At 42.1% G+C, this 72,089-nt stretch overlaps 2 protein-coding genes across 2 annotated transcripts; both read right to left on the bottom strand.

The window, feature by feature from the left end:
* Positions 1 to 10,881: 10,881 nt before the first annotated feature.
* Positions 10,882 to 11,235, bottom strand: LOC138370474 (uncharacterized). The gene has a single exon (XM_069334843.1). The coding sequence runs from the start codon at positions 11,233 to 11,235 to the stop codon at positions 10,882 to 10,884; it is 354 nt and encodes a 117-aa protein (XP_069190944.1).
* Positions 11,236 to 45,755: 34,520 nt separating this feature from the next.
* Positions 45,756 to 46,334, bottom strand: LOC138370473 (protein mono-ADP-ribosyltransferase PARP4-like). Its single transcript, XM_069334842.1, has one exon. The coding sequence runs from the start codon at positions 46,332 to 46,334 to the stop codon at positions 45,756 to 45,758; it is 579 nt and encodes a 192-aa protein (XP_069190943.1).
* Between the last annotated feature and the right edge of the window lie 25,755 nt (positions 46,335 to 72,089).

The raw sequence follows: 72,089 nt of genomic DNA, 5'->3' as shown, positions 1-72,089 counted from the left end.
AGGTACCTATTTTACTGCTAGGTAACAGGGGCATAGGGTGAAAGAAACTCTGCCCATTGTTTCTCGCCGGCGCCTGGGATCGAACCCAGGACCACAGGATCACAAGTCCAGCGTGCTGTCCGCTCGGCCGACCGGCTCCCTCCGACCAGGGTAGGGGGAATTCTGTGCAGAGGAGGGTTGTGGAGTTGCCCTACCCTCTATGTGTTGTGGTGGTTAGGAGCCTGGTCGTGGGGATGTGTGGTGGTGATTGTGACAACCCTTGACCTCTTGGTATGGTTCCTCTGCTTTGGCAGTAATCAAAATATATAAATATGCAGCCTTGTCTACTACAAATGTCTAGGGGTAAATAATTCAACTGCTTAATCCGCAAAGCAATATACTTTAAGTAAGGGTAACAAAGAAACATACAAACATATAAATGAAAATACAGGCAGCCAGAAATATTATTGCACCAGAAGGAAATAACACAATATTATATACGTACTGATCTCTATTTGAAAACGTAAATGAATAGATGGGTATGCAAATAATGGTCATACCAGACAATTAGCTATGTTACTAAACAATAACCAGGTACCAAAGACTTATCGCATAACATGTCCACCCCAGCCAGCTTCACCCACATGACTAACTTACGGCATGGTTGACCAAACCACACACTAGAAGTTGAAGGGACGACGACGTTTCGGTCCGTCCTGGACCATTCTCAAGTCGATTGTGATGAGGACAGGTAGGGGCAGGCAATAAATCTCGCTCCCTTGCTATCCTCTTCTTTTTCCTATTACTATCTCCTTCGGTAGTTATAATGGGAGCTGCCTCGTATGGGCCAATAGGCCTGCTGCAGTTCTCATTATTACTACTATCCCCTACACCTTACTTTCCTCCTCAGCTCTCTCTTGCCTATTTATTGCCTGTCCCTACCTGTCCTCATCACAATCGACTTGAGAATGGTCCAGGACGGACCGAAACGTCGTCGTCCCTTCAACACCTAGTGTGTGGTCTGGTCAACATACTTCAGCCACGTTATTGTGACTCATCGCCTGCTTACGGCATGGTGTCTACAAGTTACCAGCTAAAAACCACATGAAATAAATCTCTAGATACTCTGCTATCAGAGAGTAATACTTAAGTACATAATTATAACTACACTAATAAGTATATAACACTTCTAAGGTGTAATTAAGAAATTAAGTACATATAAGAAACTGGAATAATTACAGGGGTGAATGCCACGGTCTCCTCCCACAGGAATGAACATGCAATAGCATTAGCATAACATTACAGACAGGCACACTACAGCATGCTACATATAACTCAAACATATATAACAAATGAATGTACGGTTAATAACTGTAATAACTGAGGAAAGAAATAATGAGCATGCAAGTTTATCATGAGAAATGTTAGAATCAAGCATATGGACTCATAACAGTGATGAAGGTTGTGTAGTGGTGGGGATGTGTTATGTTGGTGAAGGGTCTAGTTTTGGTGTGTGTGTGGTTGTTGTTACGGGCCTGGTAGTAGGGATGTGTGGTGGTGGTTAAGAGCCTGCGGGGTGGGTTATGTGGTGGTGGTGAAGGGCCTGGTGGTGGTGAAGGGCCTGTTAGTGGGATTTTGTGGTGGTGGTCACGTTCCTGTTGGTGGGGTTGTATGAAGGTGGTAAAGGGCCTGGTGGTGGTGGTGGTGGTGGTGAAGGGCCTTACGGTAGGGATGTGTGGTTGTGGTGCCTGCTAGAGCGATTGCGAGGTGTTGAAGGGCCAGTTGAAGGATGTGTTGTGGTGGTGAAGGGCCTGGTGGTGGGGATGTTTCGTGGTGTTGTGTGGTGGTGGGGATGTTTAGTGTTAGTGAAGGTCCTGGTGGAGTAGTGATGGGGATGGGTGGTGATGAAGGACCTTGTGGTGGGGTTGTGTGGTTGTGGTGAATGGCCTGTTGTTGGGGTTGTTTAGTGGTGGTGATGGGGTCTTGTGGTGGGAATGTGTGGTGATAATGAAGGGTATGGTGGTGAAGGGCCTGTTGGTCGGGTTGTGTGGTAGTGGTGGGGTTGTGTGGTGGTTAGGATGTGTGGTGGTGGAGATCGACGTGTTTTAGTGGTGAATAGCCTGGTGGAGGGGACGTGTGTTGGTGGTGTGTGGTGGTGGTGGCGGTGATGTACTCACCTAGTTGTTCTCACCTAGTTGTGCTTGCGGGGGTTGAGCTTAGGCTCTATTGTCCCGCCTCTCAACTGTCAATCTACTGATGTACAGATTCCTGAGCTTCTCCAGCTCCATCATAGATACATTTCAAACTGTGTATGGAGTCAGCCTCCACCACAACATTTCCTAGTGCATTCCACACACTAACTACTCTGACTCTGATAAAGTTCTTTCTAAAGTCTCTGTGGCTCATTTGGGTACTCAGCTTCCACCTCTGTCCCCTTATGTGTGTACCACCCGTATTAAATAATCCACCCTTATCTACCCTGTCAATTACCCTGAGAATTTTGTATGTTGTGATCATGTGTCCCCGGGCTCCATCGAGCAACCACTATGTGTGGTGGTTGTAAAGGGCCTGGGGGTAGGGATGTGTGATGGTGGGGATGTACTCACCTAGTTGTACTTACCTAGTTCTGCTTGCGGGGGATGAGCTCTGGCTCTTTGGTCCCGCCTCTCAACCGTCAATCTACTGATGTACAGATTCCTGAGCCTACTGTGCTCTATCGTATCTACATGTGAAGCAGTGTATGGAGTCAGCCTCCAGTACATCACTGCCTAATGCATTCCACTTGTTAACTACTCTGACACTTAAAAAGTTCTTTCTAACGTTCCTGTGGCTCATTTGGGTACTCAGTTTCCACCTGTGTCCCCTTGTTTGCGTACAACCCGTGTTAAAAAGTGTTTCCTTATCTACCCTGTCATTTCCTCTGAGAATTTTGTAGGTAGTGATTATGTCTCCTCTTACTCTTATGTCTTCCAGTGTCGTGAGGTGCATTTCACGCAGCCTTTTCTCGTAACTCATGCCTCTTAGTTCTGGGACTAGCCTAGTGGTATACCTCTAAACTTTTTCCAGCTTCGTCTTGTGCTTGACAAGGTGCGGGCTCCATGCTGGGGCCGCATACTCCAGGATTGGTCTTACATATGCTGTGTACAAGGTTCTGAATAATTCCTTACTCAGATTCCTGAAGGCTATTTCCTTCAAATAGGAATTTCCTAATCCTCCTCCTTTCGTAATGTCAGCCTTTTGTTTTCAGTTCCCCTCCTCGAGTTCCTTAACCCTTCTTCGACCAGATACTCAAACGTCAGTACACTGTGGTCGATCATTCCTACTGGGGCCTTGAAACCGATTTCCCTTATATCGGAGTCATTCAGTGAAGACTCGGTCCAGTCTCTCTAGGTCAACGTTTCCTCTCATTCATGTCGGTCCCTGAGATGTTGCCTTAAAACGTTTTTTGTCCCCACCTCCAATAGTCTAGCTTTCCATGTATCCTCACCTCCATGCGGTTCCTTGTTCACCCAATCTACCCTTCCGTGACTGAAGTCTCCCATGATGAGCAGATGAGATCTGTTTCTACAGGCAGCAGCGGCTGCCCCCTCAATTATCGTGTTAACTGCCATGTTGTTGTTGTTGTCATATTCTTGCCTGGGTCTTATGTCGTTTGGTGGAGGGTTATATATCACTGCTACTACTACTCTTGGTCCTCCCACCATCATGGTGCATGTTATGTAGTCTCTGAATCCCTTGCAGCCCTCTATTCCTTTTTCATTAGTAGGGTCACTCCGCATCCTCCCCTTCCTTTCTTCTCTTTCTTTATTGCAGTGTAGTCCTGGGGAAACACCACATTCATTATGATTCCTGAGAGTTTTGTTTCTGTGAGTCCAATTACATCAGGGTAATTTCCCTTAATTCACTTGCCTTGCTTGTAATCCCATCTATGTTCGAGTACATAACCTTGAAACTGACTCTCTTCTGTCCTTCCTCAGTTTATGTCAATTCCCCTGAAGCAGGGAAACAGGGAGGGTCCGAGATGGGAGGGCCTAGGAAGGAGGACCTGCAGGATCTGTAGCGTGAGAGGGCTGGGAGAATCTGGTATGGGTAGAGTGGTGGAGGAGGGAGGGCTTGGGGGAGGAGAAGAGAAGGCTTGGCGGGTGGGGGAGAGGGGCAGGGTAAGGGGGTGACGAAGAAGGGAGGGCTTAGGGAAATGTGGTGGTGGGTTTGTGTTTTGGTGGTGAAGCGACTGGTGGTGGAGTTGTGTGGTGGTGGTGAAGGGCCTTGTGGTTGGGATGTGTGGTGGTGGGGATGTTTTGTAGTGGTGAAAGGTGTGGTGGTGGGGTTGTATGGTCGTGGGGTTGTGTGGTGGTGGTGAAAGACCTTTTACTTCACCAATGTTTCATAGTGGAAATGTGTGGTGATGGTGAAGAGCCTGGTGATGGGGTTGTGTAGTGGAGTTGAAGAACATTGTCGTGGTGGGGATGTTTTGTGGTGGTGAAAGGCCTGGTGGTAGGGTTATGTGGTGGTGGGGAGGTTTTGTGATGGTGAAAGGCCTGGTGGTGGTGTTGTGTGGTGATAGGAATGTGTTATGGTAGTGATGGACCTGGTGGTTGGGTTGTGTAGTGGTGGTGAAGGGCCTGGTTGTGGGGCTGTGTGGCGGTGGTGAAGGACCTGGTGTTGGGGTTGTGTTGTGGTAGGAATGAGGTAATGGTGAAGAGAATGGTAGTGGGTATGTGTGGTGGTAATTAAAAGACCTAGTGGTGGGGATGTGCTGTGGTGGTGGAGGGCCTAGCAGTGGGGGTTGTGTAGTCATGGGGTTTTATGGTGGTATGGTTGAATGGTGGTGGGGATGTGTGGTGGTGGTGCATGATCTTTTGGTGGAGTTGTGTTGTGTTGTTGTAGTGAAGGGCCAGGTGTTGCGGGGGGGGGGTTGTGTGGTGGTCTTGAAGGGCCTGGTGGTGGTGAAGGGCTTGGTGATTGGGGTGGTGTTGAGGTGGTAAGGGGTCTAGTAGTGGGGTTGTGAAGTTAGGTGAAGGGCAAGGTGGTGGGGATATGTGGGGGGAGGTGAAGGGCCTGTTGGTGCGGTGTTGTGGTGGTGTGGATGTGTGGTTGTGGTGAAGGGCCTGGTGATGGGGATGTATGGTTGTGGTGAAGGGCCTGGTGATGGGGATGTGTGGTTGTGGTGAAGGGCCTGGTGATGGGGTTGTATGGTTGTGGTGAAGGGCCTGGTGATGGGGATGTGTAGTTGTGGTGAAGGGCCTGGTGATGGGAAAATATGTGGTGGTGGTGAAGGGCCTGGAGTTGGAGATGTGTGGTGGTGATGAAGGGCCTATTGGTGGGGATGTGGGGTTGTGGTGAAGGGCCTGGTGGTCGTGATGTGTGTTTGTGGTGAAGTACCTGGTAGCTGGGATGTGTGGTTGCGGTAAAGGGCCTATTGGAAGGGTTGTGTGGTGGTGGTGGTGAAGTGCATGGTGATAAGTATGTGTAGTGGAGGTTTAGGGCCTGTTGATGGTGTTGTGTAGGAGTGATGAAGGACCTATTGGGGTGTTGTGTTATGGGGGTGAAGGACTTTGTGTTTGGATTCTACTCACCTAATTGTACTCACCTAATTGTGCTTGCGGGGGTTGAGCTCTGGCTCTTTGGTCCCGCCTCTCAACCATCAATCAACAGGTGAGATTTTGTGTTGGTGGTGAAGGGCCTGTTAGTTAGGATGTGGGTTGGTGGTGAAGGGCCTAGTTGTAACATTGGATTAAACTGTAACCCCTTGATAAGCCTGATATATTGAAACACTAGGTAACACCGGGTAACAATCATAGCACTGTTAAAATGTTATAAGTAATATGAGCTGAAATGTTGAGTACCACTGATGATTTACACCCTGAACCAATAGTACCTTTCCAAGGAAATGCTAACAGAGGAAAACTTAACTAACGCTTCCGCCATCCTGTCTTACTGAGAATAATTCATATATAGCAATGAGACAGGAAACATTACTGAAGTGGGAGAGTTCTCGTATTGATGTAATTACCTACTTTCCGTATGTTAACAATCTGAACCCAGAGGATTGGTAGACTTAATATCTCTGATGACGAATCCACACAGAAGAAGACAGGCGAGTGACACATACAGATTGCAAATTTAACAAGAGTTTATTTAGGTAAGATAAATTATATTAATAAAAACCCTAAGTCCCTATACTAACACTAGCAAATGTTAAATTAATTTTGACATGGAATAATAATATCAGAGATCACACACACTACCTTCTGAATACTGCCATCTGACCCAGGGAGGTTCACTGTCTCTGCCTATGGCCGCGTGGTGACTTGCGGTCCACTCTGTTCCCCTAACACCCAGCACTCTGAATTTTTATCCCCCCACCCCCACAAGTGGTATTTATACACCAAAACTACACCAACTGATGTCAGCTGGTTGTTTTTCTGTTGGTTCAACTACAAAGGGAATAGTTTGTTAGGGTAGTCTGCTAACACTCACCTTCCAAGAGTTTTCATTAAAACTTGTTTGACTTGTGTTTATCAGGGCTGATCTCGTAACTAAAAGGGGTGACGGACTACTACTTCACATGTTTAGACACTAGACTCATTACAAATGGTGAGGCAGTTGACCGCCAGACAACAACTGGGTGTATGTCAGTTATGCCTGGTTTTGTCTCATTCTAACTTGTCCACAATACAACCCCATACAGTATTTATGAAACAGTATGTCAGTGCATTAATTATAAGAACTAATCTAACTAAATTAGTATAATCCAAAGTATATCATACAGGTTCATTTCAAAATGAAAGATAGACAAGAGTACATTGAAAGTAACAATAGAACATTAAAAAGATCTGCTTGCAAAAATTCAAAGTAATGATACAATCATAATTGATACTACCCTGAGGAACATGGCATGATAACAAAGTACACCATGTGTAAAAATTACATCCCGACTGCATATTAGGCAGTCCAGCAAGTCTTCCCCAGAAGGCTGGAAGAATAAAAATAGAAAAAAATCTAAAAGCTAACATGATATATAAAAACATAATAGTCCTAATTTAACAGTAAAGTACAACTAACTAAAAATAATAAAATGTATAAATTGAAGTGGGACATACTCAATCATCTGCCGGGTACTGCATGACCCATACTCGTGCTATAATTCATAGTATTATAAACATGGTAGAATATATAAAAAATAATTGATAAGAGAGAACATTTAAACTAAAAATGTAAGCACGAACAATACTTGTGAGCCATTCCATCTATGCCACATTATAATACCTGGGTCATCTCCATTCACTCTGCAAATACTGACAGTAAGACCTGTCACAAAAGGGAAAATTGCTTAAACTTTCTTAATATCTTGATACATAAAGACAGACAATAAAAATAGATGTACCCATACAGTGGTACAAAATGGAGCTTCTGGACCCACTCACCAGGAACAAATCTACTACATTAAAATATGAATGAAACAAAATAATAATAAAATTCTAGATAAATTTTGTTAGTAGACACAAGTCTACTAGCTATGATCAGGTCGAGGGAATTTCCCTTGTATTGTTTACTAGGCACTTTTCTAGACTTTTACAATCATTATGTCCTAGATACTCCCTAAAATGCTCAAGATATTTACTTATTAAATGTCTAGAGACCACTTTTCTATATATATAGTTATTTACGTCCCCCATAGTTGTTTTAATGACTCAACCAATTAGAAATATTCATTAGACACCTTAAAATAAAGTATTTTCTCTTAAGCAGCATTTATGAACCTTTCCACTAATTGTTTATGTTGATATACGCATTTTCTATCACGCATCCTGTGTACTCTTGCATGGTGACCTTATGATGGTGACTGGTCCAGCGTCTGCCCGTCGATAATACCTACATATCCCCTGGAATGTTCTTGGAACAGCTCCGGTGTACTTCTGGTGACAGAGTGAGTCTGTTGGTGACAGAGACTTCTCGCCAACCAGCCCAACCGCTCGAATTAGGTGATAGGGAGAGCATCGGTGAGTGACAGCGGTCAGGAACTTGGCCACAGGTGAACGGTGTTGGGGGAGGTGCGTGCAAGCACATCTCACAACCAGGTGCTTAAGAACCGAGGTCGATGAGTGACGGCTGCCACAGAGTACGAGTCTTGACAGCAGGACAGAGAGGGTGACGTCAACGATGTCTTGCATAAGAAGTAAGCAGGTATAGGTGTTGAGGCGTGGCGGCAGACCAAGTGGATCCCGACTTCAGCTCCTGGGCCCCATCATTGAACAGGCGTTGTTTGAAGTACCAAGCCGGTACGCCTTATCGCGCATGCCCTAATGTGCTTGACCTTTGGCCGATGGTGCAAAACGTGCACCCTATTGGCGAGTGAAGCACACTCTGTAGTGATGTGCCGTTGAAAAGTGACCACCTCGTTGCTCATCTTGTTGGAATCAGTGAAGTGGCCTCCACAAAGTCGAGGGGGAACTGGTAGGTTACTGCTGCCGGCTTACCTGCTTCGTTGACCTCTTGCCTCCACTTCCGGTGTTCCTCCATAGTCTGTGATGCAGGCGGGTGGGTGCATCTGATGACGACTGCAAGACAGCAGCCCACCATACTGATTGATATGTTAACATCTGTTCTTTGCTGGCGGGAACTCTGGTCCAGACCTCGTTTGTGGGGAGATGTCGGTCGGGTGATTGGTGTTACTATAACCCTCCCAGGTAACTAATTGGTGGGGTTACAGGGATTTGGGGGAGGGGTGGGATGTAACGTAACCCTCTCTCCATTATACCGAAGAGGTGACTGGGATCATGCCACTAGCCTCAATGTTGGTTCACGAGTAGCTGGGACCGTGGACGGGTCGGTGTGGACAATCAGACCTGGGGAAGACAGAAATGCCCTCCGACTGGTGGAAGCATGGACTCTTCCCTAGGCGTTGGTAAAAGAATACAGCCCAAGGGCAGGTAAGGCATACCCTGTGAATACAATCCATTCAAAGTTCCAAACCATTTGCCAGTTATAAAATAATGAAAACTACTAGGGAACGAGACAGCAAGTTACCGAAACTTCCCCTGCCTCGTCGTTGACCTCGTTAATATGGGGTGACAAGGCTGACTCTGAGTACTAATGTAAGTTGACAGAAGATCTTCCTTTCCCCTGCTGGGCAACCTCGGATGTATCGTTCCCTTCAGTAGGATCTGGAATGGGAATTACTGAAGGCAGTTCGAGTTCCTCCCTGGCAATATAACTCTTCAATTTGTTGACATGAATAATTGTTTGACCCTGGTCATCAAAGATTCCCTCTGATCAGAAAAATAACTGAGCTAAGCTTCTTAATTACTCTATACAGTCCATGCCATCGAGGTGCTAACTTCCTACTTTGATTGGCAGGCGCCTTTTTATTTAACCTCATTACTAAACTTCACTCTTTAAGTGTCAATGGCTGAACCTTCTTATCATAGTAGTGTGCATACCGGCTCAGTGCTGTCTTAGACGCCTCAGCTGCAATCCTCCAAGCATTTCTCCTTTTGGAGAGGATTTCCGAAGGATAATCCTCACCATACACAACCTCGCACCTTTAAAGCAGACCTGAAGAGAAATTACATGAGTTCCCTGTGAAAAGCAGCGATGGCTGTGTATTAAATTATTATTAACAGTATTCAAGGCTAGTTGTACATACGAAAGTTGTTCGTCCCAGATGGCAGCGTCTTTCTCTACAAGAATTGCTAGCATGTCCTTAATGGTATGATTGGTTCTTTCAGTCATACCGTTTGCTTACGGATGGTAAGCTGTCGTAAGGGCTGTGGTGGCCTCTAAAATTGTACAAACTTCTTCAAAAATGTTACCCACGAATTCTTGACCTCGGTCAGACACTAACATTTTAGGTGGCCTAAACACAGTGACAACACTACTTAAGAAAGCGTCTGCAAAGGTCTGCGAGTCCTTAGGAGAAAGAGCAACCCAGGAACAACCCAACCACACGTAGCGATTGATTGATTGATAAAGATTAAGCCACACAAAAGATGGCACGGGCATGAATAGCCCGAAACGTGACGATTACCTGAATGACTATTATATACATAAATCAAATCGATTGCCACACGGTCTAAAGGCTCATAAGTTTCAGGAAATTTCTGTACATTAGGGATACCTTTCCTTCTTTGACAGTTGGGACATGATTTAACATTCCTGATGATGTAAGATATACTAGGGGAAAAAATGACTTTGCTCTTATATAGGTTTTATAAACACAAGAGTGACCAACGATCTTAGACGCATATGCAAGTAACAAGGCTGATTACCTTAATGCGTCGGGGATGACTAACCGGTAAACTGCACGATTTTTCATGTTGCTAACATAATACAGGACTACATCTTTAAGTTCAAAGTCGTTCATAGGAGAGTTACCTGTCTTCGAAGTGTATTTACCACCTTCCAAATATTAAATTATTTCCTTCCATCACTGTTCTTTCATTTCTAATTCTTTTATTTTATCCCTCGCAGTAGTTTCAATGCTGACATTTAAGTTAACTGACGCGACGTTCCTACTCAACGTGCCTGGCACAACGTGAGACGGACCAGGTTTATAAAAGATCTGAAATAAGTGAGCCGACAGTTCATGAGACCAGCGTGACATCCGGGGACACCTTGTTTTCTTTTTTGAATATGTGTGTGAGAGCTCTGTGATCTGTGAAAATAACAAAAATGACGTTGGAATAGATGGGGCTCAAAATAACAAACGCTTTCAACCACGGTAAGCACTTCCTTGTCTGTTGCTGAGTATCGAACCTCTGGTCCCTTTAATTTTCTACTGAAATTCGCGACAGGGTGAGGAAGGTTCTCAGAATACCGCTGCAATAAGCAGCCGCCTGTGACGATTCCACTAACATCTGTATACACCTCTCAATCCTTATCAACGATGATTAAGCATAGCTAGTACCGGAGTGATAATTTATTTTTAGGTTTAGTGTAAGCTTCATTATGTTCCAGGTTCCACACAAATTTAGCATTCTTCTTTGTAAGGTAAGTCAAGGGAGCTTGATGTACTGGCAAAATCCTCAATATGACAGCGGAAGTATCCGGTTTCCCCAAGAAACCTGCGTACATTCTTTGCTGACCTGACCTGGGCATCTCAGCTATGGCACGGCATGAGTCCAGGTCAGGTCGCATGTTATCTGTGCTCTTCTGGAACCCCAGAAATTCAATGCCAGGGGTGCCTTTCTGAACACTTAATTCTAAATCTGGCTTGTCTAACAATGAAAGTTTCAAAGTCCCGGAGGTGCTCATCAAACGACCTAGAGTAGATGATTATGTCATCCAGGTTAGCTAAGGAATGCCTACCCACACAACCTGGTGGTTGGGTTGTGTGTGTGTGTGGGGGGGAGGGGGGTCTATGTGTCGTGATTTTTTTCCATGAAACAGCGACAGCCGGTCTATGTGCAGTGGTTTTTTCCGTTAAACAGCGACGCACGGTCTTAGTGTCGGGAAATTTTTTCCATTGGAATGCAAAGGTTTCCCTCCTAGGTCCGGTCATTTCGCTCAAGGGGGACTAGAAATCCGTTTTCCGTGTGGGTCAATTTTCAATACCCCAGCAAGTGATTGCTGGCCTTCTAGTCTCTTCAAATTTCATTCAATGGGATTAAAAGGCCGGCACCCGTCTGGTCTGTTTTCGTTACCTAAGCTATCAGCAGAGGTGCATTCATCTTCCCACATTAAGTCATTTTCCTTAATGACGTATTTCCATACTGTTTCCCATTTTCAAAGATCACTTTCTAGCTAAGATTGCATAAGAACATAAGAAATGAAATTGCAGAAGGCATTTTGCAGGATCTCCCATTTACTTCCAATCTTTGTTAACCAAAACATCATCTGCCACTATTAGATGAACTGCGGTAGGTCTATTCCCTATTAAATTAATACCCCCCTTCATCTATATTTATACACTTCAATCATGGCACTCCATTAATATTTAGAAGGATCTATTTGTCGCCCTTATTTATCTGGAAGCTCTATATGTATAGTATCCAGCCAAGGATCGTTTATCGAGCATAAAAATGGATGAAATCCACTATCTCCCATTCGTATGAAACAAGAGGGGGGGGGGCAACACAAAGCATGAACAAACAGGTTCACTTACGTCCGCATTCAACCCTGTTACTGAGCCAGTATTTACCCAGGACTTTTCCTAAATCTAAACTTATCCAATTTATACCAATTCTTTCGTTTTCTGTCTTGTGTTGATGTTTTTAATATCCTATTAATATCTTCTTTGTTATGTCCATTCCTCCACTTGTACATCTCGATCATGTCACCCCCCCATCCCTAATGCTTCACCTTTCTAGAGAATGAAATTTAAGCTTTGTCAATCTTTCTTCATATGGCAGGTTTCTAATTTCGGGGAATAATTTTGACACCGTGTATCGGAACACTACTGAACCTCCTGTTGGACTCTCCAAAGACATGCAAATATGTGTTATTATATAATTTTTTAATAATCAAGCTACACCAGCACTCAGACATTTTTATTTATTACTCCCACACTGCCAATCCCGCATATGCCTCATTAACGCTCAAAAATACCTCACTGTAACATAACCCAATCTATACCCAATTAAAGTACTCATTCAGAATACATACATATATGAATGAGGTTGGGGTAGATATAAATAGGAGCTGCCTCGTATGGGTAAAATAGGCCTTCTGCAGTTACCTTCATTCTTTTGTTCATATGTTCCTAATACCCACGCCACCAGCTTTAAGACGTATAGTTCCAACAATTGGAACCGTTGATAATAATAATAATAATAATCTAAATAAATAAAAATGTAAATGTTCGTTCGTTCAAAATCGCTAATCTCTGAAAGTTTTCACCGATTGCTTGGAAATTTTGACACAACGTTCCATTCTCATCCGAGCGAGTTTTTATATACATACAAGATAGATGTCACGTATGTGACGGGAAAAAACATGTATATTTTTTAAACTTTTTTTTCAAGTTTTTTCATGTGAGGGAAATCTTCGAAACATCTTTACCGATTGCTTTGAAATTTTGACACGACGTTGCATTCGAATAGGCGCGAGTTTTTATATACCTACTATATACATGCCTCACCTGTGATAGGAAAAAACACTGTTTCTTAAAAACAGTACAATCTGTGGATGTAAGAGCAACACACTCTGTAATCTCCGAAAGTTCTTCACCGATTGCTTTGAAATTTTGACACAACGTTCCATTCGAATACGTGTGTTTTTATATATCTACTATATATATGCCACACCTATGACAGGTAATTTTTTTTTTAAACAGCGCAATCTGTTGCATGTAAGAGCAACATATGCTATACTAAATATGTTTTGATTCCATTTCAATGTTTCCGATTGCATTAATAAATAGAATTTTCATAGATTTACATTTTTTTATTTTGATTTAATTATTTTGTGGCTTCGCATTGGAATTGAGCTGTGTTGTTTACCGTACTGTTCATTTCGTAAGTATAAATATACATGCTACACCTGTGACAGGTAAAAACATTCATTTTGTGAGAAACAACGCCATCTGTTGCACGTAAGAGCAATACACACAATACTAAATATGTTGCAATTCCATTTCAATGTTTCCGATTGAATTGACAAATTGAATTTTCATAGATTTTGAATTATTTTCATTTTGATTTAATTATTTTGTGTAACATTGTGTTGGAATTGAGCTGTGTTGTTTACCATTTTGTTCTGTTCATTTCGTGAGTAAAGTTGATTTTTTTTTTATTTTTTTTTTTTATTTCTTATTTTTACTGTTTTCCTTATATTTCAGTGATGGAACATAAGATCATTTGATATTCCAAATTTTCTGATGTGAACATCAGATCATTTGGGGAATGCATTGAACGAGGGAGTGGGGAATGGTGAGGAGGACGAGGGGGCAAGAAGTAGCGGATATTGGGAGGACGAGGGGGACATTATTCACATCGTCACATTTTTCATCACGTGTTAATTTTCATAATTTACACACACACACACACACACACACACACACACACACACACACACACACACACACACACACACACACACACGATATACTTCAGGAGTCAGAGAGAGAGAAAGACCTGGGGGTTGATATCATGCCAGACCTGTCTCCTGCAGCTCATATCAAGAGGATAACATCAGCGGCATATGCTAGGCTGCCCAACATAAGAACAGCATTCAGAAACTTGTGTAAGGAATCATTCAGAACATTATATACCACATATGTCAGACCAATCCTGGAGTATGCAGCCCCAGCATGGAGTCCATATCTAGTCAAGCATAATTCGATTAGTCTTTCGCCCCTATACCCAGCTCTGACGATCGATTTGCACGTCAGAATTGCTACGGACCTCCAGGGGAGGGCTTAATGGTGGGGTGGACGAGGGAACGAGGGAGTTGGGGATGGTGGGGACAAGGGAACAGGGGAGTGGGGGATGGTGGGGAACAGCTGAGGAGGGAATGGTAGGCATGACGAGGGGACGGGAGAGTGGGGAATGGTTGGAAGGGCAAAGGGACGGTGTAGTGAGGAATAATTAGGAGGACGAGGGGGCAGGGGAGAGGGAAATGGTGGGGAGGACTGGGAGACAGGCGACGGTTGCTGTGGCTCAGCAACGCACATGCATTGCTTAGCCACAGCAACGCGTGGCCGGGTATAGCTAGTAGTAATAATAATAATAATAATAATAATATTCAAAATGGCTAGACCAACCTAACCTAACTTCATCAAGGGTTTAATAATATACATTTATAGATTTTTATAATTTTTATTGTAATATTTGTTTGCATTCTAGTTTTAACGAAAAATACAGTGGGAAAACTCGATATTTCAGATGGCAATCTCTGTAATCGCAGTACTGGATTATCTACAGGGAATATAGGGGATATTTGTATTGGGATAGCTATATCATGGGATATAGGTGATATCTATAGATATCAGGGAATATGTACAGCGTTTCCTCTACCATTTTAAAACCTGGGCAACTCCTGCACAGTGGCGGCATTTATGTAACATTGCAGATAAATGGTTCACTATATTACAAAGGCACTTATCGCACATCTGGCAGCTTAGCGGATTAGTACCTGTGATCATAGGTCAGTCAATTGTCCTCACATTCATCAAATAGCTTTTCAAGTGTTGCACAGCAATTCATCCATCCGGCAACTCATATGGATGCTAGCCACTATATTCGTAGATTAATAATTTCTAGTCTTCAAAAATCTTAAACTTGCTACACAAAGCAGCTAATTTGTTTCTAAACCAACAGTCCCAAATACATACATATATACTTACACATACTCCATAACCTATTCATGCATAGCGAATAGCCTGTTTTTGCCACCATTGCCCCATTAATCAGATGTAATTTATACAATATTAATCCCTAAAATGTATTAAGAACATGATATCAGCAACCCCACAGTTCATTCACCTCAAGTAATCTTAATTTTTTGTACCGTTAATTCATATTAATGCATACCAATCAGCAAGGTAACCATATTATATAAGCAACTCCAAAATATTATTAAATACCCTATTATATTCAAACACTTCGAATATTGTAATTACATGAGTAAATACCCCACCTACATACTATTCATATGGATAAACTGGGGAGTATTGGGTAGGAAAGTGATTGTTTTACACATCAACCCAGCCACCCTGCACCTAACCACCTTTTACCTAACTTCAAATGCATCATATTTTGGGGGAAGCAAAGTATTGTTTATGCATCAACCCAACTGCCCTGGACTTAACCTCTGATACTTGGATCTTAGTTCAATATTGCATCATATTCTTAGCAATGTTTGTTTTTTTGTTTGTTTTCACATCAGTACTACCATCCCATCCCACCCTAACCTCTATTACCTAGGGATTAATGGAAAATGTATTACTAATGGCATTACACATTACACAAAATACCCATTCGTGTTACTAATGGGTATTTTCTCTGCATCAGTTCAACTCAGCCATCCTTAACTTTACCTTATATATCTGGATCAGAACTCCATTTTGCATGATATTTTTCAGAAAGGGTTCACTATATCTAAGCAATTACCATAACCCAATTTTCCTTATCCTAACCCATAACTAAAGGGTTTAGACCCCCCTTACCTCGAAATTATACTACAGGGAGTAATTATAAATGATAGGGGAAATTAGGGTTAATTAAGGATATGTTAGATTATTATGTGAAAATGTATTCCTACCTTAAATATGTAGTATAATTTAGAGGTAAGAGGGGGTCTAAACCCCTTAGTTATTGGTTAGGATAGGAAAAATTGGGTTATGATAATTATTTAGATATAGTGAATCATATTCCTTTCTGAAAAAAAATTGTAAAATGGAGTTCAGATCTAGGTGTATAAGGTTAAGTTAAGGATGGTTGCGTTGAACTGATGCAGAGAAAATACCTATTAGTTGTGGGAACCGACCTGTGAGATTTATATTTATTTAATTTATATGAATTTATAGAATTTATATTTACGTTAATTTATATACTTCGATAGCAATTGGTAAGATGTTAAGTGGACTGTATTTCTGCAATATTTCTCACAGATCGATCCTTACTCATTAGGGGGGATTTATATTAAATTTATATATATGCAGCCAATCAAACTACAGTATTAACTACATATATTAGTAAATAAATTGGAGGAGGTTCCTTATCTTATTGTACAGCAGGCTTAGTCCACCAGATATAACTAGAATGTAGACACTAAATTATCCTCTCATGTGAGGCTAGCTTCCATCACCCATAGTAACTGATGTACCAAGTCTTGCTTCCTCTTCTTGATCCTGTCAAAGGGTGCTAGCTGTAAAGCCGGAATCCTAATATATGACAGCTATATCAGAGAAAACACTGTATATTAGATAAGATAAGGACCTAGGCTTAATTACCTGGATTGAGTCGATTGTTTGTGTTCTAACCGGTTCACCCAATATCTACCTAACATTAACTGGCCAGAAATTATTAGATAAACGAGTTTCGGAAAGACACTTCCCTTGTGGTTGTTGACAGCATGTTGATGATGGTAGAACACTTTGATCTCCATAACACTTCGTCCAACAGAAATTATAGGAGCTGAACTCGCTCCAGCAACTCTGGTCTTAACAAACAATAGCTGACCACTTCACCACCACAGACGCCTTGGCTCTCCTTGTCCAATGTCAATAAGTGATAGAAGGGTCACATTTACTTTATTTTGATACTGATAATTAAGTTAATTCAAATGAGATGTTTTTATGATATTAAAAGTCCAAAGACTAATGTATTTATGAATAATTCCCAACAGAATAGCTGGTGAATTTATAGTAAGATGTGGCAATGATATCCCGTTTTCTATTAATAGAAAATTCCACTACAAGCTACATTTTCTATGGGTAACTTGTGTATACAACAGCAGCACTATTATCTGCATATTGTATGTAATATTATTAAATGGTGTCGGGTTTTCCGACATTAGTAACACATTTTCTATTACCCCTCAGGTAATAGAGGTTAGGGTGGGATGGGATGAACATAAGAACAAATACAACTGCAGAAGGCTTATTGGCCCATACGAGGCAGCTCCTATCTATAACCACCCAATCCCACTCATATACATATCCAATCCACTCTTGAAACAATCGAAGGACCACACTTCCACCACGTTACGCGGTAATTGCTTCCAAAAATCAACTATATCCTGATATACAAAGGGGATACACAAGAGGCACTAAACTACAGGCCAGTGTCCCTAACTTGCATACCATGCAAGCTGAAGGAGAAGATTGTGCGAAAAAAGCTTGTGGAACATCTGGAGTGAAGGAACTTTGTAACACATCATCAACATAGGTTCAGGGATGGGAAGTCCTGCCTCACAAGATTAATTGAATTCTATGACCAGGCAACAAAAATCAGGTAAGAAAGAGTGAGGTGGGCAGACTGCATATTTTTGGATTGCCAGAAAGCCTTTGACACAGTACCACACAAGAGGCTAGTGAAAACGCTGGAAATGCAGGCAGGAGTGAGAGGGAAGGTATTCTATTGGATAAAGGAGACACTAAGCAACAGAAGACAGCGAGTCAGTGTGAGGGGTGAGGCCTCACATTGGCGAGACGTCACCAGAGGAGTCCCGCAGGGGCTTGGACCTATACTGTTTCTGATATATGTAAATTATATCCCAGAGGGTATAGAAGCGTTCCTCTCATTGTTTGTTAATGATGCAAAAATTATGAGGAGGATTAAAACAGAGGATGATAGTAGGAGGCTACAAGATGACCTAGACAGACTGAATGAATGGTCCAACAAATGGCTACTAAAATTCAACCTGAGTAAATGCTAGGTCATGAAACTAGGCGGTGGACACAGGAGGCGGCCCCAGCATGGAGCCCGCACCTTGTCAAGCACAAGACGAAGCTGGAAAAAGTTTAGAGGTATACCACTAGGCTAGTCCCAGAACTAAGAGGCATGAGTTACGAGAAAAGGCTGCGTGAAATGCACCTCACGACACTGGAAGACATAAGAGTAAGAGGAGACATAATCACTACCTACAAAATTCTCAGAGGAAATGACAGGGTAGATAAGGAAACACTTTTTAACACGGGTTGTACGCAAACAAGGGGACACAGGTGGAAACTGAGTACCCAAATGAGCCACAGGAACGTTAGAAAGAACTTTTTAAGTGTCAGAGTAGTTAACAAGTGGAATGCATTAGGCAGTGATGTACTGGAGGCTGACTCCATACACAGTTTCAAATGTAGATATGATAGTGGCCAGTAGGCTCAGGAATCTGTACACCAGTTGATTGACAGTTGAGTGGCGGGACCAAAGAGCCAAAGCTCAACCCCCGCAAGCACAATTAGGTGAGTACAATTAGGTGAGTACACAACCCAACCACCAGGCATTTAACCACCACCACACAATTCCACCACTAGGCTCTCCACCACCTCACACCACCATCAACAGGCCCTTCACCACACCACACTGTAACAAACTAGGCTGTTGTAAGAATTATCCAGAGTGGTTTATCGACAAAAGAGAATGGGAAGCTGAGCCGCATGGTGACCTGACCCCCAGGGGAATTCGCGGTGGAAATAACCGACGCTTTGTTCATATCTGCGTAAATGAATCATCCTATAGTATTCAGTAATTTAGAGAAAATTAGCCTTTATTCATTTTGCATTAAAATTGTATTGTATAATAGTACTGGATACAATATCAAGAGTATTCTAATTATTGAGTTTAAGTCACCATCAGTGACGTCACGAATCAGATCTAACTTTTGAGGCGGAGTGACCGGCGGTCATAGGTCATCAGGGGTTGACAGGTCTAATATTTCTCAAAGTTTTAATAACCATTTTTGTGATCGGGAACAGCTCTGCCGTTAGATGTTTGTAATTTAATTCAGTAAAATAATTCAACCAGTCTGGATCAATTAAGTACAACAGAGTTTAATTGTTATAACTTAACCTTGCTAAAGTAACTGGGTAAGCGATGCGGAACAATACAATACTCTGTCTGGGGTAGTCCAGACAAGAAAAAAATCAGTGTGGTCACGGAAGCAGCTAGGAGAGGTCAAACATCTTACCTCTCCCCAAGACATCTAGCTGGTCGCCCAAGGTATAGTTGCTATTGTTAATTATAGAAATAGTCTTCTCATTTGCCACTCAGGTCAAGTAGGGAGTGTTAAAGTGATAGGGAGTGAACACATTTAGATTTTGTTTTAGTTTTCTTTTAATAAATTAAATTTGTTATTAATTTGCATTTTATTGTTTCCATGTGTTTTATGTGTATACTTGTCCTGGTCACGTGGTCCACACGAGGCAGAGTTGCATTGGGCGCCGATTCTAACATCGAATCGGAATTATCATTACCGTGTAATTTATTCCACACTCAAGGTCATCGTTTATAGTGGGGATCAAGCCCCTAGGTTGATTAATTAGCGTGATCGATCCAGACCTCGATCATTGCTCTTGTATTACTGGTCTGGTGGTGGCAGCAGAGGTGACTCTAGGGTTTTGTTCAGAGCTTAGGTCACGTCATACTGGGTGTAGAATCCTAAGTCGGTCAATCGTCTTAGGACCACGTGGCGTGGAGTTGGCTTTGTTAAAAGTTTTGGAGTCCCTTGGTTTAGAAATAAAAGTAAGAATACGGGTAGAGGGAGTAGAAAGAAGGAAGTAAAGAGAGAGGAACCCGAACCCGTGTTACAATGGTGCACAGCGGTGGTTTCAACAATTTTGTTTGAAATTGTTGAAAGGCTCACGCGTCTAGCCGTTCGAACACGTGCGCGAATGCTAAGGAGACAGCCGCGGGCCCGGATTAGCAGTGCGCCCCACAAGTGCGTTTGAGTGGGGATTGGCGAATCTTGAGTCATGCGGGCTGATATGATTAAGGTTTAGTTAGTAAGATTAGGCTGTTAAAATAGTTTTATTGAAAAGGAGACCGCTCCGAGTTGATTGGACTGGGTACCATACTCGACCCATTGCAATTAATTCAGAGGTGTTGGGAGCCGCCATACTCTCAACAGCAGTTCCTTGAGGGCTGTCGGGGGCGGATATATCTGTGGGACGCCAGTAGATAGTCCGAGGGCGTTATTAGACGACCCAAAACGCTAGGAAAAACGTAATCCGTGAAGGGCGTTGCGGCCTCCGAGGGACGGACTAGTAACCTACCTAGCAGCGATTCAACAACTAAGTGATCGCACACTTAGTGGAGGTTGAGTCGTCCCTAGTCATAATTGTTGCTGAAAGCTGCGTGTCGATCTGTTGGAACCTAGATGGTGTGGCCTCTAGGCTAGGTGTGGTACGGCGAGCCGGTAGGAACAATTATAAGATTTAAGTCGAGTGCATTTTTGAATTAAGGATACTTAAATTTATAAAGTAATTTCCGTTTATTTTCGTTGTTCTAGAAGTTAATTTTTTTTTCCCTTACATTCAATCCCCGGTTAAAAAATTTTCCCAAGTGTTTAGCGTTTTCTTGCATATTAGGCTAAGTGCGTACGTTAAGTCTTGTTATTCCCTGTTCTATTAGTCTAAGTCAGAGGCGTTGTTGCTAGAGTGTTGTTAATCCTCTGGACTTAGGGCTATTGGTCGGTCACTGTAGTAAGTGAAGGAGTTTAAGGGATAGTAAAGTTGCGTGTAAATGTTATTTGTCCGTGGAATATGTCTAAGTATTTTGGGATAAGTTTTCGGCTAAGTCAATGTCGGAAACTCGTTAACTGTAATTAATTTGTATTCGTGGGTCACGTGTATGATCTGGGTGTCATTAGGATTCTCCAGTCGATGCGAGTGATAGTTTCTAGTTTTTACCAGTAAGACGGTAGAATTGTGTTTGTAGACTTAGAATTCTGTTTTCAGTAGAAACGTAGGTGGAAAACTTTCTAAGTCCAGCTTGGGCTAGAATCTGACTTTTTGGCGAAAAATTCGAATTTTCATGTTTTGTGTATATCCTAGGGTCAGTATTACTCTCTAGTGCGCGAAAGGGACGTAATTCTGTTCGTAAAACATTAAACAGTGATATTTACATTTTTGCCGAATTTAGTTATTTTTCGAGAAAATCGTGTCGTAATTTTGTCAGAGTCCATTTGAGGTGAAAATCTCTGATTTTGACGAAAATTCGAATTAGTGAGTGTTGAAACCGCCCGATGTGTCAGTATTGTTCTGTATACAACGTCAGTATTAAATAATAACGTATTTATATCTGGGAACGAGAAACCCAAATTTTTGTGAATTAAAGGAGTTTTGTGATATTTGGGGTGATAGAAATTTTTTTCCCTCGGAGTCAGGAAAATTGGCAGAGTCCAGCAATTGAGTAAAAACGTAGTTTTTGATAAAAATTCAATTTTTAGTAAGCATTTATAGGTCCTGGGTGTCTATATTAATCGCTAGAGCGGTTTATTAACGTAAAACTAGTTATTTTCCTTCAGAACAAAAATTTTGATTTTTCAGCGTTTAAGCGAAAAAGCGCGGGACTTAGTTTTTTTTCAGCGCAGCTGGTCCCGCTCCATCAGTCATCAGTGGCCACGCTGCTCACTTCAAGCGCGTTTAGTATTCAAGTACAGTAAATATTCTTTATTAATCCATCACGAGTGCTGCGCGTTAGTTGCGTTATCATTTAAATTGTTTTATATAAATTAGATTCTTTAATTTTTTTAACGTAAAGGACTTAGGTTTCAGCAAGAGAACTGCGGGATATTCACGGGCAGACACGAGTGCGGGGCAGACACTCATTCATTGGATTCACTTCAGCGATTCTCTCGATAAATCGTTGTATTTCCTATTTTGGGAATTTAGTAGTTTTCTCTTAGAAAAGAGTTGTGATTTTTTTTTATTTGTGTAAGATCACGGTTGTAGTGAGTCCGGGTCGAGGGTGTACTAAAGGGTAGTTTAGAAGAGACGTGGCACACAAGGAATCACAGAAAATGTTTAACCCAGATAATTACCAGTCAGTGGGGACCAGTGGGAGTGGAAGTGGAAATGTAGAGGACAGCACCTCTTCCGACACCACTGGGGACCACCTAGGTACACCTCATCCGTCACTACAACAACCCCAACCCCATCCTCAATTCCCATACCAACCCTTCCCCCAACCCCAGGCCACTCCATACCCATTCCAACCCCAGGCCACCCCATACCCATACCCATTCCAACCCCAGGCCACCCCATACCCATATCCATTCCAACCCCAGGCCACCCCATACCCATACCCATTCCAACCCCAGGCCACCCCATACCCATATCCATTCCAACCCCAGGCCACCCCATACCCATACCCATTCCAACCCCAGGCCACCCCATACCCATACCCATTCCAACCCCAGGCCACCCCATACCCATACCCATTCCAGCCCCAGGCCACCCCATACCCACCCCAACCTCAATCCACACCCCAGCCTGAGGTCACCCACACCATACCTCAACCCCAACCTCAATCCACACCCCAGCCTGAGGTCACCCACACCATACCTCAACCTCAACCTCAATCCACACCCCAACCCGAGGTCACCCACACCATACCTCAACCCCAACCTCCATCCACACCCCAACCCCAGGCCGCCACAGCCTTAGACAGGCAGATGCGCACGGAGACGCCGGGCACTCAGTTGTCGCCATACGTAGAGGCGTTAAGTAAAGGCGAGGGAGCCAAGCCGAAGAACTGTGGCGCGGGTTCATCAGGCGGGAAGCAGCCCTCAGCTGCAAGTTCGAGCCACCCTGCGCGGGGTACCAACAGAGATCCGCGGAGGTGTTACTCCTGCTGGAAGCGCGGGCATATACAGAGGGATTGCGAAGTCACTCCTACGAAAGCATGAAAGCAGGCTCCTAGTGATGGTAGGCCTACGTTTGAGGTGAAAGTGGAAGGTGTGAGATTGACAGCTTTTGTTGATACAGGAAGCCAGGCAACAGTAATTAAAAAGTCAGCCTTCAGCAATTTTAAGTATGCGCGTCTTCAACGTTGCGCAAAGACATTAACAGCAGTCAATGGGGAAAAGATTGAGATCGTAGGTCAAGGTACAGTTAATTTTGAGATTGATGGGGAATTGCAGCCTCACACATGTACGATCGTAGAGAACCTTGATTTTCCTGGTCACATCTTAATGGGAACTGATTTTCTGTCGCGATTTGATTATTCCTTGTCTGCTCAAAAAGGGGCTAGGAACTGCAGGTTGCAGTTGGGACAGACTTCCTACCCTGTGGAGATGATCGACCATCCCCCAGTTGTAGCTTCAATTAAGAGGAAGCTGAAATATAATGCGCACTATCCAAAATTGATTTTTAAGTCTCTTCCAGACACAGTTAAGAGGTCATGCGCATTGCATGCATTGACCAAACAGAGTTGCCCACCACATTCTGTTAAATTTATTAAAGTAGCCGTGGGACGTCACATACAACCAGGTACCACCCTTCAGGTGGCTGGGAGATGTGATAGTTTATTAATTCCTCATCACTTAGTTGTAGTGCTCGATAAAGGTGCACTCATTCCAGTTGTCAATCTTTCACATAAGACTTTTCGCTTCAGGGCAGGTGATAGGGTATCTCAGGGAACCATGGTGGAGGACACAGAAATCTTTCACCATGAGTCAGCTGAGACGCCAGCCGTCACTGCACAATGTAGTGCACTGAATATGTTGAATACTAAAACACCATCCAAAGTACAATACGAGACGAGAAATGTTGCACAGAATGTTGAGGAAGTGGAAAAATTAATTTCAGCACTTGATTTGCAACATGTTGCACAGGCAGATAGGAAGGCACTGAGAGGAGTTTTACGAAAATTCCCGAAATTGTTTGCGACAGAGGATGACCAGATTGGTCTCCTTGATAAGATCGAGCACACCATTCCAACTGGTGAGCATTTGCCTGTGTACACAAGACAGTGGAGGTTGCCGGAACAGGCAAAGAACATTATCAGGGAGGAGTGCCAGAAAATGTTGAGACAGGGCGTGATAGAGCCTAGTACGTCACCATGGCTCTCTCCTGTTGTGCTAGTTCGGAAACCGGACGGTAGTTATCGTTTCTGTGTTGACTACCGGAAGGTGAACGAATTAACTAAGGGTGATGTGTATCCGTTGCCCCGAATACAGGAGATAATAGATCAATTTGGTGCTGCTAAATATTTCTCAACTCTTGACGCAAAATCGGCGTATTGGGCGATTCCGGTGGCAGAACAAGATAGGGAAAAAACAGCATTCTCGGATGGTAGGCACACTTATCAATTCCGTAGGATGCCGTTTGGTTTGAAGACAGCGCCTTCGTCGTTTCAGAGGGCCATCAACTTTATCCTTAGTCCGGTACTGGGTAGGCATTCTTTAGCGTACCTGGATGATGTTGTGATATATTCCAGGACGTTTGAGGAACACCTACAGGACTTGACTGAGACTTTGAAGTTGTTAGATCAGGCAGGTTTCAGGCTGAATGTTCAGAAGTGCACCCTGGCGGCTCAGAAATTCAAATTTCTGGGGTTCCAGGTGTGCCCAGACGGTATCCGACCTGACCCAGATTCTTGCCGCGCCATTGCTGACATGCCTACTCCAAGGACAGCAAAGGACGTGCGTAGGTTTTTGGGGGCGGCCGGATATTTTCGTCGTCACATTGAAGGTTTCGCTGGCATTTCAGCACCCCTGACTGATCTGACAAAGAAAAATGCGAAGTTTGTGTGGAAATCAGAACATGACGAGGCCTATCGCAAACTGAAAGACCAACTAATCACGACACCGGTATTGGCTATTCCTGATTTTGATAAAGAGTGGGAAGTGCACACTGACGCCAGCGGTATTGCTATTGGCGGGTGCTTAATTCAGCGAGACGCAGATAATTTACCCCATCCAGTAGCCTATTTCAGTAGGAAGGTCAAAGGACCTGAAGTTCGTTATTCAGCTACGGATCGGGAGGCACTGGCAGTAGTAGAATCAGTTAGGTATTTCGAGCCTTACCTATTTCAGCGGCATTTTGTAATCTACACAGACCATCGAGCGTTAACACACATATTTAAAAAGCGAACGAAATGCCCACGAATGTCACGCTGGTCTCACGAACTTTCGGCCCACTCATTCCAGATCTTGTACAAGCCTGGTCCAGCACATGTTGTGCCAGATACGCTAAGTAGAAATATAGCGGCAATGCAGATTAATGAAAATATTGAAACCATTCCATCGGATAAAATGAGAGAATACCAGATGAACGAGCCGAGATGGAAAGAGATTATTGAGTATTTAGAGGGAGGAAAATACCCCAAAAAGAAAAAGAATTTACCTATACATGATTTTGAGATGAAACAGGGCGTCCTGTATTATGTTAATAGCCAGAATGATAGGGCAGTATTTCAACTCGTTATTCCGGACGCGTTGCGGTCATCAGCGTTAAAGCTTGCACATGCTTCAAAAATTGCAGGGCATCCGGGGATCTTTAAAACCCACTTAAAAGCAAAGTCTCTATTTTATTTTCCAGGATTACTTTCTGAGGTAATCAATTTCGTGAAGTCGTGCCCTCGTTGCCAGAGGAGGAAAGGTACCCTTAAGGTACAAGCCCCACTTCAGGAATTTCCTGAAATTCGTGAACCGTTAGATCGCGTGGGGGCCGATCTGATTGATTTACACCACAGTCATGCGGGTAACAGATACGTGTTGGTGCTAGTTGACCATCTGTCTAGATACACTACACTAGTTGCATTACCTCAGAAGGATTCTCGTACGGTTGCAGATGCGTTCTTGCGTAGGTTCGTTACTGTATTCGGACCTCCTAAAGTTTTAGTCTCTGACCGGGGTCAAGAATTCAATGGGAATATATTTAGAGAAGTTTGTAAGATTTTAGAGACAACTTCGGCTTTTACAACGGCCTACCACCCACAGGCAAACGGAATGACGGAACGGACTAATCGTTCAGTCAAGGATATGCTTGCAATCCTTGCTGAACATGATGCAAACACCTGGGATGAACACCTACCCTATGTTCAGTTCGCCTTGAATACTGCCATCCACCAATCAATTAACACCCAACCACTTCATTTGTTTACTGGTAATTCATGCAATTTCCCCTCAGGTCTGCTTAACAGACATAATGTTGCATACGGGGAGGACTATCCTTCAGAGGTCCTTGGTAAAATGAGAAATGCATGGAATATTGCAGCTGAAGCGTCCAAGAAGGCACGGACTCGGTATGCTCATTTTTATGACAAGAAAGTGCGCCCTCTTGAGTTGAAGGAAGGAAGCCTCGTATTGAGAGTGAATGAGGCTGCGCCCGCCAATCAGAGCAGGAAACTAGCTCCGAGGTGGCGAGGACCCTATAGAGTAATTAAAAGGGCGGGGCCGGTTAATCTTGTTATAAAAGGAGTGTTCGAGGACCAGGTGGAAAGGACAATTCACGTAAATAAATTGAAACATTATCATGCTAGAGAGGAATTAGAACTGCCTTCAGCGGGTCTAGTTCCTGACTCAGAAAGTGCTGACTCATGGCTTCACCGACGAGTCAGAAGATGAGGATGACCCTCTGTCATCGCTCATCAGTAGTCAGGTGCAGTCTCGCCACCCTATGGTGACGAGATCTCGCGCTATACAGTAATGTAACTTCCTTAGTTAGTATAATTTAGTATTCATTAGATTTTCCTGTAAAGGCAATGAGATGTACTATGTCTATACTTGACTCAGGTAGCAACTTTTACCGTGCTCTGGGGTTCCACCTCCACCAAACCCAGAGTATATCTATGCTTCCGCTGTGTTGTGTCTGTCTGTTCCCAGGTCTGATTGGTACACCGACCCAGTTGTTCCAGCCACACGTGAACCCTTGTCTGTAAAGACCGAGGGGGGAGGCACGTTACACAAAGCCCTCCCCCCACCAGACCCAGTAACCCATACATCAGTTACTTTGGGGATGAGTGACTATCCAAGAGTCACCCGGCCGACGCCTCACGTCACTAACGAGGTTGTCAGGGCCAGCGAGCTGTCCACATTATAGCAGTCACCGGAGGTGCCATACAACGCCGGGGTAGCTGTCTCGAGATCACCAATACCCACCTGCTGCGTCATCAAGACTGCAGTCATTCCAGCAGTGTTGGAGGAGAGGTCAAGAAATGGAAAGCGCGTAGCAGTACTCAAGAATTTCGCCGGAAGATTAATGATTACGTCATCTGAAGTAACAAGAAAGCGGAAGTAAGGCGGTCACAGGTGGAAGGCACGGTTTCCCTACAGAGTACCGGGACTCGCCAATAGAAGGTCGCAAAATTGTCTCCTTTGGCCTAAAGTCGGCGGTACGAGGGTATACACAGTTGGTGTTTACGGCCTAGTAACCTGGTGACATCAAGAAACGCCTGAGATGACGTGAGCAATGATGGAAGACGAGATTCACCTGTTCTGCAAACAAGCAACCCGCCTCTACGACCTTCTAACATCACTCCTGCTAAGAGACACCGTTGGTACATCCAGTTCTGCTCTGCTGTGGTCATCTGCGACAAGTTTAACATCAAGACTACCGTGTGAACTGTGATTGATACGAAGGCGTGTGGACTGTCGAGAGCAAGATTAATGGCCGAAGTAACAGTATTCTACAGCTGTCACTTGGCACTCAGCTCTACTACACTCTGTCGTCATTCAGGAGTACCGGATGGGAGTACAAGAGGACCAGGTATTGATGTCTACACATGGGGAGAAGCAAGATCGACACCGTCATCGTCAGCGACTACATTCAGCATCCAGCAGCGTCGATTTTTTTTTGTCGATTACTCAATATGAACAATTGATACAAACAACAAAGTTGGCTCTGAACATCTGTGTAAAGAACATCTGGACACTTTTGTTTAAATGTTGAAAAACAGAGTTAGAATCACAATACTTTATAAATGTTGAAAAACAGATTTAAAATAATAATTCTGGTATAATATATGAATTTTACTCTATAAATTGGTCAGTAATCAAAATCGAAGCCCCTGTGTAATTGTCTCAGCCCAGAACAAACGGTTATGGAAAATTATGTTGTGCTATTTTTTTTTCAGAATGTTTGAACACAGGAGAGGCGGACCAATATAAACATTGACACTTCTAGTGAGTGAGAACACTTGGCTGTACAGTCAGCTGAAACCTGTGATATAGTATAGGAATTTTTTTTATTTTAGATACATGTAATAAACGTTAGGTGTGTTCCTTGATGGGGAGTGGTTAGTACACGGATGTGAACTGATAGTTCCGTAGTACGCTCCCGGATGACTGAAAGTTCAGTCTGAACTTATAACTTTAATGTTTGTTTGAGCACGGTGTGGCCGGCTCTAGAGGACACATGGACTTGGCTAGTGAAGAGCCAAGAGAGTTTAATAGCTAGTTTTTGATGGTAGAGTAGGGACATGTTATTTAGCTATGTCAGTAAGGGTAGGATGTATGTTTCCTGATATTGGAGGATTGCTGTCAGTTGACAGCTGAGAAATTTATGAAATATGAACATGTTCATTATGATGTTGGACTATTATGTGTCAAATTGTATTAGTTAGGTTAGCTTTTGTTTGTGGCATGAGTTGAATTGTGGGTTTGGATACTAAACCTCGTGAATTTTAACAAATTAACAAGGTTTACTAAGTGCTTGTGCGGGGGGGTTGTAACAAACTAGGCTGTTGTAAGAATTATCCAGAGTGGTTTATCGACAAAAGAGAATGGGAAGCTGAGCCGCATGGTGACCTGACCCCCAGGGGAATTCGCGGTGGAAATAACCGACGCTTTGTTCATATCTGCGTAAATGAATCATCCTATAGTATTCAGTAATTTAGAGAAAATTAGCCTTTATTCATTTTGCATTAAAATTGTATTGTATAATAGTACTGGATACAATATCAAGAGTATTCTAATTATTGAGTTTAAGTCACCATCAGTGACGTCACGAATCAGATCTAACTTTTGAGGCGGAGTGACCGGCGGTCATAGGTCATCAGGGGTTGACAGGTCTAATATTTCTCAAAGTTTTAATAACCATTTTTGTGATCGGGAACAGCTCTGCCGTTAGATGTTTGTAATTTAATTCAGTAAAATAATTCAACCAGTCTGGATCAATTAAGTACAACAGAGTTTAATTGTTATAACTTAACCTTGCTAAAGTAACTGGGTAAGCGATGCGGAACAATACAATACTCTGTCTGGGGTAGTCCAGACAAGAAAAAAATCAGTGTGGTCACGGAAGCAGCTAGGAGAGGTCAAACATCTTACCTCTCCCCAAGACATCTAGCTGGTCGCCCAAGGTATAGTTGCTATTGTTAATTATAGAAATAGTCTTCTCATTTGCCACTCAGGTCAAGTAGGGAGTGTTAAAGTGATAGGGAGTGAACACATTTAGATTTTGTTTTAGTTTTCTTTTAATAAATTAAATTTGTTATTAATTTGCATTTTATTGTTTCCATGTGTTTTATGTGTATACTTGTCCTGGTCACGTGGTCCACACGAGGCAGAGTTGCATTGGGCGCCGATTCTAACATCGAATCGGAATTATCATTACCGTGTAATTTATTCCACACTCAAGGTCATCGTTTATAGTGGGGATCAAGCCCCTAGGTTGATTAATTAGCGTGATCGATCCAGACCTCGATCATTGCTCTTGTATTACTGGTCTGGTGGTGGCAGCAGAGGTGACTCTAGGGTTTTGTTCAGAGCTTAGGTCACGTCATACTGGGTGTAGAATCCTAAGTCGGTCAATCGTCTTAGGACCACGTGGCGTGGAGTTGGCTTTGTTAAAAGTTTTGGAGTCCCTTGGTTTAGAAATAAAAGTAAGAATACGGGTAGAGGGAGTAGAAAGAAGGAAGTAAAGAGAGAGGAACCCGAACCCGTGTTACAACACATCCCCATAACTTAGCTGTTCACCACACCTACACATCCCAACCACTAGACCCTTCACCACCACCATCACCAGCACCACACATCCCCCACCTCCTAACACACCACCACTCCACATCCCCACCACCACGCCCAACATCAACCTCACACTGATATTCACACTGAATGACTCGGATATAATGGAAGTTAAGTTGGAAGCCCCATTGGGAATGAGCGATCACAGTGTATTGATATATGCGTACCCGGTAGAGAAAGCAATAATCTCCCCCAAAAAAGAACTAGAAAAGAAGAGGCTGGCATATCGAAAGAGAAATTATGAGGAGATAAGAAAATTTCTAAGAGAAATACCATGGGGACACAGATCTCAGAATTAAAATCGTACAAGACATGATGGACTATGTCACCCAAAGTGTCAGGAGGCAGTAAACAAGATTATCCCGTCCCAAAAGAAAAAAATGAGAAGCAAAAGAGGAATCCATGGTTTAGTAAGGCATGCATGGAAGCAAAGGATAGGAACAAAAGGGCGTGGATGAACTTCCGAAATTACAGAACAGCAGAAAGCCAAGAGAGATAACAGAGAGCCAGGAATGAGTATGTCAGTGTGAGAAGAGAAGCAGAGAGACAGTGTGAACATAATATGGCAAACGAAGCCAAGACCAAACCAAAACTGCTCCACAGTCACATCAGGAGGAAAACACCAGTGAAAGAACAGGTGATGAAACTTAAAATGGGTGAGGACAGTACACATAGAATAACAATGAGGATAACATCAAGAGGATAACACCAGCGGCAAATGCCAGGTTAGTCAACTGTTATAAAAATAGATGAGTGGGGCTTCTATGGGGTTCTGGTACTATTAAGGGGTAAGAGTAGTTAGAAGACAAGAGTATCAAATATGGGAGAGCTAAAAGGCCCGGCCCCCAAAATAAACTATCCACAGTAGTAATAACTTGCTACTAGACCATATATGTTAGTCTAAGGGTTGATCAATGCGCTCCCACACTGGAAGAAGAGATACTCTGTAATTCATGTACTTATTTATTAACCCCTTAACAACCCCCCATATACACTCACACCAATAACAATAATAATAATAACTTTACCACACTATCTTACGTTAAAAGCCTTGGTCCACGTAGGCAGGATACAAGGTTTACACTAATAACAAGCTAGGGTAAAGTACTACTGGATAAGCACTGAAGCTGGATGCAGCTTAGGGTAGGGAAACCACGTGGGACCCTAATACAAAACACAACACTTAGGGGTACCCAAAACACTGGCAAATACTACCCCCAGGTCTCACCAATCGTTACTATCAGAGTAGGTACACTTAATAATGCCCCGTACTTAACTTAAGGATACAGGAACTTCAGGTAAGGGAAATAAGTAAGAGGAGAAGGGAGAAGAGTAGGGGTGCAGCCACAGAGTAGGTCTTATCCGCACGACACCAGCCCGAGAAGAGCGAGCTCCTCGCGACCACCTGGCCTCCCTCATGTCGTGGTGCCGGAAGGAGCCTAATTGATCGTGCAGCTAAGCACATTAAAGATCTTCCCCTATGCAATGTATTGTTACTTTACAAATGATTAGAAAGTATTAGTAAGCAAAGTTGGTGCCTATGTTATTATTTAATAATCAACCCCCAGCTCAGTCTTTAAATGCTCTTTGAGAAACAACAATAGTCTTACGTCTGGCAGGGAAGATACAAACAATTGCCGCTAGTGATGCACCTAACTGTACTACCAGAAAGTTTAATAGCTCAATTTTGACCTCTGGTTTCCACTGGAGAACCCAGGGTCGTAACACTCCTCCCCCCTTCGGAGAAAAAAAAATGTGACTACTAGAATAGTAGTCATATTTTTTTTGTAAGAGTATACAGAGAATAAAAAGAAAAACATATGACAAAAACAAAAAATCAATCAAAAACAATTTCTCTGCAAAAAAAAAAAAATACAAAGGAGTTCTCTGAAAGAAAAAAAACATACACAAAAAAATAAAAGAACAGGGAAGTAAATAAATTGGACACGGAATATTTAATGTCACAGGAGAACCTAAAAAAAATTAACTAAAGCATGACAGTTGGTAAATGGCTTTCTGTGGCTCAGATGAATGTTATTCAGGCAACCGGGACAGAGCGTCGGCTATCACATTGAGTCTGCCCGGTAGGTGGGTAATGGAAAGATTGAAGTCCTGTAGGTACAACGCCCACCTGAGGATGCGTTTATTCTTACCCTTCATCTGAATCAGGAAGACTAGTGGATTATGGTCCGTGTACACTTCCACTATATTACCTGTGAGGTAAACTTCGAACTTTTTACATGTTAACACTAGCGCCAACGCCTCTTTTTCTACCACTGAATAATTGCGTTGCGCCTTGTCGAATTTCACAGAGTAATAATATACTGGGTGTTCCACCTGATCATCCCCAGTTTGCAACAACACTGCACCAGCACCCGAGTCAGACGCGTCAACATGAATTTTAAACGGTCGGTCGAACCTTGGACTAGCAAGCACTGAGGCGGAAGCTAAGATCAATTTCAAATTTTTTAAATGCCTCTGCACAGTCTGATGACCACTTAAATTTAACGGCTTTCCGCAACAAGTCTGTGAGAGGAGTGGCAACACTGGAAAAGTTCTGACAAAAACGTCGATAGTACGCACACATACCGATAAATCTTTGAACGTCCTTTTTAGACTTTAGTACTGGATACTCCAGAATGGCACTGATTTTATCTTGCCGAGGTAACACTTTTCCTTGGCCCACTTCATAACCGAGGTACGTCACTGTGCCTTGGCCAAAATGACACTTTTTAGCATTTAAGGTAAGATTTGCCCTTTTCAAGATGGCAAACAACTGGCGTAACCTAGCTATGTGGTCAGCCCAATTACTGTCAAACAGCACGATATCATCTAAATACGCCCGACAATTTGGCACCTTAGCGAGTAGAGAGTTCATGAGTCTCTGGAACGTGGCAGGGGCATTACGCAAGCCGAACGGTAACACTTGATACTCAAAAACACCCTCGGGTGTCACAAACGCCGTTAGCTGTTTAGCACGTTCAGTGAGTGGGATTTGATAATACCCCCTCGAGAGGTCGAATTTCGAAACGTACTTGGCATTTCCCAATTCGTCGATGCAGTCCTCGAGGAGGGGCAGCGGATAGGCATCCACAATGGTCACCTTGTTGAGCTGCCGATAGTCGGTGCATAATCGCCAGGAGCCGTCTGGTTTGGGGACCAAAAGGCAGGGCGAGCACCAAGAGCCCTGGCTCGGCCGGATGAGGCCGTGCTGGAGCAAGAAGTCGACCTCCTTCTGTACGATGGCCTTCTTTTCTGGACTCATCCGATAGGGTTGAAGGCGAATGGGAGTGTAGTCCGTCAACTCGACATCATGGCAAATGGCATCAGTCTGGGTCGGGACCTCCCCGAACAGACTGGAGAATTCATCAACCAACGACTGCACCTCTTCACGTTGGGCCATCTGCAAATGGGACAGTTCCTCCACAGCATTCACAGAACTAGAATTATTGAAAATGAGATTAGTTGGGTCCCCAGAACAATCATCCCCTCTCTCACTGGAAATGGAAACATTGGTTAGTGCAATGGGCCTGGGGCCCTGGAACTTCTTCAGTCGATTTACATGTATGAGCATTACCTGGTTACGTTTGTCAGAGTGCCTCACTTTGTACGTGAGGTCCCCAGTCTTTTCTGTCACAATGTAGGGGCCTTCGTACTTGTGGGACATAGTGTTCCCTAGTCAAGGCTTTAATACCAGGACAGGGTCGCCAGGCTGAAATACCCGTAACTTAGATTTAGCATCGTTACGTTCTTTCATCTTTTCTTGGGCCTTGCCAAGATACTTAAATGCAGCCGCCTTGCAGTCCTTGAGTCTCTGGTGGTGTTGCGCAAAGAAAGCCGAACCTTCGGTTAACGTTACGTTCCCTAACAGATTCTCCTGTAACATTTGCAAGGGTCCACGAACTTTATGGCCAAAGACTAACTCAAAAGGAGAACAGCCCAGTGAACTTTGTAATCCCTCTCTAGCCGCAAACAAAACATACGGTAAATTCTCATCCCAGAAGGTGTGGGAACTCTCGCACGATGTCTTCAACATCTGCTTCAGAGTTAGATGGAAACGTTCAATTACCCCCTGACTCTGTGGATGGTATGGGCTGGAAACCTTATGAGTTATTCCATGTTCCTTACAAAATTGCTCAAAAACACCAGACTTAAAATTAGTACCATTGTCAGTTTGCACAACCCGAGGCAGTCCAAAAGTGGAAAAAAATTGCAACATACGAGCAACAACAGTTTTTGCTCGGATGTTCCTTACAGCAAAAGCCTCTGGGTAACGAGTAGTGATACACATCATCGTGATTAGGTAAATATTACCAGACTTAGTTCTAGGTAATGGTCCAACACAGTCCATTACCACATGAGAAAATGGTTCCTCTGGCACGACAATAGGCCTTAGAGGAGCTTTAGGTGGAGTCTGGTTTGGTTTCCCAACCAGTTGACAAACAACACACGCATTACAAAATTTTGCCACATCGCTTTTCAGCTTGGGCCAGAAAAAATACTTTAAAATTTTGTGATACGTAATATTAATACCTTGATGTCCCCCCATAGGATCATCATGAGCAGCTGCCAAAACTCTTTCTCTATAGCAGGTCGGCAACATAACCTGGTGGACTACCTCCCACTCATTTGACAAGGGAGCACTCTGTGGTCTCCATTTTCTCATCAAAATCCGATCATTGTAGTAGTACCCAGTTGCTGCGTCTACAATTTCCTCCATAGAGACGGCTGTTTCATGACAATCTGCAAGAGTGGGGTCAGCTTTCTGTAACTCACTCAAGGAGGCATCTAGGCCTTGGTCAGATGCCATTGGCCGAGGCTCAACAGTGTTCTCCTCCACCTCCCCACTACTCTCGGTAGATGGTGGTGGCAGGCTCTCCACAATGTCCTCGGCCACGTCATCGAGTCGGGCCATGAATGTGTCCGCGAGGTCCACTTGGTTTTCACCACTCGGAAAGTTCCTTGTGTCCTCGGGATTTACCACCTTGGCAAGCACAGGGCTGCCCTTACATTTAAGTCCCATAGACCTGGTCACCGCGCACGCAGGGTACACAACATTATCCTCTGCGGCGGGTGGATCCAGGCAAACCTTAGGGGTAGGCAACATAATAGGCAGTCTGGAGTCCCCTACCTTATCCCCTGCTAAATCATTACCAACTATTACATCAACATTAGGGAAAGGTAGGTATGAAGTGACTCCGACTGTACAAACACCCTTGTGGAAATCAGATTCCAGGGTAACCTTATGGAGGGGTACTGCCCGAGTATCACTAGTGACACCCTCGACCAGTACCACCTCTCCAGTGTCGAGAGTGTTGGCACCTTGCAATGCACTCTCTAAAATTAAAGTCTGGATGGCACCGGTGTCTCGGAAGATCACCACGTCCTTCCAGGAAGAACCCTCAGACAAAAGTAGTCTCCCTTTCGATAAGAATGGGGTAAGCAAGTCCAACCACTGTGGGTTGGAGGTTTTACTCCCTAACCCTTCCGAAGGCCTCAAGCCCTGTGTCACAACTAGAGCATTGGGTCTTTTTTCTGGGTACAGTTGCCAACAACGGCTAATATTGTGGTTTGAACGATTACAGTGACCACAAAAACGTCGGGGAGAAGAGACATTACTAACAGAATTACCCTTCAGTTCACCTTTAGGTGCCGTTGGGCTAGACACTTTAACAGGGTTAGTTATGTCTGAAACAGAAGGTGCATTAGGTAAAGGGTTAGAATGAGCTGGTCTGGACTGGCTGTGGGTATAAGTTTTGCTACTCTGTGGGGTATAATTATTTTTATTGGGCCTTTTGCCCGCCAATTGGTAGTTTTCTGCCAACTTGGCCAAATCCCCTATTTTAGAATTTAACTCTATCCTTCCTTTAATGTACTGTGAAACATTCTCTGGCATAATATCTATAAAATGCTCCATTAAAATTAAGTTCCTGAGAGCCTCGTATGTTTCGGCTTTTGCCGAGCGAATCCATCTATCAAACAATCGAATTTGATCATTCACAAATTCAGTGAGCGGTTGGTTGTGAGTAGGCCTAAGGTTACGATAAACTTGGCGGTGAGCTTCAGGAGTAATTTCATATGCCCGCAAAATACATTCCCTGACTTTATCATATTCGAAACACTCGTCGTCAGGCATGTTTATGAAAATATCTTGTGCTTTACCCCTAAGTCTTCCCTGTAGGATTTTCACCCACTCTTCCTTTGGCCAGTTCATGGACGTGGCCAATCTCTGAAAATGGATGAAAAACCTTTCGGGGTCAGACTCGGAAAATTCAGGCAAATTATGCTTTTTCTCATAATGCCTGGGGGTTTGAATCCCCGGCAGGTGGAGGTCCAGTGGCATTCGCTCTAATTCTAGCCTCCTCGGTTTTGAGTCTTTGCTCCTCTAATTTTATTTTTGCTAACTCTAAAGCTAATTCTCTATCCCTATGAGTTGCACTTTCTGCTTGGCTAGGCTGGCATAAAGGTGTATCACTTGCCAATAGTTCTTCATCAATACAATGTTGTAATATTTCATTCACCAAAGTCCACTTTTTATCCGCGTCATTTAATTCTAGGCCAAATTCCTGGCCTAACAACACTAAATTAGACTTTTTAAGTTTCTTTATCTCTACCACTGAAGGCTCCCTTGCCAGTTTCTGCATTTCAGAAGACATCACTAATAATTTTAGCTCCCAGCCAAAGAAAAAATTAAAAAATAAAAATTGGAAAAAAACAAAAATTTGCACGGCCCCTAACACAAGGCCACACTAACCTTAATCGTGAAGGGATCCAGCTGGGTGACCAGTCAGTGCAAGAATGTCCTTTGCTAGATGAGCTGGACCCTAGGCTAGCACACAACCGTTCTGCGGAAAACAAAAAATTTTAATTTTGGCACTCAAGAATCTAATTTTTTACACTTATAATGTTCATCCCGGACTGGCCAACCACTTGTTATAAAAATAGATGAGTGGGGCTTCTATGGGGTACTGGTACTATTAAGGGGTAAGAGTAGTTAGAAGACAAGAGTATCAAATATGGGAGAGCTAAAAGGCCCGGCCCCCAAAATAAACTATCCACAGTAGTAATAACTTGCTACTAGACCATATATGTTAGTCTAAGGGTTGATCAATGCGCTCCCACACTGGAAGAAGAGATACTCTGTAATTCATGTACTTATTTATTAACCCCTTAACAACCCCCCATATACACTCACACCAATTACAATAATAATAATAACTTTACCACACTATCTTACGTTAAAAGCCTTGGTCCACGTAGGCAGGATACAAGGTTTACACTAATAACAAGCTAGGATAAAGTACTACTGGATAAGCACTGAAGCTGGATGCAGCTTAGGGTAGGGAAACCACGTGGGACCCTAATACAAAACACAACACTTAGGGGTACCCAAAACACTGGCAAATACTACCCCCAGGTCTCACCAATCGTTACTACCAGAGTAGGTACACTTAATAATGCCCCGTACTTAACTTAAGGATACAGGAACTTCAGGTAAGGGAAATAAGTAAGAGGAGTAGGGAGAAGAGTAGGGGTGCAGCCACAGAGTAGGTCTTATCCGCACGACACCAGCCCGAGAAGAGCGAGCTCCTCGCGACCACCTGGCCTCCCTCATGTCGTGGTGCCGGAAGGAGCCTAATTGATCGTGCAGCTAAGCACATTAAAGATCTTCCCCTATGCAATGTATTGTTACTTTACAAATGATTAGAAAGTATTAGTAAGCAAAGTTGGTGCCTATGTTATTATTTAATAATCACCCCCAGCTCAGTCTTTAAATGCTCTTTGAGAAACAACAATAGTCTTACGTCTGGCAGGGAAGATACAAACAATTGCCGCTAGTGATGCACCTAACTGTACTACCAGAAAGTTTAATAGCTCAATTTTGACCTCTGGTTTCCACTGGAGAACCCAGGGTCGTAACATCAACATATGAATGGTCTTTAGAAACTTGTGTAAGGAATCATTCAGAACCTTGTATACCACGCATGTCAGACCAATCCTGGAGTATGCAGCTCCAGCATTGGGCCAATATCTCGTCAAGCATAAAACTAAATTAGAGAAGGTTCAGAGGTTTGCCACCAGACTAGGGCCCGAAATGAGGGGTATGAACTATGAGGAGAGACTACAGGAATTAATCCTCCCGTCGGTGGAAGACAGGATAGTTAGGAGAGACATGATCACCATAAAAGACTCTCAAAGGGATTGATAGGGTAGACAAAGTCAGTTTATTTAACACAAGGGGCACACGGCTAGAGGACACAGGTGGAAATTGAGTGCCCAAATGAGCATAAAGTCATTAGAAAGATTTTTTTTAAGGAATCAGAGTAGTAGTACTAAATGGAATATATTACAAAGTGATGTGGTGGAGGCTGACTTCATTCACAGTTTCCAATGTAGATATTCTAGAGCCCAATAGGCTCAGGAATATGTACACCTGTTGATTGACAGTTGAGAAGTGGGGACCAAAGAGCCGAAGCTGGAGCCACGCAAGCACAACTAGGTGAGTACACTACCTGGCCACCAGGCCCACCACCACCACACATCTCCACCACCAGGCCCACCACTACCACACATCCCCACCACCACCACACATCCCCACCACCAGGCCCACCACCACCACACATCCCCACCACCAGGCCCACCACCACCACACATCCCCACCACCAGGCCCACCACCACCAGGCCCACCACCAGGCCCACCACCACCACACATCCCCACCACCTGGCCCACCACCACCACACATCCCCACCACCAGGGCCACCACCACCACACATCCCCACCACCAGGCCCACTACCACCACACATCCCCACCACTTGGCCCACCACCACCCCCCCCCACCACCTTGCCCTTCACCACCATTTAATGATCCATCATACACCAGTATACGCTGGTATACGCTCTGATTATACCTTAATATGATATAATACAGTATAACTTTCGTTCACTATTATAAATTGATTTTGCTATATCTTTGATAAACTATTATGTATAGGTTCTATGTATTACTGTACTATGTGTCTTGTGTATTACTGTGTATTACTATCATATGTATTATAATATCTCTATTAGTGTGATGTCAAGTGAATTAGGCTGCTGTTGGTTGATTGATACTGTGATACTTTGTATTGTGAGGATATATACTCATAGATCATGTTGTGTTATATTATATTATATTATACTTGTATCATTGTATAACTATGTATTAATGAACATTGTTTTAGAGAAGAGTGCTAACGGTTGGGCCGGCTGGCTAGGCTAAATTCTTTTGAATACTTTCCCTACCCCCCTGAATTTTTTTTATTGGGGTTAAAATTAACATAGATATATGACCGAACCTAACCAACCCTACCTAACCTAACCTAATCTATCTTTATAGGTTACGTTAGGTTAGGTAGCCAAAAAAGTTAGGTTAGGTTAGGTTAGGTTAGGTTAGGTTAGGTAGGTTAGGAAGTCGAAAAACAAATAATTCATGAAAACTTGGCTTATTAGGCAAATTGCATAGTAGGCTGAGAAGTGCGTTCTGGCTACTAGGTACGACACATATATATATATATATATATATATATATATATATATATATATATATATATATATATATATATATATATATATATATACATATATATATATATATATATATATATATATATGTGTGTGTGTGTGTGTCGTACCAAGTAGCCAGAACGCACTTCTCAGCCTACTATGCAAGGCCAGATTTGCCTAATAAGCCAAGTTTTCATGAATTAATGATTTTTTGACCACCTAACCTACTTAACCTAACCTAACCTAACTTTTTCGGCTACCTAACCTAACCTAACCTTTAAAGATAGGTTAGGTTAGGTTAGGTAAGGTTGGTTAGGTTTGGTCATATATCTACGTTAATTTTAACTCCAATAATTTTTTTTTTACCTCATACGTAATGAAATGGGTAGCTTTATCATTTCATAAGAAAAAAAATAGAGAAAATATATTAATTCAGGAAAACTTGGCTTATTAGGCAAATCGGGCCTTACATAGTAGGCTGAGAAGTGAGTTCTGGCTACTAGGTACGACATATATATATATATATATATATGTCGTACCTAGTAGCCAGAACTCACTTCTCAGCCTACTATTCAAGGCCCGATTTGCCTAGTAAGCCAAGTTTTCCTGAATTAATATATTTACTATAATTTTTTTCTTATGAAATGATAAAGCAACCCTTTTCTCTATGTATGAGGTCAATTTTTTTTTATTGGAGTTAAAATTAACGTAGATATATGACCGAACCTAACCAACCCTACCTAACCTAACCTAACCTATATTTATAGGTAAGGTTAGGTTAGGTAGCCAAAAAAGGCTAGGTTAGGTTAGGTTAGGTAGGTTAGGTAGACGAAAAAACATTAATTCATGAAAACTTGGCTTATTAGGCAAATCGGGCCTTGAATAGTAGGCTGAGAAGTGCGTTCTGGCTATTAGGTACGACATATATATATATATATATATATATATATATGGAAATGTTCGTTTGTTCAAAATCGCTAATCTCTGAAAGTTTTTCACCGATTGCTTTGAAAATTTCACACAATGTTCCATTCGCATCCGGCCAGGTTTTTATATACATACTATATAGATGTCACGTCTGTGACGGGAAAAACTGTGTTTTTTCATGTTTTTCATGTGAGGGAAATCTTTGAAACCCCTTTACCGATTGCTTTGAAATTTTGACACAACGTTGCATTCAAATAGGCGTGTGTTTTTTTTTTATATAAATTCCATATACATGCCTCACTTGTGACAGGAAAGAACATACTTTTTTGAAAAACAGCGACATCTGTTGGATGTAAGAGCAACACACGCTGTAATTTCCGAAAGTTCATTACCGATTGCTTTGAAATTTTGATACAACGTTCCGTTTGGAATACGCGCATGTTTTTAAATTCTTACTATATAGATGCCACACCTGTGACAGGTAAAACATGTTTTTCTTTTTTATACAGCGCCATCTGTTGCACGTACCACCAACCCCCATTATACTAAATGATTACGATTCCATTTCAATATTTCCAATTGTATTGATAAATTGAATTTTCATAGATTTTGATTTATTTTCATTTTGACTTAATTATTTTGTGTAACACTGCGTTGGAATTGAGCTGTGTTGTTTACCATACCGTTCATTTCGTTAGTATAGTTTATTTTTTAATTTTGTAATTATTTTTCATTTGTTTTTTTTTTAACAGTCGTTCATTGATGGAAACATCAGATCATTTGATGTTCCCAAATTCCTAATGGGACCATCAGATCATTTGGGAATGCATTAGAGGAGGGAGTGGGAAATAGTGGGTAAGATGAGGGGACGGGAGTGGGGGATAGTGGAGAGGACGACGGGACAAGGGAGCGGATAGTAGTGGGGAAGACCAAGGGATTGGGGAGTTGGGGATGGTGGGGACGAGGGAATCAGGGGAATGGAGATTGGTGGAGAGGACAAGTGACAGGGGAGTGGGGAGTGGTTAGGAGGATGAGAGGACGGGTGAGGGGGGGAATGGTAGGGAGGACGAGGAGACAGGGGAGTGGGAGATGGTGGGAAGGACAAGGGGATGGTGGCCTGAGGAAATGTTAGGAGGACGAGGGGAAGATAGAGCTGTTGATGGTGGGGAGGACAAAGGGACTGAAGAATTGAGAATAGTGGAGAGAACGAGGGGACGTGAGAGTGGGGAATGCTTGGGAGGATGAGAGGATGGGGTAGTGAGGAATGGTTGGGAGGATGAGAGGACAGGGAGGGGGAAATGGTGGGGAGGACTGGAAGACAGGGGAAGGTTGTTGTGGCTCAGCAACGCACATTCGTTGCAGAGCCACAGCAACGTGTGGCCGGGGATACAGCTAGTCTATATAAATAAAAAGGGAAATGTTCGTTTGTTCAAAATCGCTAATCTTCGAAAGTTCTTCACCGATTGCTTTGAAATTTTCACACAACGTTCCATTCGCATCCGAACAGGTTTTTCTATGCATATTATATTGATGTCACGTCTGTGACGGAAAAAAAAATGATTTTTTTTTTAAACTGTGTTTTTCAAGTGTTTTTCATGTGAGAGAAATCTTCAAAGCCTCTTTACCACGAAGTTGCATTCGAATAGGCGCGTGTTTTTATATATCTACTAAATACATGTCTTACCTGTGACTGGAGAAAACATACTTTTTCGAAAAACATCGCCATCTGTTGGCTGTAAGACCAACACACGCTGTAATCTCCCAAAGTTCTTCACCGATTGCTTTGAAATTCTGACACAACGTTCCGTTTGAATACGCGCGTCTTTTTATATACCTACTATATAGATGCTTCCTCTGTGACAGGTAAAAACATGCGTTTTTGAAAAACAGTGCCATCTGTTGCACATAATAGCAACATGCACACTATACAAAATATGTCACGAATTCCATTTGAATGCTTCCGATTGCATTGATAAATTTTATTTTCATAGGTTTCGATTGGTTTTATTTTTTACTGAATTATGTTTTGTGACATTGTGTTGGAATTGAGCTGTGTTGTTTACCATACCGTTCATTTCGTAAGTATAAGTATAGATGCCACACCTGTGAGAGGAAAATCCTTCTTTTTTTAAGAAACAGCACCATCTGTTGTATGTAGGAGCAACAAACTCTATACTAAATATGTTACGATCCCATTTCAATGTTTCCAGTTGCATTGACAAATTAAATTTTGATACATTTCGATTTATTTTCATTTTGATTTAATTATTTGGTTTGACATAGCATTGGAATTAAAGCTGTGTTGTTTACCATACCATTCATTTCATTAGTATAAGTATAGATGCAACACCTGTGACAGGTAAAAACATGCCTTTAAAAAAACAGTGCCATCTTTTGTACGTAAGAGCAACACAACGCTATACTAAATATATTACGATTCCATTTCAATGTTTCCGATTTTATTGATAAATTGAATTTTCATTGATTTTGATTAATTTTCATTTTGATTTAATTATTTTGTGTGACATTGTGTTGGAATTGAGCTGTGTTGTTTACCATACTGTTCATTTCGTGAGTATAGTTTATTTTAATATGTTTTCATTGTTTTTCATTTGGTTTTTTAACTGTTTTTATTATATTTCAGTAATGGGAACATCAACTCATTTGATGTTCCTAATTTTCTGATGGGAACATCAGAAAACCCCATCGATTTGGGAATTATGGGAATTCACCGATCATTTGGGAATGTATCAGACGAAGGAGTGGAGAATGGTGGAGAGGAGAAGGGGACAGGAGAGTGGGGGATGGTGGGGAGAACGAGGAAATGGAGGGGGTGGGATAGTAGGGAGGACGAGGGGACGGCAGAGTGGGAGATGGTGGAGAGGACAAAGGGACGGAGGAGGGGGGGATAGTGGGGAGGACGAGGGGACAGGGAAGTGGGGAATGGTTGGGAGGACGAGGGAGTGATGAATAGTTGAGAGGAGACGAGGGAGTGATGAATAGTTGAGAGGACGAGGGGACGAGGGAGGGGAAATGGTGGGAAGGACTGGGAGACAGGAGAACGTTGCTGTGGCTCAGCAACACACAAGCGTTGATGAGCCACAGCAACGCGTGGCTGGGTGCAGCTAGTATTGGTATTGCGGGCCCACCTGTAATACAGGTGGACCACGCCATACTCATCCTGTGGATGGTATTAAACCCCATACCCATCCTGTGGGTGGTTGTGAGCCCCATACCCATCCTGTGGGTGGTAGTGGACGCCATACACATCCAGTGGATGGTATTGGACCCCATACCCTTCCTGTGGGTGGAAGTGATCCCCATACCCATCCTGTGGGTGGATGTGACCCTCATACCCATCCTGCGGGTGGTATTGGACCCCTTACCCACCTAACAGGTGGTATTGGACCCTATACCCATCCAATATTTGGTATATTAGACACCATACCATGCTAATTGCAGTAGTTTACCCCATAAACATTGCAACGTAATATCGTTTTCTGTTAGCGTTCCTACAAAACATCCTTTAAAGATTTTTAAAGCACAAACTATGGTATAAAATATTGATTGGTGAAGCACTGTTATTCCATGTAATAATTTATAGTGGTTATTATAATTTACTAAGAACAACTAATATTTCTCAAAACAAAACTACGAGCCTTCAATAGGATATAGCTGATCTGTAATATTCTAAGAGCATGGACAATAGTAGGTAAATTTCACAACCCATGTGGGACCTGAAAACTACAATTTTCATTATAATTGAACCAATCACGACTATTCTGCTATCAACGATGATGGACGGGTACTGTGAGACGTAAATTGGTACGTGAGGAAGAGTTTGGGCCTTGGTAAAAAAGGTAACTGGGAATATATCACATATGTACTAAATCACATTCAACATATTGACTTTAAGCATTAAGTCATATATGTGCTGTCTTGTGTGAGAACGGGTTGCCTACTTCAAGCCCATCATCACCCAGCAAAAATCTGCTATCAGGACAATAACAAACTCTGCCTCAGACAACACACAGCTCCCCTGTTTAAATCCCTCAACATGCTAAACATAAATTCACTCCATACATTCTCCTGTGTCAATTACATTTATAAAACCCTTTTGTTAAGTGCAAACCCTGTTCTGAAACTCTTCCTGGACAGATGTATTAGATCACATACTCACCACACCAGACATAAATATCTCTTTGATATTCCCAAAGCCAAACTTAATGTGTGTAAACACTCTATGCAAATAAAGGGACCTAGTCTAAGGAACTCACTCCCTAATGAATTGAAAAGCTGCTCAACTTTTGCCTTATTCAAAAATAAAACCAAAAAGAACCTAATTACATCTTCATAGTTTCCTACCTAGTACTTTTAACTCGCACTGTATCTAGTGTTACCAAATCCCCCAATATATGTACCTAAGCCATATTACTCTACCATTGTAATCTTTGATATCATCTGATATCATGGTTGTTATATTGAGTGCATATTCTACTGCATTATTCCTTGAAATGATCTTCAAATTGTGCTACAGTGAACCAATGTATAACCCTGATATTTTATTCTAATGTACCTAGAAATCCTTGTTCATTATAGTGTTTTGTTATTATTGCGTATTATTCTAATCTTTATTTTTGTTGACCTGTAAAAGTTTTGTCAATTTTACTGTAATTTATCTGCTTAAAATTACCTGTACCTGTACCTGTAAAGTAAAGCTGTAAAGTACCTATAAACATTTGTTGTCAATTCTACTGTAAATTATCTACTTAAAGTTATGTTAGTTTAAGGACTTGCCCAAAACGCTATGCGTGTTAGTGGCGTTACAAGATTGTAAAATCAACACAATTCCTATCTTCTCTCTTAACCCCCAATGTACCTCCTTGTATATAACATAAATAAATAAATAAATACACCAGCTCCCCTGCCCACAAAACAGCGTGGAGCTTACCAAGACTAAACCAGGTGGAGGGAGCACATGGCCCTCTGCCATCGGCCATGGTGGAGGGGGCACATGGCCTCCGTCCAGGTGGAGGGGGCACATGGCCCTCTGCCATCGGCCATGGTGGAGGGGGCACATGGCCTCCGTCCAGGTGGAGGGGGCACATGGCCCTCTGCCATCGGCCATGGTGGAGGGGGCACATGGCCTCCGTCCAGGTGGAGGGGGCACATGGCCTCCGTCCAGGTGGAGGGGGCACATGGCCTCCGTCCAGGTGGAGGGGGCACATGGCCCTCTGCCATCGGCCATGGTGGAGGGAGCACATGGCCTCCGTCCAGGTGGAGGGGGGCACATGGCCCTCTGCCATCGGCCATGGTGGAGGGGGCACATGGCCTCCGTCCAGGTGGAGGGGGCACATGGCCCTCTGCCATCGGCCATGGTGGAGGGGGCACATGGCCTCCGTCCAGGTGGAGGGGGGCACATGGCCCTCTGCCATCGGCCATGGTGGAGGGGGCACATGGCCTCCGTCCAGGTGGAGGGGGCACATGGCCCTCTGCCATCGGCCATGGTGGAGGGGGCACATGGCCCTCTGCCATCGGCCATGGTGGAGGGGGCACATGGCCTCCGTCCAGGACAGAGGTATGGCTGGGGGCAACAAGAAAATAGGTCAACGTAATCGCTCCCCCTCCCCACCCCATTGCATCCAGTAAGCACACTGTGAGCAATGATGGCAAGAGTGTCCGTGTTTCCACTGATAAGGCCTAAAGAGTAAACAGGCCCCAAACCAGCACAGCAGAAAGTAGTGCTCCAACACAACTGGACACCTTCTGGCCAATGCTTAAGGCCTTGGTCACGGAATTGGTCGAAAGTTTGCTGCCGAAACACGGTATCAAACAAACCACAGAGACTCGAAAGACAATTGAGCACAAGCTCAAGAAAGTCGAAAAAACAATATCCCCACCTCCAAGAACGCAGGGCAGGAAACACTCTCCTAAAAACCAGGTAGAGTCCAGTACTTCTGAAAGCGACCTTGATGAGTCTTTGTCAAGTACACCAAGATCCTCAACTCCGATTTAAACTTCCATGATGAGTTCGTCTGACTCCATGAATTCCACGGTAATATCAGCAAGTTTCAACGACCAGGAGGACTAAAGATCCTGCAATTGAATGTTCAAGGGCTGCGCACAAAATTGCAACACTTGCAATGCATAGCAGCATCCAAAGGCATAGCCATCTTGATATTATAGGAGAGCCTGCTTCGAGTTGGATTAGAACCTAAAATCTCAGGCTATCGAGGCTTCTTCCTTCCATGGGTCAACGGGCAATCCAAGGAATGTGCAATCTATGTGAAATGTGACCTGATTTCCAAGCCCATAACCAGCCCACCCGATTGTGAAGCAGAGACAGAGGTAATGGGAGTAACCATTGAGCTAAGACACGACAAACGGGAAGTGTTTAATTTTTACAGGTCCTCACATGTTGAGATTGATCTCTCGGTCTTATTTGGCCACGCGACCACCTCAAACACAAAAATTTGTGGTGATTTCAATGCCCATCAGTAAGTACTTCATTCATAATGATGTGCTGTCCGAAATCTTAGCGAAGTATCCAAAATTTGCTTACTGTAGGTAATGCATGCACATGACTTTAAAGCTGCCGCCCAGTATGGTGGGTGTGCAGCACATGACTGTAAAGCTGCCGCCCAGTTGGGTGGGTGTGCAGCACATGACTGTAAAGCTGCCGCCCAGTTGGGTGGGTGTGGAGCACATGACTGTAAAGCTGCCTCCCAGTTGGGTGGGTGTGGAGCACATGACTGTAAAACTGCCGCCCAGTTGGGTGGGTGTGGAACATGACTGTAAAGCTGCAGCCCAGTTGGGTGGGTGTGGAACATGACTGTAAAGCTGCCGCCCAGTTGGGTGGGTGTGGAGCACATGACTGTAAAGCTGCCGCCCAGTTGGGTGGGTGTGGAGCACATGACTGTAAAGCTGCCGCCCAAGTCACATGGTGTCAATGTACCATGGGAGAGTGTGCCTGTAAGACACATGGTGGTGATGTACCCTGGGAGAGTGTGCCTGTAAGACACATGGTGGTGATGTACCATGGGAGAGTGTGCCTGTAAGACACATGGTGGTGATGTACCCTGGGAGAGTGTGCCTGTAAGACACATGGTGGTGATGTACCATGGGAGAGTGTGCCAGTAAGACACATGGTGGTGATGTACCATGGGAGAGTGTGCCAGTAAGACACATGGTGGTGATGTACCATGGGAGAGTGTGCCTGTAAGACACATGGTGGTGATGTACCATGGGAGAGAAAGCCTGTAAGACGCATAGACATACACCCCGAAATGCTACGCGTGCTACTGGCTGTACAAGAATGTAAGAACTCTTGTATACAAAAATATAAAAAAATATAAAAAATAAAGTAATATACAGTATAATAATATATTACTGTATTATATCATAATTGCTATTGGTTAGCTCTCTAAGTTTTCTCAACCATTACATGGGTTACTGTGTGCATGTGTTTAACAATGGGGGGGGGGGTGAGGGGGGCCGGGGCCATGCAGGCTTCACATACAGCTGTAATTAGGCCAGTTTCAGTCTCATCTGTCCTGCACCTCGCAGTGTTCTACAATGTTAAAGATTTTTCTTTTAAACCATTTCATATATTAATGGGCCCCGGAGACATCATCTATAACTTTTGTTACTCCTCTGCATGAACCTTTTTTTCTAATTTCACCCAAAAAATCATAAAACTTTTTCCTTGAAAGATTATCAGCTACTTTTAATCTCACAATATTATCTTTCTCTTTCTTAATCCTCTTTCTTGATGATATTGAGCCCTGGTGCCACACCTGAGCTGGGGCCACCAACCGTCTCTGGGGCTCCCTGCATCTTTCCGCAGATTATGCCAAAAGGTTTAGGGCCTGCTGCCTCTTTCCGTAGGTCGTGCTGAAACGTCTGCAGTACCCTGCATCTTTTTGTGGGTTATGCCAAAAGGTAGATCTATTTTGAAATTCCCTAACATGATTATTCCAACCAGGCATAATACTTCTTTAATTGGTTATAAGATAAATACTCTCTTCCCCTGCCCTATCTAGCACTAACACGACAGATGTGAAAAAGTCCATGAGATTGTTCTGATGCAAATTGGACTGAATAATATTGCAGCCAATTGCATCGCTTATGATTTGAGTATTCGTTAAGCAGGCATTTAAACTTATCCAGGTCAGCAAGAGTCGCCTTCCTACGTTTAGGTGTGTTCTAGGGAGGTTTATGTTATCTTTGGCAGCAGCAACTTGTGAGTGAGGTATATTGGAGGTGGCCATGGCAGGATGATACCAGGACAGGTTGTCATCACTGACAGCCTTATACTTAAAGGTGAGACCAGTTATATCATCAATAAGAAAATGATCAATATGAGACCTTCCATTCCTATCTCATGACATAAAGCTATAGTAATAGTAAATTAATCATTAATAGCAGGATTATGTAAATTTTCAGCATTCATGAATGTATTAAACAAATTTAAGTAAACATCTTGGCGGATTAAATCAGTGTTAAAAATTACCTACCACCCCATGAGTTCAGCATGATGATACAAATTACTCAATTGATATATTTCTGATCATACATTTCCATACTCATCTGCACAGTTGATATTGCTTGTGAAACCATGCCTACACACACACACACAAGTAATCAAATACTGCTGAGCACCTTTCAGGCCCCTGACAACTGAGTGAACAGTGCATCGGATTCATAGTCCTGAGGTTCCGGGTTCGATCCTTGGTGGAGGCAGAAACAAATGGGCAGAGTTTCTTTCATCCTAATGCGTCTGTTCAGCAAGCAGTAAATATGTACCTGAGAGATAGACAGCTGCTACAGGCTGCTTCCTTGGGATTGTGTAACAAAAAAGAGGCCTGGTCCAGGACCGGGCCGTGGGGGACGATAAGCCCCGAAATCATCTCCAGATAACTATAGGACACAAGTATAGCAGGAGTGAGCCCTGATACAATATTGACAACCTCAACTTTACATTGCATATTGTTATGCCCAGGATAGCAGCAGCACCATAGGGTCTTCCAGGACCTGACCAGTCAATAGACATGTCAATAGTGGCAGTGGAAAAAGAACTATCAATAAATTTGAAGTGGTTTTGATATTCATAAGATGTACCTGGTTGATACCTGGTTGATGGGGTTCTGGGAGTTCTTCTACTCCCCAAGCCCGGCCCGAGGCCAGGCTCGACTTGTGAGAGTTTGGTCCACCAGGCTGTTGCTTGGAGCGGCCCGCAGGGCCACGTACCCACCACAGCCCGGCTGATCCGGAACTTCTCTTAGAAAACCGTTCAGTTTTCTCTTGAAGATGTCCACGGTTGTTCCGGCAGTATTTCTTATGCTCGCTGGGAGGACGTTGAACAACCGCGGACCTCTGATGTTTATACAGTGCTCTCTGATTGTGCCTATGGCACCTCTGCTCCTCACTGGTTCAATCTTGCATTTTCTTCCATATCGTTCACTCCAGTACGTTGTTATTTTATTGTGTAGATTTGGGACCTGACCCTCCAGTATTTCCATGTGTATATTATTTGGTATCTCTCTCGTCTCCTTTCTAGAGAGTACATTTGGAGAGCTTTGAGACCATCCCAATAATTTAGGTGTTTTATCCCGCCAAACACACACCGAAACTACGACGTTGGTACAACGTTCGAACAAGTTTTAACACCACCTAATCAGTTATAACAACCAATATAGCAAGTTGTAACAACGTTCTAATACGTCATAAACACGTTAAGCCAAGATGTACCAACTTTATTATAAGTTGTAATAAGCGGAAAATAGAGACAGTTTCGGTTTGTGTTTCTAGGGATCTCGTCTATGCGTGCCGTATATGTTCTCTGTATTCCCTCTATTTCAGCAATCTCTCCTGCTCTGAAGGGGGAAGTGAGTACTGAGCAGTACTCGAGACGGGATAGCACAAGTGACTTGAAGAGTACAACCATTGTGATGGGATCCCTGGATTTGAAAGTTCTCGTAATCCATCCGATCATTTTTCTGGCTGACGCGATATTTGCTTGGTTATGCTCCCTAAACGTTAGATCGTCGGACATCATTATTCCCAAATCCTTGACATGCTGTTTTTCTACTATGGGAAGATTCGATTGTGTTTTGTACCCTGTATTATGTTTCAGATCCTCATTTTTGCCGTACCTGAGTACCTGAAATTTATCACTGTTAAACATCATGTTATTTTCTGCTGCCCAATCAAAAACTTTGTTGACATCTGCTTGTAGTTTTTCAATGTCTTCAGCAGAGGTAAGTTTCATGCTGATTTTTGTGTCATCTGCAAAGGACGACACGAAGCTGTGGCGTGTATTTTTGTCTATATCAGATATGAGAATAAGGAACAGTAGCGGTGCAAGGACTGTACCTTGAGGTACAGAGCTTTTAACATCGCTTGGACTCGATTTTATCTGATTGACTGTTACTCTTTGTGTTCTGTTCGACAGGAAATTGAGTATCCAGCGTCCTACTTTTCCAGTTATTCCCATTGACCTCATTTTGTGAGCTATCACCCCATGGTCACATTTGTCGAACGCCTTTGCAAAGTCTGTGTATACAACATCTGCATTTTGCTTTTCTTCTAGGGCTTCTGTGATTTTGTCATAGTGGTTGAGTAACTGTGACAGACAGGATCTTCCCGCTCTAAATCCATGTTGTCCTGGATTGTGCAATTCATTGTTTTCCATAAAACTAGAAATTTGATTCCTAATCACTCTTTCAAACACTTTTATTATGTGTGATGTTAGTGCAACTGGCCTATAATTTTTTGCCAAGGCTTTACTCCCCCCCTTGTGCAACGGAGCTATATCTGCAGATTTAAGTGCTGCTGGTATCTCCCCTGTATCCAGGCTCTTTCTCCATATTACGCTGAGTGCTCTCGCTACTGGTACTTTACATTTCTTTATGAATATTGAATTCCATGAGTCAGGCCCAGGAGCTGAGTGCATAGGCATATTATCAATTTCTCTTTCAAAGTCTTCCGAGTTTGTGGTAATATCCGTTATATTATCTGCAGCTTGAATGTCATTCATAAAGAAGCTGTCTGGGTCATCAACTTTCATGTTGTTTATTGGTGTGCTAAACATAGCCTCATACTGGCTTCTTAGAATTTCACTAATCTCTTTGTTGTCCTCTGTGTACGTACCTTCATTTGTAATTAACGGTCCAATACTGGTCGAGGTTTTGGATTTTGATTTTGCGTATGTGAAAAAATATTTCGGATTTTTCCTTATCTCTTGTATAGCTTTCTGTTCCAATTCCATTTCCTCAGACTCATATGATCGCTTCAACGTTTGTTCTATTTCCTCAATCTCCCTGCTTAGGCTTGTTTTCCTTGCTTGTGATAGTTGTGTCTGCCGAAGCATTTCCGTTATTTTTTCCTTCTCCTGTACAGTCGTCTCCGTTCTCTTTCTAGAGTGGTCCTCTTTCTGCCCCTCCTCACAGGTACGTGCTTCAAGCAGACCTTGTAAGCTTCAGCTGTCAGTTGAGCTATTCCCTGTGTGGGAGTTTTGTCGCTTAAGACCGTCTCCCATTGAATGGTTGCAAGGTCTACATTTATTTTTTCCCAGTCAATCCTCTTATTGTTGAAATTGAATTGATTGAATATTCCTTCTCGCTTGTTGGGTCTCTTAGACCTACTACCGTTATTTATGCTAGTTCGCACTTCAATGAGCTTATGGTCTGAGTATGAAGTATCTGAGATTGTGATATCCCTGATTAGTTCATCATTGTTTGTGAATAACAAGTCTAGTGTGTTTTCGTTCCTAGTTGGTTCTGTAATCTGTTGATTGAGCGAGAATTTGTCACAGAATCTCAAAAGTTCTCTAACCTGTGGTTGGTTATTTCCCGGGTCATTCCCTGCTATGATATTTGTGTTTGCCGTTCTCCATCTTAGACTCGGTAAATTGAAATCTCCAAGAAAGATAATATCTGGAGCTGGGTTTGCTAGGTTGTCAAGTATGTTCTCTATTTTGTGCATCTGCTCTGTGAATTCCTCAATCGTTGTATCTGGCGGTTTATATATTAGAATAATAATTAGGTTTAGTTTCTCTACCTTCATTCCAAGTACCTCTACCACCTCATTAGTTGAATTTAGTAGTTGTGCATACCAGGTCTTCTTTAATATAGACCTACTCCTCCATTTGACCTAGTTTTTCTATCACATCTATATAGATTATAATTTGGAATCCAGATTTCACCATCCATGTAATCTTTTGTATGAGTTTCCATGAATGCCCCAAATATTGAGTTTGACTCTAATAGAAGGCCATTTATGAACTTAACTTTATTTCTTGACTTTGGCCAGTGTAAGCCAAGTGCTGTAAGCCAAGTGCAGTGTAAGCCAAGTGCATGTAAGCCAGTGCTCTTGCAAAACAAGAATATTTTGCACATACCAAAATGCTTTTAACGTTTATACATTCAGGGTTTGTTATTTCTCTAATTACCTTAATAACTGGGAATTATAACTTTACAAATACTGAAGCATTGTCATGGGGGTAAATAAACCATATTACGTGAAGATCATTTATGTGCTAATTAAAACAACACTTATAGTAAGAGGACAGTAAATTGGAATGTTGAGACAATTGTCAAGTAATAATAATATAATAATTAACAGGTTTTAAGAGCCATCTATTGCATATTATTCTATCTATAAATAATCTGAACTAATAATAGAGCCTAAATAAATAATAATTAAACATCATTCACATCCATCAAGACAAGAAATTAAACGACCAATCAAAATCATATAGGTTACTCCTACACCTCATAATACAGGCCAATAATGATCATAAATATACTTATCAATTAAACAATATTCAAACTAAGGACTTTACATCAAATTTTTTAAATCACTAATTTAAAAGCAGACATTCTTTTATATTAATAAATTGTCAGATTAAGGCATTTGTAAACAAATGAAATAAATATTAGTAATTAAGCCTTCGATCAAATACTCCGCATTATAATACAAATTCTGGAGTCACTCATATATATGCAAAGTTTTGGTTTATAAAATACCAGATATAAGATAATACAAATATCAGAATCAGGCTAATATTATTGCCAGATTCATATACAGTACTGTATATATATATATATATATATATATATATATATATATAAATAAATAAATATGTTTATTCAGGTAAGGTACATATATACAAGTGATGTTACATTAATGGATTGATATATAGATAGATCTAGTACATACAATGCCTAAAGCCACTATTACGCAATGTGTTTCGGGCATATGTATATATATATATATATATATATATATATATATATATATATATATATATATATATATATATATATATATATATATATATACATCCATGTAATATATATGCAAAGTTTTGGTTTATAAAATACCAGATATAAGATAATACAAATATCAGAATCAGGCTAATATTATTGCCAGATTCATATACAGTACTGTATATATATATATATATATATATATATATATATATATATATATATATATATATATATATAAATAAATAAATAAATATGTTTATTCAGGTAAGGTACATATATACAAGTGATGTTACATTAATGGATTGATATATAGATAGATCTAGTACATACAATGCCTAAAGCCACTATTATGCAATGCGTTTCGGGCATATGTATATATATATATATATATATATATATATATATATATATATATATATATATATATATATATATATATATATACTGAAGCAGAATATACTAATATATATATACTATACATTATATATATATATATATATATATATATATATATATATATATATATATATATATATATATATATGTCGTACCTAGTAGCCAGAACACACTTCTCTGCCTACTATTCAAGGCCCGATTTGCCTAATAAGCCAAGTTTTCATGAATTAATTGTTTTTCGACTACCTAACCTACCTAACCTAACCTAACCTAACTTTTTCGGCCACCTAACCTAACCTAACCTATTAAGATAGGTTAGGTTAGGTTAGGTAGGGTTGGTTAGGTTCGGTCATATATCTACTTTAATTTTAACTCCAATAAAAAAAAATTGACTTCATACACAATGAAATGGGTAGCTTTATCATTTCATAAAAAAAAAAATAGAGAAAATATATTAATTCATGAAAACTTGGCTTATTAGGCAAATCGGGCCTTGCATAGTAGGCTGAGAAGTGAGTTCTGGCTACTAGGTACGACATATATATATATATATATACCAAAATATACTAATATATATATATATATATATATACATATATATATATATATACATATATATATATATATATATGTCGTACCTAGTAGCCAGAACACACTTCTCAGCCTACTATGCAAGGCCCGATTTGCCTAATAAGCTAAGTTTTCATGAATTAATATATTTTCTCTAATTTTTTTCTTATGAAATGATAAAGCTACCCATTTCATTATGTATGAGGTCAATTTTTTTTATTTGAGTCAAAATTAACATAGATATATGACCGAACCTAACCAACCCTACCTAACCTAACCTAACCTATCTTTATAGGTTAGGTTAGGTTAGGTAGCCGAAAATGTTAGGTTAGGTTAGGTTAGGTAGGTTAGGTAGTCGAAAAAACATTAATTCATGAAAACTTGGCTTATTAGGCAAATCGGGCCTTGCATAGTAGGCTGAGAAGTGAGTTCTGGCTACTAGGTACGACATATATATATATATAATATATATAATATATATATATATGTATATATATATATATATATTAGTATATTTTGGTAGCAGTCTTTCCTGTAGACATATATTATTAAATATGACCGAAAAAGTAAGATTAATAATTCTAACACGAATTTTCTCAATCTTTCGTACATTACGCTTCACTGTTGGAGGTAAATCAAAAATCACTTCTCCAAAATTCATTTTTGTTTCTAGTCTGACGCGACACGGGCGCGTTTCGTAAAACTTATTACATTTTCAAAGACTTCACAACGTCTGTTAACGCATACGTCGACCGTTAACGCATACGTCGATTGTTAACGCATACGTCGACCGTGCTCTCAGCCACAGCTCAGAATGGAAGCAAGTCGACGAAGAACTCTGTAGGGTAAGGCAGGTCCTAGTCAATAACGGCTTCTCCAATGGTTTCATCGAAGACATCATAAGAAGGAAAGTGAAAAGCCATGCAACCTCTGAAGAGACAACTAACACAACACCTATACCCCCTATTAGACTATTTTACAGGAACTTCTTTTCCACAGCTCATAAAACGGAGGAAAGGGTCCTGAAAGATATTGTTAATAGAAACGTTATCCCTACAGACAAAAATCAGAGGATACAACTGACGATTTACTATAAAACCAGAAAAACGGCCAGCCTACTCATGAGAAACTCTCCAGACACAAAACAGAACGCTTTAAAAGAGACTAACGTCGTCTATGCCTTCAAATGCCCACTTGGGGACTGTAAGCTCCAAAAAACCCAGTATATAGGCAAGACAACAACATCTCTTTCTAGGCGTTTAACGATGCATAAGCAACAGGGCTCCATTAAGGAACATATAATCTCTTCCCATAACCAAACCATCGCCAGAGAAATCCTAGTAAACAACACAGAAATCATCGATAGATACAGCGATACCAGGCGGCTTGACGTTTGCGAGGCACTACACATCAAGAAGTCAACACCAGCAATCAACAGCCAATTATTGCACAACTATATTCTACCCACCTCAAGACTCCACTCCAATATAGAAGCATCAAGAAATATGGACCAATAGGCTTTCTACAAACACTTCTATTCAATACCCATTGTTTCTGTTCTGTCTTGTGTTGATACTTTTAATACCCTATTAATATCCCATCTTGTTCTAATGCCACATCACCCTTCCCACCTCACTCAAATGTAGATATAAACTCAGAGATACGTAAGTTCTAATCAGTTGTGTATTTGTGAAGTCTTTGAAAATGTAATAAGTTTTACGAAACGCGCCCGTGTCGCGTCAGACTAGAAATAAAAATGAATTTTGGAGAAGTGATTTTTGATTTACCTCCAACAGTGAAGCGTAATGTACGAAAGATTGAGAAAATTCGTGTTAGAATTATTAATCTTACTTTTTCGGTCATATTTAATAATATATATATATATATATATATATATATATATATATATATATATATATATATATATATATATATATATATATATATATTATATATATATAATTGCTTGCTACTTATATATATATATAATTGCCAGATTCATTTATACATATATCGAATTGCTAGATCCATATAAATATAAAACTGCCCGATTCTAGATAATGTAATTAACATATTTATGTTAATGTAATTATTATATATATATATATATATATATATATATATATATATATATATATATATATATATATATATATATATATATATGTCGTACCTAGTAGCCAGAACTCACTTCTCAGCCTACTATTCAAGGCCCGATTTGCCTAATAAGCCAAGTTTTCCTGAATTAATATATTTACTATAATTTTTTTCTTATGAAATGATAAAGCAACCCTTTTCTCTATGTATGAGGTCAATTTTTTTTTATTGGAATTAAAATTAACGTAGATATATGACCGAACCTAACCAACCCTACCTAACCTAACCTAACCTATATTTATAGGTAAGGTTAGGTTAGGTAGCCAAAAAAAGCTAGGTTAGGTTAGGTTAGGTAGGTTAGGTAGACGAAAAAACATTAATTCATGAAAACTTGGCTTATTAGGCAAATCGGGCCTTGCATAGTAGGCCGAGAAGTGCGTTCTGGCTACTAGGTACGACATATATATATATATATATATATATACTTTATATGAGTTTTATAATTGCCAGTCTCAGGATAATTTAACTGCCAGATTCAGGTTAATATAATTGACAGTCAGGCTTTGATACTGTAAGCCATACCTACCTTTTACTTAAACTTAATCATTACAGAATCTGAGGCCTTCCTGATAACTATATTCTATCATATCTTAATGATAGACGCCAATATGTAGCCATTAATGACATACCCCCCCCCCCCCCACATCTCTACTGTAACCGTAGGAGGGCCACAGGGCAGCATCTTAGAACCTCTCCTATTGCTTATATACATCAATGATTTACCAAATGTCTCTAACATCCTTAAACCAATACTATTTGCTGGTGATACTACCTTCATCTATTCAAACTCTAATGCATCACACAATAAGTAATATTGTAAACAACAAATTGAAACAAACTGGATGTGGTTGGATGTCAACCAACAAACTAAATATAGAGAAGACCTATTACATTGTATTTGGAAGTAAATTATGAAATGAAATTCACCTTCAAATAGATAATGTCAACATTACTATTAAAAAGATGAAAAAGTTCCTTGGCCTATACATAAACAAGAGACTAAATTTGAACACTCACATACAGTACACAGGCAAAGTCTCAAACTGTTGGTATATTCTCAAAAATCACATATTATATTCCCCACTCTTCTATCCTTTCACTATACTATTCCCTAAGCTATTCCTGTTTAACATAATGATAATGCTAAAGATGATAATGTTTTTTGAGAAACGTACATAGAAAATGGGTTACAAGCACAATATTGGATGTCTAGATAAAGCAAGAATATACTATGCCTAAAGCCACTAATATGCACAGTGTTTCAGACATGCTGTGGATAAACACTTAAAATTAATTGCTAAAAATAATTGAGATGAAAAGCAAAAGTTGAACAAAAGTAGAAAAAATAAAAAGAATGACAATAATTACATGTTGAACGGAACAGCAAAACTGCAACAGAACAGCCGATGGTAATTTTAACTAAATAAACATGGTAACTTTTTTTGTTTACTTGGCATATAGCAGTATTACAAGTTCAGTCATTATTCATTATTGTTTAATAATAGCAAGACATAGGTTGACAATCAGTAGGTAAGGTAGGTTACATGGCATTTATTAGGTAGTACTTAGTTTCTCTCTTAAACTGGTTGAGAGAGGGACAGTCTTTGATGTTATTGGGAAGAACATTTTACATTTTGGGACTCTTGATTTGTGGAATATTTCCACTTTGGCTAAGTCGCACTCTTGGAATATCAAATAAATATTTGTTTCTAGTGTGGATTTCAAAGATTCTGTTACAGCCCCCTACCATGTATTTAAATACAGGTTTAGCATTGTAGTTCAGTGTTTCATATTATATATATATATATATATATATATATATATATATATATATATATATATATATATATATATATATATATATATATATATATATATATATATATAGTACACTTGACAGGGTGTGAAGTGACTTAAACTTAATATCTAAAATATTCAATGATTTAGATTTAAGAAAGGGGGGGGAGGGCAGAATGCTGTCTGTGGCTTCAGTTTGTTATTGTTCTAATTGATGATTTGTCTTGAGTAATTAGAGATCATTGATAATTTAGGGAGAACCCCAGGCAATGATACCAAAATTGTGATAAGGACAGACGAGAGGCCAATAAAGCTTAACCAAGGTAGAGGGTGACGTACATAATATCTGATTTAGAAAAGAATGCCAAGTGATTTTAAAATATTTTTTAGCTATAATTTGTATGTGACACTGGAAATTCAGCTTTTTATCAATGAGAACATCATGGAATATACTATCTACTTTATTACCAATCTGGATATTGCCAATTCTTAGGATTGGAGAAAATGAGGGTTGTGTAAACAGCAAATAAAACTGGCTTGAGGTATTGAGAGGCATTCGGAATGTCATTAATGTGAATGAGAAAGAGTACGCAAGTAATTATCAAAAGAGGGCACCAAGCCCAGAAGGCTACGAAGCACCATCAACTGTGTGGGATATAAAAAAATGGTAAATATAACTAAGGATGCCAATTCGAGAACAAAAGTGCACAAGGCAAACAATATCAAAGGTATCTGATTCCTCAAGGATTCTATCAAGGAACAAGTGACCACGAGGGACAGTCAGGAAACAAGACACACACGCCTCCTGGAAGTCAGGACATTCTACAAGGATATGCACGACCGTAAGAGGGACAATGCAGTTTGGAAAATGAAGAGCAGGGCGGCGCTCCATTAAGTGCCTATGAATTAAACATTTATAGCTAATACGTAATCTTATCAGAGCCATTTCTCACCACCAATTATGGTGATGGGAGGAGGGCCATGGGGACACACTACCTTTAAGAGTATGCAGTTTGTCACGAGTAACAGAAGACCAACAATCCTGCCAATGGGTAAGGATGGAGGAATGAATAACTGGGTAGAAGTCAGAATAAGGAACACCTTTAAGGGAGAAGGGGACAAGTGTAGATAGCCTCCTTAGTGACAGAGTCCACATGCTCATTTAAGGACACACAAATATGGTTGGGAAACTGGCAAAATTCCACTGTCTTAAATCTTTTGGAGGTAAGAAACAGCCAATGTTGAATTTCGACTACAACCGAATGAACTGGATTAAAGGGCTGCAGAGCCATGAGGGCACTGTGAGAGTCAACTACAACAATAAAGGAAAATTGACAGCAAGAAAGCTGTTGACAAAGAGCATACAAAATAGCACAAAGTTCTGCTGTGGAGATGCTAGTCTCTGGATGCAGGTGACACATAGGTGTGGTCAGGAAAAACAACAGAGCAGGCTACACCATCTGCAGACTTTGACCCCATCTGTGAAGACGGAAATGGAACGGAAGTGTGAAGAAAAGTGTGCAAGGAAAAGTACGACATAAGCGAGAGTGAGGAGGGTGTTGTAAGGACTGTGCAATGTAGCAAAGACAGTAGCGATCATGGCGATCCTGTAGATACAGTATGCCTGTTTCATCATACGGGCTTAGGGTAGGAGTCAAATGCAAGGCACCAGAGCTGAGGTATAACCCATTACGATGCAGAGCATCAAGACAGCATAGAGAAGTAGGAGAGCCAGACGAGTAAGCAAGACAACCATACTTGAGTTTAGACAGCACGAAGGTGGAGCGTGCTCGTATCAGCTCCCAAGGAAGTATAACTTACCTTAAGTAAATTAAGGACCTTAGAGCATCCAACTCAGAGGTTAGAGATATGGAGAGACCAAAACAAACGAGTTTCAAAGATTAACTCCATAAGTTTAGCAAAATCTTTGCACAAAAGGGGATTACCATAAAGCGACAAAGGGGGATGAAGAACGACCTACTTCCGAGTAAAAGTCATCGCAAAAGTTTTAGTTGTAGAGAACTTGATGCCATGATTGGTAGCCCAGGATGACACGGCATCAATCGCAAGTTGAAGTCGCCGTTGAAGGAAAGGCAAGTCATCACCTTGACAGCAATGGGTAAGATTGTCAACATAGAGAGCTGATGAGATTCCAGAGGGAAGGGAGTAAAGAAGACCACTGAGGGCAACCAGGAAAATTAGTAAGTGCTCAGAACACTACTGTGGGGTACACCTTCATATTGCCGTAAAGAGGCAGAATGGTACAAACCATCACTAAAGGAACGATTAGAGCGGAAGCTTCGTAGGAAGAGGAGGAGATTACCACGAATGGAGTTGGGACAAAATATGGTATCTCCAGGTGGTGTCATATGCCTTTTTCAGGTCAAAAAAAGGACAGCAACAACAGAGGTCTTTGCAGCAAAAGCAGTACATATATAGACCATGTTCACCAAAACATGGAGCATTTTGCATGACACATGCAAAAGCCAAATTGAGAAGGTAAGTGGTGGCAATAGTGTTCCAAGTACAACATCATAAGGACATTGAACATACGTTCAAAGAGTTTGCAGACGCAACTCGTGAGGGCAATGGGGCAGATGTCCTTAGCAGCTGTCCCTGGAGACCCTGGTTTCTGAATAGGAAAAACCACCACCTGAAGCCAGTCCTCAGGGACAGATGATGACTGCCAGATATGGTTAAACAGATTCAGTATATACTGAAACCATGCATTGAGAGAGGTGAAATTCATTAGGAGATGTTTCGCTTTCTGAGCCCGCTGCCATAGAACCGCAGAGAGTCAGGGCAGACTGGTGTTCGGAGAGAGAGATCATTATAGAGAAGCTGGAGATGCATGCGAAAATCTATAGGACAAGATTCATGAAGGTGCTTACGAATAAGGAAAGATGGAGGAAGACTAGAACTGGAGCCACCAGTCGAAAGAGAGGAACACAGTTCGGTGGCGATGGCGACTAACACAGGATCCGCCACAATAGAACCATGGAAATGAAGGACTGGTGAGACATCTGGAACAAACTTACCCGCAATCTTACGGGTTTTCTTCCAGATCTGGGGCAGAAGAATATCAGACGTAATGGTGGAGACAAAAGATTTCCAACTCTCACGTTTAACCGTACGGACCGCAGTCACCTTATAAAACAAAAGAAAACAGCCGTCTGTCCGCATCTGTCTTTCTTCCAGGCTGCACTCTTACAGAGGACAGTCGAAACACCCAGCATTCCACCTGGGAACGCACTTCCGCATGCCCCTGAAGGTAGAGCAAGGAATAGAGTGGAGGGCAGCGTCTAATATGGTGTGATGAAAAAAGGAGTAGGGCTCGACGATGAGGCAGACAGAAGAGGTCAGAAAGAGTAGCATGTAGAGTGAATAGATTCCAGTCAGCCTTGACAAACTGCCACCTAGGGAAGGAGAGAGAAGGGTGAAAAGAGAAAAAGGTGACAAGGATGGGGAAATGGTCACTGTTATGGAGGTCACGAAGAATCCACCACGTGAAATCTAAATAAAGAGAAGACGAAAAAGAGAGAGGTGGTGATGAAGAAGAGGAACTACAGGAGGGGTAAAAGTCAAAGCATGACAAGAGGCGAGAGGAAGGATGTTGCAAGGACCGCGCAAGATATCAAAGACAGTAGCGATCACGGCGATCCTGGAAAGATAGGAAGGCAATATCAACATATAAGTTGAGGGTGGGAGTCGAACGAAAGGCACCAGAGCTGAGGCGCAACCCAGTACGGTGCAAAGCATCACGACGACGAAGAGTAGGAGACGAGTAAGCAGGGCAACCATAATCGAGTTTAGACAGGACGAGAGACGAATGTAAAGAGAGGAGTGTGCGGCTATCAGCTCCCCAAGAAGTATGGGACAAAACCTTAAGGATGATAAGGGTCTTGGAGCATTCAACTTGGAGGTAAGAGATATGAGGCGACCAAGACAAACGAGTGTCAAAGATTAACCCCAAAAGCTTAGCGGACTCCCTGAACACAAGGGGATGACCATAAAGCAAAAGAGGGACAAAGAATGACATGCTTCTGAGTAAGAGTCATAGCACAAGTCTTAGACATAGAGAACTTGAAGCCATGATCAGTTGCCCAAGATGATATGGCATCAATCACAAGTTGAAGCCACCATTGAAGGAGAGGCGAATCATCATCCCGACAGCAAAGGGCAAGATCGTCGACATAGAGAGCGAAGAAAACGCCAGAAGGGAGGAAAAAAGACCATTGAGGGCAACTAGAAAAAGAATAGTGCTCAGAACACTACCTTGGGGTACACCCTCATATTGCCTAAAAGGGGCAGAGAGAGTGGCACTAGCCTAACTCGAAAGAAACGAGAGATAAAGCTTTGGAAGAAGAGAGGGAGATTACCACGAAGGCAAGATGAATGAAGTTGTGACAGAATATGATATCTCCAGGTGGTGTCGTAAGCCTTTTCCAGGTCAAAGAAGACGGCAACAACAGAGGTCTTCGCAGCAAAAGCAATACAAATATAGACCTCTAAGTTTGCCAGGATATGTTGTGCTGCGGCACTTGTGAAAACCAAATTAAGAAGGGGAGAGGTGGTGAGTGTTCTAAAAACCACATCAGACAAACGTTAAGCATACGTTCAAAAGAGTTTGCAGACAACTCATGAGGGCAATAGGGTGGAAGTCCTTAGGGAATGTCCCGAGAGACCGTGGAAACATAACAGGGAGGACGGGGAGGACAACGGCATCAAGCCAGTCCTCAGGTACTGAAGACAACTCTTAGACCCGATTATACAGACTCAGTAAATACCGAGACATGCACAGATGGAGATGGTGAAGCATCTCATAATGAATGCCATCGGAACCCACTGCCATAGAACCACAGAGGGACCAGGCAGACTTAAGTTCAGAGAGAAGGGATCGTTATAGGGAAGGCTGAGATGAGTGCAGAAATCTAAAGGACGAGATTCAAGAACAGGCTTACGAACGAAAGATTAAGGAAGATGAGAACCAGAGCTAACAGACGAAAAGTGGGAACCCAGTTTGGTCGCAACGTGCAACGGGTCCACCACAAGAGTACCACGGAGGTGGAGGACCGGCGAGACCTCAGAAGCAAACTTACCCACTATCTTGCGGATACCCCTCCAGATCTGCGGCAGAGTATTTTCGGACGTAATGGTGGAAACATAAGACCTCCAACACTCACGTTTACCTGTACAGATGGTCCTACGGACCACTGAACTCGCCTTCCAAAACAAAAGACAAAAATCACCCATCTGCCGGCGGCGGTGTCTTCCAGGCTGCACGCTTATAGCAGACAGCCCAAGCACAGTCCACATTCCACCAGGGAACGCACTTCCATGTTTCCTGAGAGGTAGAGCGAGGAAAAGAGTGGAGGGCAGCATTGAAGACGGTGTCATGAAAAAGGAGGAGGGCGCGAGGGAGAAGCAAAATGGAGAGGTCGGAGAGTAGCACAGAGGGTAAATTGATGCCAGTCAGCCTCGGCAAACTGCCACCTAGGGAAGGAGAGGGCAGGGTGAAAAGAAAAAGGTAACAAGGATGGGGAAATGGTCACTGCCATGGAAGTCATCAAGAACCTGCCATGTGAAATTCAAGTACAGAGACAACAAGCAAAGAAAAAATCAAGACAGGAAAGGGTGCAGTCCAAGAATCCAAATGAGTGGGCTTATCAGAATTCCTTAGAGACAGGGAAGAAGAGAGGATGAGCGGTTCAAGAAGGCGACCCCGGGTGCTTGTCAGAACATTACCCCAGAGGGTATGTCGACAACTGAAATCACCCAGCAGGAGCACAGACTCTGGCAAGGAGTCCACTAGGTGTTTAAGATCGGAAAGAGAAAGGGGCACATTTGGGGGGAGATAAATGGAACAAACTGTGTACCATTTACGCACAAAGACACGGGCAACAGAACATTGGAGAGGTGATGGAAAAAGTAATGGGATGAAGGGAACATCAGAACGAATCAGAAGCAGAAAAGTTATTGGCCCCAGCAAAATCTGAAGGGGGGGGGGTCAGGGGGAGAGAAAGGAATAATCACGGAAGCGACCAGGATGAGCACCAAGCATCGGCTCCTGGAGACGGACACAAAGGAGCGAAAACTGTGAAATCAAAAGTTGGAATTCATGGAAATTGGCGTAATATCCACGAATATTCCATTGAAGAATAGACATCGACAAAAAGAGAAAGGACAGGAACAGAGAACAATGAAGAAACAAAGGTTAAAAAGGAACACAGCATGTCAAAGAAGGACAGGAACAGGATCAGGGTCAGCGAAGTCAGGGATAGGGGGCATGGGTAAACTAAGTAAGGATGGAGGGAAGGGAGTGGGAGGACAGACCAGAGGCAGATGAGCAGGGACCAGAGGAGGAGGCAACTGAGAGGGACTTTCAAGGACAGCAGGAGGGGCAGAAACCAGGAAGCACACCTCAGCAAGGGCAGCAACCGAGAGGGTAGCGGGGGCCAAAGAAACCTCCAAAGCAGGAACAGGGGGGTTCGACCACCGAAATGGGAGGGGTGGAGCGATAGAGTCAGAGGTAGGGGGGGAGGCGAGGATGAAAGTGAAGCTTTCTTACCAGTCGGGGAGGAGGAAGAAGATAAGCCAGGCTTTTGCTTCTGACTCAGAGAGGCAGGTGTTCCAGCAGCAACGTACTGGGCAACAGACTCAAACGTCTAAACAGAAGAAGAACGAAAGCGAACAACACAATGATCGCTAGGAGAAGGATGGATATCAGCTCGCACAGACAGGCGGCGTGGAGAGCTAAGAGACAGAGAAGAAGGATGGGAAGGAGGATCAAAGGGAGATGAGAAAGAAGACACAAGAGACATGGCAAACTGGGTAGAAAGAAGGGGAACCCCAGACAGAGAACCAGGAGGGGGGACCCTTCGGGTCAGAATGTAAAGGAACAGGGGAGCAGGCGGTGGGCGTATCTGGGTCTAAGGCCTGGAAACTGTTGAGACTGAGGAAGGTGGGAAGGACGAGGAGAGGAAGAGCGCAACACGTGAGCATAAGAAACCCCAGCGAAAGGGGGAGGAGGGGGATGGTGAACTTGGCGCCTCACTTCAGGAAATGACAAACGTTCCCAGTGCTTCATGTTGAGGACGGCTGCCTCAAGTTTGTAATGGATACACGCGCGAGAGAAGGTAGGGTGGGCATCACCACAATTGAGGCCGCGAGCCTGGGGAGAAGTGCACTCCGACTTAAAGTGACCTTCGTTCCCACACATAGGGCAGAGAGAGAGAGAGAATACTGGAGCATTTGAGGGCACCATGTCCGAACTTCCAGCACTTATTACAAAGCCGAGAAGAGGGTATGTACTCCTGAATGGAGCATCTGGCACCAGCAAGAATAACAGAGGGCGGAAGTGTCCAACCATCAAAGGTAATTTTCACAAGCCGAAGGGACAGATGGCGACAGACACAAGGGGGTCATGAACGTGTAAACCTGGAGAACAGAATGGCCTTGGGCCTCGAGGACATGTTCAACCCTCAAACCGCTAGGGGCCCAAATGGAATTCACACCCACAGGCGCAACAAAAAAAAAATTTCCAAAAAATTCTTTCGTCTTATATAAGTGTTCATTTTTATTCCCTGATCACGGAAAAAATAACAAAAAAATCGTAGGTGGCATATTTTAGCCCCAATAGGGTAGGGAAGTCTGGCAAAAAAGGGGCATTGGCAGAGCCTTCGCCAGATGAGGTCTACTCCGCCCGAGCTGTCAGACGGCAGTTGCCACAAATATATTATTACCTAATTATTTCAATGTCTCTGATTGATTTTTTCTTAGTTTTTTGCAGTAATATTATTCCACACAGTAAATTGTGGCATATTTATATTATAAAATGTGTGAACCATCGCTGTACTCAAAATTATGGTGTGCATATTAGCGATTCAATTATTATGTTCATAAAACAATAAACAAATAGCTTTGCTGTTGTTACACTATATACACAGGTTATATATAAGTATTTGCATGTTTTGTACACCATAACGAACTACTAAGTTGGTCTTGTGAGTCAAAAAGCAACGAGGAGTGACCGCCAAACACCAGCGAGCCACTCACTGCCACTCCCTCCCTCAACACCACCTCACTCACCCTCATTCACCTCCTACAATACTCTTTCTGTATTTATTCACTATTCACAGACGTTATATATACGTATTTACATGTTTTGTTCACCATAACTGTACATCTAAGCTTATATGGTGAGTAAAGGCCACAAAGACGTAGCTACTCACACAGTCAGCTGATCGGCGGCCGCCCTCAAGGCCAGACGCACTAATATTTGTCCTTCAACAATACTGTTTGTGGTGTTATTACGCTATATACACATATTATATATAAGTATCTACCTGTTTTATTCACCATACCTGAACAAATAAGCTGGTATGGTGCCCGAAGACTATTGTGGTCACCAGTAAACAACATGATAAGTCGTGCAGACGACGCCACTGCCCTCACCAAAATGGCGGCTCCCAACCTACTCCCCTTGCTGTTTATACCCTATATACACACGTTATATATAAGTATCTACATTTGTGTTCACCATATCGAACCACTAAGCTGGTATGGTGAGTGCAGTCAATAAATGGTGGCCACACACAGTCAGAAGACGACGCCACAACCCTCCCTCGCACAGCCTTACACCTCCCTCCATGGAGCACAGCGCTAAATATCACCACAATCCTGCTATTATCAGAATCCTGGTCAGTTTTATCACAGTCAGGGGGCTTCTGTAATACTATCACTGCTAAATAATAGCAGTATCATATATATTATGGTATTTGTAGGCGATGCTGTGGTCACAAGCTGAATAGGGGTGCTGTGAGCTCGTGCTGCATGCGCCAGCCTTGGTGGCTTGCTCAATACTGATGCTGTAACACCCAAGAATGTTGGCCTGGATTTTTTTTCTAGGTGGCATCTGGCAACTATCGGTCGTGGCTGTACTATAGCTGCCCCTATCCCAGGCGGGGAGTTTAAATTATAGCGCTAGACACGAAATCATATATAAATGATGTGCGCGGTTTTGGTTTTGTCACCGATATCATTTATATATGATATGCGCTGTTTGAGGGTTAATATCCTCGTGGCAGTCCTTGAGGTTCCTAATACCGGTTGCAACATGGTGTGGAAGGAGAACAGTGCCAACACTGGCACTTAACTGAGCATTCTTGGAGACCCGAACAGGGGGGTCACCTCAATGCAGGACAAAGTCGCCAAGTGGACAGCTGCATCCTGAGAAGAAGCAGCAACAACATGCGTACCGAGATGGGTGGGGTTAAAAGTAACAGAGGTATCTACTGAACCAACAAGGTGCCTATGGAGGGAGAAATTGTCAGCAGCAGAATTTAAATGATGGAGGTCAAAGTACTTCAAGGGAGTAAGTCAAAGTATCAAGGGACCTAGAATGTGGAATGACCTTCCCAACCATGTTAAAGACTTTACTTCTCTCAACCAGTTTAAGATAAAAACGAAGCTATACCTAATAAATTCCCTGTAACCTACCTTACCCCTCTATTGTCAACCAATGTGTTTTTTTTTAAATGACGCCGTTTGTCGACCGAATTGTATTTGTGCTGCTTTTTCAGCCATGTTCCCCCCTTTTTATCTCTTCTTTTTTTTATTTGTTCTCAACTCATTTTATTCTTTATGCTCAATTAGTATTAAGCTTTAGTCATTTAAGTTTTTCATGCCCGAAACGCTTTGCGTAATAGTGGCTTTAGGCATTGTATGTATTAGCCCTATCTATAAATCCATCACTCTTTGTAAAATCTCTTGTATGTTTCTTACCTAAATAAACATTTGATTTGATTTGATTTTGACTTAGTCCACGTAGCAAGATCAAACAAGGCATGGTACGAATTGGTATGGGAAGGAAGCATGCGAGAGCGGCCATGGCGGGGACGGTGGTGAGAACCCCCAAGAGAGAGAGAGAGGGGGGTCATAAGGTGCAGTAGTCACAATGAGAGATGGAGTCGTACTAGGGGACGAGGTAGTCACCACAGGGGGCTTGGGGCTCGACCCAACCACAGAAGAGGAAGGGGAGCGGGGGAGTTGTCCAGTCTGGGCCCAATGTAGCGGGGGCTACAGAGCCCGGCTTTCCATCACAGTCCGACTCGGGGCCCTGGTTTCCCACCCCACATTTGAGAACTTAAAAATAAGTGTCAGATATCAGCATGTAAATGAACAGGTAATTATTTCATCAACAAACAAGCCCTCATACCCACCATGGCGCCACAATTAGAACATAAGAACAAAGGTAACTGCAGAAGGCCTATTGGCCCATACGAGGCAGCTCCTATTCTATAACCACCCAATCCCACTCATATACTTGTCCAACCCGCGCTTGAAACAATCGAGGGACCCAACCTCCACCACGTTACGCGGCAATTGGTTCCACAAATCTACAACCCTGTTACTGAACCAGGATAAGAGGATAAATTAGATGAATTAGAGGATAAGACACCCGATAAGACGTGCCCCCCCCCCAGGGGTGCATCGTGGATATATGCCCTGCAATCACCACTTTAAGAACCAACAGTCCATCAAGATTGGGCTCAGCAACAAAGAAAAAGAGTGACAATAAAAGTGTCCCTTTGCTCAACAATTTCGGGTACCACAGTTTTACGGGCGAGAGACTGTGCCTCACCTAACACCCAGTGTCAAAACAGAAGATGACATCTAAAAGAATGATCAAGAATAGCAAAAAGTCGCCAGGAAATAGCAATTAAAAAGGAGAATTGGGAAGGAAAAATTAAACTTAGTAGGAAAAAGCATTCAACACAATTAGTGAAGAAGGCAGCAGGAGCATAAGGCTTCAAAAGGACAGAGGACACTGTCCCATGGAGCATCACACTCTAGCATCCGCCAACCAAGCCCCCTCACGATGGCAACGAGCTGGAAAGGGAGGAAGAGATGAAAAAGACGAGAGGGTGAAGAATACTGCCCGGTGAGACACCAGTGTTTATGGGTAGAGTGGGAAAATTGGAATCATTCACAGAGTCATACTGGAACCTGTCACTGCATGAGGTAAGATTGTAGGTATTGGAGGGAGTGACCTCTTACTCCGTAATGTTGCAATTTAAGAAAGTTAATGTGTTTACAGTGTCAAAACGTCTTATGTAGGTCAACAAATAAATGAATAAGTTTTCCAAGGGCTGCATAAATGAAATTAATCATACTAACTGGGCATGATTGGTCCTTTTTTGGGCCTGAAGCCATTATGGGAAGAACTAAGTATAAATAGGAGTAAGGCTGTGTGTAAATTAACTTTAAAATAATTTAGACAAAATCGGCAGAATTGATATTGGTCTTTAATTGTTGACTTCAGTGAGATTGCTGCTTTTATGGACTAAGGTTACTCTTGCTTTTTTTCTCAAAATATCAGGAAAGGTTTAGAGTTCAAATAATTTGTTGTAGAGCAATGCAATGGCTAGAGCTAAAAATCTAGAGGCTTTTTTTTGTAAATTAGGGGTGGTATCTCAACATACAGAATCTATGCATGAGGTTCATTCATCCACTGCAAACTACCTCAAACCCATCATCACCCAACAAAAATGTGCTATCATAACAATAAAACTGTCTTCAAACAACACCCAACCTCTCTGTTTAAAATCCCTGAACATGCTACATATACACTCGCTCTACACATTCTCTTGTGCTATTTACAAGTACAAAACCTTGTTCCTAAATGCTAACCCTGATCTGAAACTCTCCATTGATAGACGTAATAGAACCCACAAGCACCACAACATAAATATCTCTTTGATATAATTGACAGTCAGGATAATATAATTGCCAATCAGACTAATATAACTTTGAATCAGGCTTTTTCACCCACAGGGTTATTGATCAATGGAACTGCCGACCCACAAAACCCATAACTGCCAAAACTGTGCTGAATTTCAAAATATACCTGGAAAAAATCATGAAGGCAAACTGGGAGGGGGAAGGGAACCTTTAACAAGCCGACGACTTCCTGTTCTCACTGAGGCCACTCGGGTTAGTGGCCTTCTGGTAAATCGGGTAAAATATTATTCCCAGACAATTACAGCATAACTGATAAAGTTAGGCTAGAGTAATAAATTTCTGGTAAATTTAGAGTGATAAATTTTTAGAGTAATATAAATTTAAATTTCATATTAACTTGACTGACAGCTATAAATGCCAATCAGCCTTCAATATGCTCTTCGGTGAAATATTTATAATCAAGAATAGAACTCATAAATAGGCCTAAACAAAAAATAAAAAATGGACATCAGTTTGCATATGAATCTCCTGAGAAGATTCCTCGATTAATATACATTTCCTTACCAATCAAATAGTGTCACCTTAAGTACGTCTCAGATTGTCTTCTTCACCAACTCTAATGCTAAATAATATTACAACAAAAATGTCCATAACTTAGCTACAGAGTATATTACATTTTAAATAAATTTCCACAGGAAGCAAAAAAAGGAAGCACATTATTTACATAAATATGAAGAAAAACATTTAAAGCTTTGTTTTACCTTTGCTAAATTAAAGAGATATTTCTATACAGTACTTATAAGCAATTTTGAGTTTTCCTAGTGACAGCTTCTCCAGTTCTTGCTTGGTCATCTAACTTTCATAAAAGAACAATATAATAAAATATCTTCATATCTTTACCTTTTCATTGTGAAGTGTATTTCTCAAGCAAAATATAATTACCTCTGAAGAACATCCAACTGACATTGTGATAGCACACTGTTAGATTAAAGGTGAGTTAATATACCATTATGTGCCTCATTATCCTTCAACATTCTCTTAATTATCTTTCACACTCAAAGTGTTTAGCCTATTATCTGCATGTATCATCTTATGCTTCTTCATATGTCCAAGCTGACTGAACCTCTTCCCACACTCTGGACACTCGTGAGGTTTGTCACCTGAATGCACTAACATGTGCTTTATTATAGTTCCACGTTCTCTAAATTTTTTGCCACACTCGGCACATTGAAAAGGTTTCTGATCCGCATGCACCATCCTGTGAGTCTTCATATTTCCACGCTGCCTGAATCTCTTCCCACACTCTGGACACGCATGAGGTTTCTCACCTGAATGCACCAACATGTGCCTTATT

The sequence above is a fragment of the Procambarus clarkii genome, chromosome 32, assembly GCF_040958095.1.
Source record: "Procambarus clarkii isolate CNS0578487 chromosome 32, FALCON_Pclarkii_2.0, whole genome shotgun sequence".
Lineage (NCBI taxonomy): Eukaryota > Metazoa > Arthropoda > Malacostraca > Decapoda > Cambaridae > Procambarus > Procambarus clarkii.
The sequence above is the reverse complement of the archived record's forward strand: the minus strand, read 5'-3'. Positions and strand labels throughout refer to the sequence as shown.

Bases quoted from the DNA above. Each gene is read 5' to 3' on its own strand.
- LOC138370474 (XM_069334843.1), bottom strand. From the start codon at position 11,235: ATGAGCACCTCCGGGACTTTGAAACTTTCATTGTTAGACAAGCCAGAT.
- LOC138370473 (XM_069334842.1), bottom strand. From the start codon at position 46,334: ATGGCAGAGGGCCATGTGCCCCCTCCACCATGGCCGATGGCAGAGGGC.